Source organism: Cottoperca gobio, chromosome 13 (genome assembly GCF_900634415.1).
Source record: "Cottoperca gobio chromosome 13, fCotGob3.1, whole genome shotgun sequence".
NCBI classification, from domain to species: Eukaryota; Metazoa; Chordata; class Actinopteri; order Perciformes; family Bovichtidae; genus Cottoperca; species Cottoperca gobio.
In genome coordinates this window covers 8252562-8324650 of record NC_041367.1, presented here as the reverse complement: position 1 = coordinate 8324650, position 72089 = coordinate 8252562, and the positions used below count along the sequence as shown (strand labels likewise).

General features: G+C 40.3%; 3 protein-coding genes across 3 annotated transcripts in view; all 3 read left to right on the top strand.

Annotated features, from left to right (window-relative positions):
- The window catches only part of alkbh8 (alkB homolog 8, tRNA methyltransferase), an 11402-nt gene extending 9428 nt beyond the window's left edge, over positions 1–1974 (top strand). The window contains exons 11-12 of the mRNA XM_029446420.1: positions 538–687; positions 1131–1974. Coding sequence (XP_029302280.1) covers positions 538–687; positions 1131–1910 — 930 coding nt within the window. The 3' untranslated portion in view covers positions 1911–1974. The remainder of the gene's footprint in view (positions 1–537; positions 688–1130) is intronic.
- Positions 1975–3997: 2023 nt separating this feature from the next.
- Positions 3998–26546, top strand: cwf19l2 (CWF19 like cell cycle control factor 2). The gene is made up of 20 exons (XM_029447184.1): positions 3998–4144; positions 6075–6185; positions 6631–6744; positions 7089–7205; positions 7519–7638; positions 8101–8194; positions 9938–10056; positions 11515–11854; positions 11939–12280; positions 12964–13204; positions 16988–17090; positions 18445–18546; positions 21009–21137; positions 21595–21732; positions 24432–24644; positions 25157–25273; positions 25412–25567; positions 25696–25776; positions 25925–26026; positions 26196–26546. Exons 1-20 carry the CDS (start codon positions 4052–4054, stop codon positions 26352–26354), a joined length of 2991 nt encoding a protein of 996 aa, XP_029303044.1. The 5' UTR covers positions 3998–4051; the 3' UTR covers positions 26355–26546.
- Positions 26547–31136: 4590 nt separating this feature from the next.
- On the top strand, positions 31137–67092 carry gucy1a2 (guanylate cyclase 1, soluble, alpha 2). The gene is made up of 9 exons (XM_029445556.1): positions 31137–32454; positions 39166–39227; positions 40595–40719; positions 42705–43615; positions 54949–55161; positions 56035–56307; positions 57545–57688; positions 65506–65660; positions 65779–67092. Exons 1-9 carry the CDS (start codon positions 32134–32136, stop codon positions 65996–65998), a joined length of 2424 nt encoding a protein of 807 aa, XP_029301416.1. The 5' UTR covers positions 31137–32133; the 3' UTR covers positions 65999–67092.
- Positions 67093–72089: the final 4997 nt, after the last annotated feature.

The window sequence follows — 72089 nt, the reverse complement described above, 5'->3', positions numbered from 1 at the left end:
CCTTCCATTTTCAATTGAAATGAGAAAGCTCGACCTCTTGTGTGTTTGCATATCAGTAACAGATTGAAGTAATCCTCACCATCTCTTATCACCTCGGTCATAAGAAGCTTGACTGTTTTGCTCCCTGAGACAAAATGTGCAAAATAATTATCATTACTTTCATCCAATCCTCTTCTCTTCATTTTACATTTCTTTCCAGCTTCCCTACTCTTCAGTTCTTCTCTGAAGAGTTTTATTCTCTGTAGATAATTGATCTCTTACGTCTTATGCTCATATTCCTTGTTTACTATTTTCTCTGTCTCTGGACTTTCTCTCGTCTTATTGTCTTACGGAAGAATTAGGCCTTGTTTCCGCTGCTTTCTGTGTTATTTTTGTATTATAGTATAAATAGGGTCAAATTAAAAATGAAGAATGCATCCCTACGTTCAACCGAAAATAAGACTTTCTCCTGTGGTCTACTGAACATGTGATCCAGCTTGTGAATGATGTTGTATGCCCATGTGTCTGTGTGTGTGTGTGTGTTTTATCTCTTTTCAGATTGGTTGTGACCGAAGCAGTGCTCTTGTCCAGATCTGTGCAGAGAGAGGTTTCCAGGCGTTTGTATCTGATGCTCTCAGTGTCCCTCTGCAAACAGCCTCCTGTGATGCCTGCATCTCTATAGCTGTCATACACCACTTCTCCACACAGGTACACACACTGGTCATTCCTATTAAAAAAACAAAACAATATAGAAACTTTTCTGACAGATGATCACAAAAAACAAGTACATCACTAAATTGTTCATCAGTTATTAACCTCAAAATGCCTTTTTTTGTTAAAGAAAATGGGACAAATCCCAAATCTCTCCATTTAAAAATGGGTCAGGAGCTGTAGTTTGTGGCACTGATTGGTATTTGCTGACACTGAAATTGTCATTGTTGTTTTATTCTTAAAATAGAAAATTATTATAATATTATAAAAACAAATAAACAATTATTTTGTTATTATTATTTTTGCCTCAATTGTTTATAATCCTTTTATTAGATGATTCTCCTGACCGTCACACGCCTTGGTTTCTGGTCCCTGTCTTAGTTAATTACTTTGGAGTATGTGATAGAAATGGTAAAATGAAACGTTTGTGCGTGTTGTAGGAGCGTAGGCTGGCAGCAGTGCAGGAGCTGGTGAGACTTTTGAAGCCTGGAGGTCGAGCGCTCATCTACGTTTGGGCTTTTGAACAAGAGTACAACAAGCAGAGGTCCAAGTACCTCAAAGACCAGAACAACGAGCATCCTGAGAACCACAGCACCCCTGGAAACACACCAGAAGACAGCCAGGAACCTCACAGGAAATCGAGTATCCCTACCAGCAGACATTTAGAAGACAACTACACGCCTGTAGACAACATACAAGATGGGACTGAAGGCAAACTCAGTGTGCACACCAACCGCACAGCCTTCAACACCCAGGACCTTTTGGTTCCCTGGCATCTGAAAGAGGGGAAAAAACAAGTGGAGGAAGAATCAGGAGAGGGTGGGAAGAAGGAGAGAAGGAAGGAGAAGTCCAGAAAGACTTCAGGTAGCGCCAGCTCAGCCTATAGTTCGAGTTCCATTGACAAATTAGACTGTAAAACTGACCCCAGTCCGGGCTTGGACTCCAACATGTCCTCTGGAGCAGGTCTGGACACCAGTGATGCCACTCGCAGCCCAGACTCTAAACCCAGTCCAAGTGGCGACACCAGTCAGGCCTCCAGTTCTACTCTAGTGTCAGAGTTGGAGAGCATCCCAGCTCCCGTTTTTCACCGCTATTACCATGTGTTCCAGCAGGGGGAGCTGGAGCAGCTGTGTACTCAGGAGGCTGGCGTCACAGTGCAGAGCAGCTACCATGACCAGGGAAACTGGTGTGTTATATTAGAGAAGGTCACACAATCCTGATTTAGAGTAAATGAAATGTAAACAAAGACTAATTAATTAAATAAATGTAATGACTTAAAAAAAACCTGCCTTTTGTTGTGCTCTCTCTTCTTGCATTATTCTGAGAAAGGTTTGACAGTTGCATGGTCTGAACCGCCCTGCAGTCCACTTCTGCTGAATATAAATGCAGCTAACTGACCTGCCGCTAGTTTGAAGAGGACGTTGAAAAGCACAGGTTGTAAATACAGAGTTCATACACTGTAGAGCGGATTATCAACAATACTCTGTATCTCCCTACTTTGTTTCTTCCGCTGACTTTGACCTCAGTGTCTGCTCTGAATTCACTTAGCTTTAAACGCTGTGTGTGCCCGACCTTTTCAAGTTAAAGAGCCTATGTGTAACATGGCATTTCAGCCTGTGGGGGGATTTGTTCACATACAATAAACAGGATTAGTTTTCTGTCTGACAGAGGAAACAACTCATGGTGATATATTATTGTACAAGCATTACAAGTATTGTTATGAATAAAGTTAATGTGCAGTACTACATCATAGGTTTTAAATCAAAGTCCTTGTAAATGCATTTTGCATATAAATAGACAGACGTAGTATAAAAAGAAACGGATACAAATTTAAAGTACACATTTTAATGGACTTTTTACAGTGCCTTTGCTTCTGGCTGACATTTTGGTTTTGCCAGTAACCACAAAGTACAACTTTATTAAAACTTCACTTTATTAAACCTACCTACAACCTAACATGTTACATTAGGATTACATTCAATTGAAATAACAGTTTTTGTGTTGTTGCCAGTCGATTAGTGTTCAACTGATGATCAACGCTGTATTTTAATTTACATTCGGTATAATGTACTTCATTCTTCTTTTTTTTTTTGCATTCAAGCACGTTCACACTACATCCTATTAACAAGTTAAGTTTTACCAGATGACTGTAAAGACACAATGAATAGTAGCATAATGTGGTATTGATGGCAGTTGCAGTGTAGTACGGTTATTTGTTGTGGCCCCTCTGTGGCAGGTCGGTAATTGGTCAACAGCGCCCACTAAATTATCCCTGTGGCTCCTCAATCCTCTGGGACCCACACAAATAAAAGCCCTGTGGTGCTGAGGGGAGAGATGGTTGGGTGGCATTTATTGACAGCGGTGTATTGATTAAGGTGAAGCAGCCTGCTCTCTGTGTGTGTGTGTGTGTGTGTGTGTGTGTGTGTGTGTGTGTGTGTGTGTGTGTGTGTGTAGTTGTGTTATTGAGCATGTATTGTGGAATCCATCGCTTGACATTTGCAGTGATAATTAACATGTAAAGGTGTTCCTCCCCCAGATATAGCAACATTGATTTTATCAGGCTACAAATTTAAATCTAAAGCTCACAGGAGTCACAAGACGTTTAAACTGCAATACTATGAAATATTTCCTTCCTTGACGCATTAGGGATATGAGCAAGGTAAGACAAAGTATTCAAAGAGCAAGGACTGAGATAAAGATATGTAGGCCTACAGTTGTATAGCCTTTCCATTCATTTGTACTAATATTTTTTTAGCAATTTAAAATAGATGGCAAAATTCTAGTATGTATGAAGATGATATTTACCCCAAGTAATCAAAAAATATTAACAGTATCTGAAATGTTTGAATCCAAGTTGTCCAAAATATTTATTTATAAGATTTACTTCTAAAGATAGGTTAGAAGTAAATGACAGTAAATGAAAACCTATTGTCAATGGTTTCAGCTTCTCAGCTTTATCATAGATACAAATACAATGTATCTCTCCTTAAAGGGACTTCTATGTTATTCAGAGCATGAGTTGGAGTCCCCCAATTTTCTTTTGTTTGAAAAACGAACTAACTGTTCTTTAATCAGATTTTGTAATCCCACAAATTGACATTGGCAAGGAAGGTGCACTAAATAGCTATAAACAGCTTTGTATCATTTGAAATAAAGGCATGGGAATAGCTTTCCAAAAATGGGCATACACTTTTCTTAAAACAGTAACTTTATAACAAGTCTTATGTAGGCTTTTACTAAAATAACCACAATTCAACAATTAACGTAAACGGCAAGCGCTTTACGACATTCAACAAAAACATTAACGACAGTGTCATGGCGGCGCTTTACGACACTCAACAAAAACATTAACGACAGTGTCATGGCGGCACCCGGAGTCAGTTTTGAGAGTACGGGCAGCATCGAGGATAGAAAGGAGAGTAAACGACAGGCACGACAAGAGGCGATAGAAAAGGTATACACTTTAAACTTTTTAACGAAAAACTCTATAAGTACATCTAAGGTTAGCTTCATTGGTGTACTCGTTTAGTCCTAATGAAAGCTAACAAGCTAAGTAGGCTAACAGCTAGTTAACGTTAGGTACGAATGAGTTAAAGCAAACATGCTTTATAAGTAGGTTAAGAGGCGCAACAGTATTTTTTTTTTTTTGCGGAATTGACCTTGACTGTGATACAAATTGGTATCGTTTCGTCGCTCTCCATCTCTCGGGGAGCTATCAGGACCCGTTTGTGTCTTCACATTAACCTGATATTTGCCTGCGTCTGGACCATGGTCTGGACAGGCGGATACTGCAGGCAGGAAATTACAGGACAAACACTGCTGGGGCAGATAGGAGACCTGCGGCTGTGTTTTGTAGAGGTTTTTATGTCATGGTCGCAGCTATACACGCCCCCTCCCCATCTTAAAGATTAGGATAGCCCCGTTGTAATCACGTATGTACACAGGTATTCAATTGCGCGTTATCTTTTTGCAGCTGTGTTTGCATCATCTGCTCTGTAGATGATGCAAACACATGATGTTTCCTGTAGATGTGGACTAAAGGCAATCTGTTTTACAGCACTGTAGTTATTTAAAGGTACATATGTGGGATTTTCACTTACAAATATATTTCATGAAACAGTAAATGTTTGCTTTTTAGTATGTGTGTAGTCATAGTTATCCTGAACTCAAATATAACAGTCACTGTCAGAAATGATGGCGCTGGATCTGTTTTTAAAGCATCTCCAGTTTCAGGCTTGAAGTCAATTCAAGGTACAAGTGTGGTACTTTTACTTTGGAAAATCTTTAAATAAATACACCTGAAATGCTTTATGTTATGTCTGTATGTAGTAATATATGTCCTGAAGTCATTGTCAGGAATTATTTTCTTTCCCCCCAGCAACCCAAAATCAAAGAATAAAGATGTACAACAATTTAGTGGTATTTTTTATTTTTATTAAAGGGCACAGGTAACATGGTGTATACTTACTCTGAATAAAATACAATTAATATTATATGTATTTGTATATACAGTCTATGGCAGAGGTGTCAAACATACGGCCCATAGAACAGGCTAACCAAAGGTTCCAATCCGGCTCACTGGATGACTTTGTAGTTTGTGAATAGAGAAGTCATCAATACCAATTTTTCAATATAATGCACTGCTGGTCCTATTTGTCCACTGGGGGTCGCATTGTCCTAATAAGAGCAGCAGTCCCTATGCTGGATACGCTATTATAGATGCTCACATGCTTACACACTATCAAGCGTAGGAAAATATCTTCATCAAAAAGGAGAAAAGTTGACACAGAGTGCCGCGTTTACCAAGAAACATTTGAATGCATTTACCATAAGTGTCAGAATATGGGTGCACTTTCAGCACTGGCTAATTTGAGCATGGAGATGCGAGTGACAGCCGGCTTGAACACAGTCTGTGTTTGCATGATACACAGAGCAGATGATGCAGACAAATGATGCTTCCTGTAGATGAACACCAAAGGTTGTAAATCACATTATCTGCAACGCTCACCTGTGCTTGATCGGGCCAAAGCAAAGAGTGTAGCTGGGTCTGATTTGTTCTGCTGAATTTGAAGGGGAAGTGGCACATAATGACTTAAGAACTCATCAGTGTCACTGCCATTGCAGCCAAAATATATATTTGTGCAGCTTAAAAGTTGTTGGATGCTCAAATATTTGCAAATCATAAAACTTATCGGCAGTGTCATGGCAATGTCAAGACTGGTTCCGTTCATAATGACAAAAGTGTTTTGTGTTCTTTATTCATCAATAATTTCTGCCTGAAGAATTTGCTTGGTTAGTCTGAAAATGCAAATGTTGGTGTACATTTACTTTGAAATGTTATTTTCCTTTTGAATAATCCCACTTATTTCCATTGTGTTATTCAGGCCAAGCAGCAGTATGAGAAAAATGAGAGAAAGAAGGAGCTCAAGAGGCAGAGAGGGGAGGACACTTGGATGCTTCCTGAGCTCAACCAGAGGCTGCAGGAGATGGAGGAAGTAAGATACAAAGTTTTTTCACTGCTTAATCACTGTATTGCAATAGATTATTAGACTAACTTCAGGCTAAGTCACGACTGTACTGTACCTCAACACAGTAGTGACTATGTTGCCGGTCTGCAACACGATACAGTAATTCCACACCTTTATTGTTTCAATCTGGTTGTTCATGACAGTATTGTGTAATTGTATCAAACATTAAGTTACACTTTATGATGTATATTGAAGCCGTTATCCAGATGAGAAATGGGAAGTTCTTGAAGATGGTGTAGTCAATCATACTTAACAAACCTTAAGATGGATAAACATGGAAGCAAACAAATGGAGACAAAAGGTTATCCTTGCATACCTAATGTGATTGAGGGCTGACTATGAATATTACAACTTAATGATAAATAAAAACCGCAACCATTGGAAATAACAACACAATTCATGTAATCTACAGGAGGGCTCTATAAAGAAGAAGAAAGAGAAGAAATCTAAAAAGAAAAAGGAGAAAAAGAAGAAGGCCAAGAAGGAGAAGAAGACAGCAGAAGATGGCTCTAATGACAGCTCAGATGTAAGTTATTACATGTTAGTAACCCATGACCTCATTAGAAAAGAACTCAGCACCATCTAATGGACCAAAAAAGCAATCGTTACCGAAAGGTTTAATTTGTATACAGCATAAATTGTATCGATTTCTCTCCCACCCCTAGTCTACCATTCCCGGTTGAGCTGTAATTTTATATTTAGAACTCTTTACAAAAACAAAATCTTTATTATACAGGGATGGAGGTCTTTAAAATTCAGCTTTGGCCTTCTTCCTTCATTTATTCATTTTCCATCCTTTTGTTTTGATATGATAATCTCTCGTGCTGTTTTCCTTCTTCAACATAATTGTTCCCTCTCTCTATGTGTCAGGACTCAGGGGATGATTGGGTTGAGGCTCAGGCTCAGACACAAGCTGCTAAAGCCTGGCAGCTTCCTGATGAGTCCAAGCCTTCAGAGAGCAACCTCAGCTCAGCACAAAATGTCCAGGTAACTGCCTTACCCGGTCCCACAGATACTGAAGGTTTTATTTTCATTCAAGATGTTTCTCTTAATACAACAAATGGTAAATCAAGACAATACTGAAGTCCCTTTTCCCCAATAGAGATGAATAAAGAAGCTAAACAGAGCATAAGTGTCTAGAAGTAATACTGTATCAGGAGGTATGAATAAGTTTTATACATGCAGACAAACATTGTTTGCTTCTTCTGCTTTAGCACCAAACTTACTCAAGGCACCATCCGCTCCATCTCTATATATTTCTTTTTCTTTGTTTAACCCCCCCACACTCTCTGTCCCGTAGAGAGACGAATGGATGACCTTTGACTTCCTGGCAATGAGAACGACATCCACAGCAGAGAAGAGGGCGGAGAAAGAGCGACTGAAAGAGGAGGAGACGGCAAAGGCTCAGGCCATTGAACAGGTGTGTGTGTGTGTGTGTGTGTGTGTGTGTGTGTGTGTGTGTGTGTGTGTGTGTGTGTGTGTGTGTGTGTGTGTGTGTGTGTGTGTGTGTGTGTGTGTGTGTCTGTGTGTCTGTGTGTGTGTGTGGGGTTCCTCTGATGCATATGGAGACCTCAGTCTGCAGATTTACATGTATCTGTTATATGAATCCTAACACAAAAAGACCTGAATGTCTGTGTGAGTGGGAGATAAAGAGCTATGTTTGTGTGTGCATGGATCTGAAAACACTGTGGCAGTCACTTTCCTCATTTTACCAACTGTGTGGTTGCCAAGGTAACAGAGGGTGTCCCCTCTCGGACAGCAGTGTCTGCGTGTGTGTGTACTTATTGTCAGCAGGGTGCTTTTGTCTGGATTTGTGCCCCTGTTGTGCTATTAACAGTATACAGAAATGATTAAAGTGTATGTGTGTTTGTGTTTCCCTCAGGCTGGTTTGCACAAATTGGAGCTAAACCCGTTCTGGAAAGATGGAGGAACTGGTGTGCCCCCAGCGGAGAAGGCCGCTACTGTAGCAAAGAAAGGTAAGAACAGAGATACGTAGACTCTATTGAGGCATTATATAGCGCAGCATTTTCCAGTTATGTACATTGTCCTTTACGTATACATTTATTGGTGTTATTTTTCAACCACTGTAATCCAATGAAGAAGAGGCAGAGCTATCAGTGTCTCTGATGAAAGTTGCCTTAGGAGATCAGAGTTGGCTCACTCTTCCCCTGTAGCGTAGTAAACAATTAATTGAAAAGTATTTTGTAGCAGTTACATGTGCTATTATTTGTTTCTGACAGTAATCTTTCTGTTGGTCTACTCAAAACTGTCCGGGACAGGCCGGGCGTTGCAGGCCGGGCGTTGCTGAGAGGCAGGAGAAAGGAGAATTACATTTTAAAATCAGAGACGACTTGAATACAATTATACGTGCAGAACAGTCAGCGTAGAGGTTGGACAGACAAATGAGAGGACATACGGAGCGAGGAAGAGGTTTTGAGTCAGCGATTTAGGGAAAGAGAGAAAGACAGGCAGGCAGACAGACAAGAGAGTAAGCTGTGTTAAGCTGACAAGCAAATGCAGGTATGTGTGTGTGCGTCTCTTATCTCTACACAGGAAGTACAGTTACCTCTAGAGTTGGCTTGGCCTCGCTGTTGTAAGCTTTATTTTAACAGCAAGGTAAAAATAGGCTGATGCAAACAACACACAGACACACACACACACACACACACACGGTGTCTGTGTTATGTTTGTGGGTATTTGTGCGTTTTTTACTTTGGATACAATTTGTTTTGATGACGAAAATTCAAGGAAACTTGCTTGTTAATGATCAGCTAACAAAAGTGATGATTTGCAGCTTGAACAGGTGCAACAACCGCAAAGCAATTGAAAAGACGTCTCTGTGTTAGATGATAGCAGAAGCCCTTTTATCCTGCTAACCTGTCCTCCTGGCAGGTTTAAAATGTTCTATTTGTGTAAAGTACCATGAACCTTATAAAGCTCGTCTTTCATTTTTTATTAATCTTTTAGTCCACCTACAATTTAAAGTAGGAAGTACAGATAATGAAGTATTGCCATGTCAGTGTTGACCTTGACCAGAGGCTTTAGGCCGTACATGGGTCCCGTTTTAGCTCTCTGGGAAGTTGTATGAACTGCTGTAGAACATTTATTTCCCATGGATTTAAAGTCTAAATTTATCAAACTGTTTTCCCCTACTTTATCCTGACATTCGTTTCTCACCACTTACTCGTCCTCTTTCTTTTTCATCAGTATATATCAGATTCAACTTTTTGGGGATTCTTTTTCTGGATTTTATTTCCTTTTTTTTTTTTTTTTTTTTTACCTCTTAGAGTGTGCGGGCCCGGCTTCTCCGCCGGCTTCTCACAACAAGCAACATTAACGCATGTTGTTTCCCAATTCTTCCCGCTTCTTAATTAACATGGTTGGCAACATACCAGTCTGGTTAGTTCATGTAAGTTTGTACTGAATTAAATTTTCTTCAACAAAGAAGATTTCAAGTGGCTTCATTGTTTTCCTGTCTCATTTATTTCTTCACATCCTTCTTTTGATTACCTTTTACTCATCGTCTCGGTTTTAAATGGATCTGGCTGGTGCGGACATTGAACTCACTCGTGAAGTGACCTCTAACTGTATGATGTCAATTATACAAATGACAATTGTGACGATGTTACTCATTCACTGGAGGCTCAGAATTAGTTAAGGGTTCAAGTTGTGTTTTTGTCTGTACGTCTTTGTGACAGTTTTTCTCCACTTGTTCCCAGGAGGCTCAGTCGTGAATGATGCCGGTCTGAGCTGGCTGAGGAAGAGCTACCAAAGGATGAATGAGCAGGCGGAGAGGCAGCAGTGCAGCCTCAACGATATCGTGGCCGAGAGATACGGAGTGAGAACTGATTTTCCTTAACAAAAACTATGACTAAATATGTTTGTCAGTAAACATCTTTCATCACCGAGACGAGACGTCACCGACATCATTAAACACTAACTTTGACGATATCAACATGCAACATCGATTACAAAAAAGCCTAAAATGTAAAACGTTACCAAAATCTTTCTTTATTTTCATTGGCAAAAAACAGGAGACAGAATTGTATAGGTATCGTTTTCTTTTTCTGTTTCCTGTTGTGCATGTGCCATACCAGGACTACAGCGGCAGCACACAATGAGCCCGGTCAGGAGGACTCGGAGTCATTTACTAACTGAAGACTGACATGTTCAATATAATATGATGACTAAAACATCCTGACATGTCAACAGTTTTCATTTACTAAAACTATACTAGAATAGTCTTTGACTAAGACTGCAATCCCCAGACTTTTAGTGAAACAAAAACTTTACTAAAAAAACAGGATGAGATAAATATAATTAAAAAATATAATTAAAACTAACAAAGAGATTTGACACAGGACTAAGACAGAATAAGAAGAAATAGCTTACAAAATTAACACTAGAACTGATGACACACACACACACACACACACACACACACACACACACACACACACACACACACACACAAACACAATACTGTGGGAGGAATGTTTGTCTAGATACCTTGTTTTATTATTAAACTATCTCTTGGCCGTCTGACATCACAAAGACGCACAGTGTCCTTTGTTAAGGGAATTTTAGCAGTGTCAGCATTTGTGCCTCCAGTTGACAGCTGTGTGTGTGTGTGTGTGTGTGTGTGTGTGTGTGTGTGTGTGTGTGTGTGTGTGTGTGTGTGTGTGTGTGTGTGTGTGTGTGTGTGTGTGTGTGTGTGTGTGTGTGTGTGTGTGCCTCTCTGCAGTGCACCTCATTTGTGTTTTTGCATGAATCCGTTGTGTTCAAGTGCAAGCTCTCAGTCGACAAAATGTTAATCCTGGCGGTTGTATTGGAGATTACCGAGTACATAGTGACATTTGAGAGTCCACCATAACAGATTTGAGTAAACAGTAACTGTGTTTTTTCTGACCTGAGATTGATTTGTGTTTATCTGATGTTAGTAACTTTACAATAGTATCTAGTAGGTCAATTGATGTTGATTTTTACAACAGCTATTGCTATGGCTCTAGTCATGATATTAATTTGTTTGATTTCAGGCTTGTAAAGACGCCAGCAAAGCCAGAAAGCAGCTGTTTGTTTGGCTTAACTGAGCAAACCTCTTTTAGACTACATGGACAGGCGACAAAACCCTTTCAATATGTCATAGTCTCTTTCTGGAAATCATGAAACAAATCTTCCTTATGTCTACAGACTGATTCTATCAATAAAGGGCCACAGCTGGACAGTTTGGACATTTATTAAAATCTGAACTGCCAAAGCTGGTATTTTAATATGTTTTGTCTTTCTCATTTTACAGTCAATGGAAGAATTTCAGCAAAAACTTGCAGATGCTGAGAACGCTGTGTATGGACACAGCAGCAGAGGAGAAGGTTACAGAACAGAGAGAGGCGGGTGGAGGAAAGGAGGGAATGAGGCCAGAGAGAGATGGAGTAGAAAAGATGGAGATGGGGAAGAGAGAGACCGCTGGAGAAGAAATGAAAGGGAAAGAGATTCGTCACCCACAGACAGAGAGAGATACCATGCTGGAAGACGAGAGGAGAGGGAGAGGGGAGGATATCGCGGCAGAGGGGAAGGGAGAGGTCGAGACGGAGACAGGTTTAGAGAGACGGATAGAGACAGAGAGAGGGATAGAGAAGGTGATAGAGACAGAGAGGGGGATAGAGAGGGGGATAGAGAAGGTGATAGAGAAGGTGATAGAGACAGAGAGGGGGATAGAGAAGGTGATAGAGACAGAGAGAGGGATAGAGACGGTGATAGAGACAGAGAGAGGGATAGAGGAAGAGACAGGAAGCGGGAGAGGGATAGAGGAAGAGAAATAGATACTGAAAGAGACACAGACAGAGAGAGGGATAGAGACGGTGATAGAGACAGAGAGAGGGTTGCAAGAAGAGAAAGAGATACTGAAAGAGAGAGAGATGGGGATAGTGAGAGAGTTAGAGAAAGAGATGGGCAGAGCGTTTCAACATCATCATCTGGGAACAACTGGAGTCAACGCTCTCCCTCTCTCGGGTCACTTAAAAGCCGCTTCCTCAAACCCTCAGAAGATGATGACAGTGGTGAAGGTGGGTTGATGTCGAGGCACGTTTTGCAGAATTAAACAGCACATGTTATATTTGCACAGCTATGGTTGCATTGTACAGTCACCGGTTCAGGTCATGCGGGTTAAACATGGTGCTCTTTTTGTTTCAATTTCTACAAATTTTGCAATTCCTCACTACCTCCTCATTTAAATCCCCTAAAAGTCCTTGTTTTCGCCACTGACAGGCTCAGAGTGTTATTACAAGTGTCTGAATGGTCCATACAGAGAAATAAAGTGTCTTATATTACAGCTAAATATTCCGCCATGACATTGAAACTCTTTCTAGATAACACTAAGCTAAACTTTCTGTATTCCAACACAACGGACTCTGAGGAAACCTGCACTCCTCTCTTTAACTCTAACTCTCACTCACATTATTGTTGTTCTCCTGCAAAAAGGTCACATGACAAACAGAAGCAAAAGCTAAATCTGAGCCTGTCAGTGGCAAAAACAAGCACTTTTAAGGGAAGTAAATTGACAGTGAGGAATTGCCCCGAGCGATTACATTGACGCCTGTTTAGCAACTGCCAGCTGCTGCTTTCTCGCTCAATACTGGACCGTTTAAGTCCAGTCAGTCACTTGGACACAAACACATGGGGAAATAGGGTCTAGGTTTAAACGTACTGAAGTTACCCTTTAAACTAACGTTCCAAGAGTCCTTTGCAGCTCCAGAGCGTCGTCGTCCTCCACCGCGGTCATCCACAGGATTCCTGAAACCCAGCTCTGACGATGAAGACTCTGGTCCACGTAAAACCAACATGCCAAGCTGGACGAAGAGCAGCAATCCTGCCCCGGAATCTGACAGATTTGAAAATCTACACCAGGAGAACGAGAAGGATCCTGGGAAAACTGTGACTGCTCCTCAAGATGGTCTGCGCGGCGATAAAGCCGCTGCGACGACATCAAGGTTTGAAGCTTTTTTCGCTGTGTTGCTTTGACTACATGGTTGATGTTGAACTCCCCCATACTGATTGAATATAGAATATAATATATCTTTATTGTCCACCAGGGTGAACATGTGTCCTTATAAAATCTATAGGTCATAATAGACATTAAAACACTTCTGTGGCTTTAATCTTCTCAGTCACTTTGTTGAGTTAAGAGTGTTGATGGCTTGGGATGAATATTCTTAAATAAATATTTAGTTGCCTCAGGGACTCCATAGCTCAAACTGGCTGAAGAGAGGACGGGAGCAATCTGCCAGGATACTTCGCTTTCTTCCTCGTCCTTTGTGAAAGGTTGAGTCATGGGCTTTTGGGGTTTGCCAACTATTTTCCTCGCCATTGACACAATCCTCGAAAGTTTATTCTTAGATCTACTGTTTAGGTGAAGGAAGTCAGGAAGGGGAAAAGCTCAAACACTCTCAACAATAGTTTGGTACGCTAGTTTTAAAGTCTTCCTGTTAACACCAAGGCCACTAAGTTTCCTGAGAAGATAAAGTCGCTGAGTCCAGAAATGTACCAAGATATTTACACAGTTTTAAAATGTTGGCCATCAATCTGTTTTCTGATCTTTTTCCATGCAGATAATTCATTTTGTGTTGGTCACATTGATTTCTAGCTGGCAAATGCGACACCGTGTTTGAAGGGCCCGAATGTTAATGGGAAGCTTCACCTGATGGGTCTACTTTTTTGTAGAAGGCCAGCAAACGATATGTCATCAGCAAACTTAAACAATCTAAAATGTTTCTCATTGTTTACACATTTGTTGGTAAAGAGAGAGAGAGAGTAGCACAGGGGAAAGATCACAGCCTTGTGGGCAGCCTGTGCTCGCAGTGAGCACGTCTGACATGCTCCCCCTGACACAGTCCCTCTGTGGGCGGCAGGGAAGAAAGTCTCTGATCCGCAGAACTACATACATGATACTACATATTGATGTGGAGATCAATGAGCCTTTTCAGGAGAATATGTGTCTTCATTGAGTTAAAAGCTGAGCTGAAATCCATAAATACAAATCTGGGCATGTCCTTTTTAGAATGCATAAATTGTTTCGTAACTGTATAAAGCAGAGTCAGCGCATCGTCGTCGCATATTTGCGCGTGTCTTTTTTGGCGCAGTTCTGATTGAACATTTCCATGATTTTGGCTCTGTGCGTGTGTCTAGAAGGGCCTGAAACAATCTTGCAAAAACTCCCTTTAAGTTGAGGAGCACAGTGTTTGAGAAGATGGGCTTTTAGACCATCTGGGGCAGTGGTCTTGTTCAGCTTCAGTTTAAAAAGACCTGGAACAACATCATCTTCATTGACAACTGTTGATGTCTCTACAGGAAGACTTTTGCATATCGTATCTTATTATTTATTACTTATTATCTTATCTCCAAATCTACAATAGAAATTGATCAGGTCATTACCAAAGGTTTAGTTGTTACTTACAGGACTATCACCCTTTTTACTGGATCTGACTATTAATGTGTTTACTCCCTCCCACGCCTGTCTTATTATTGTTATTATTATTATTATTATTATTATTATTATTATTATTATTATTAGTAGTAGTATTATTATTATTAATATTATTAGTATAAGTATTATTATTATTATTATTATTATTAGTATTATTATTATTATTATTATTAATAATAATAATAATAATAATATTATTATTAGTAGTAGTAGTATTATTATTAGTATTATTATTATTATTATTAGTAGTATTATTATTATTATTATTAGTATATGGATTATTGTTATTATTATTATTATTATTATTATTATTATTATTATTATTATTATTATTATTATTATTATTATTATTATTATTATTATTATTATTATTATTATTATTATTATTGCCAGTTGTGAATTTTCTATTTTTTCAATACATTTTTGCCTTAAAGATCTCCGCCCTTAACTGTCTCCATTTCTTACCCAGTAATTCCCATATGTCCAATGCAGAAGACAACCTTCCTTTCATTGAGACACATTTTCAGCTAGTTTGATCCCCATGACTTATTATTTGGGAAGATATTTCATTTGTATGTGTGTTTGGATGACATTATGAATGAATCAGTCCAATTATGTAGTTTCCTATTCCCGTTATTGTGTCCACTCACATGGAACAGAATGTAGCTTTGCTATTACATAAACATAAACATGCTCTTTAACCCTCCTGGCATCTGACTTTTAAACCAGTAGTTTGCTGTTTCATCCTGAAAAACATTTGTTTTCCATTTTCCGTTGTGGTTCAGTACCACATAGAAATAATGGACTGATTATTGAACATATTTACATCTATACAAAGCCTTATGTAGTTTCAGCTTCAGCATATACTGTAGTAGTAGGTCTTGCAGTATTTCTAATTCAAATGCTAACAAAAAACGCAGAGTTTATGACTTTCTAAGTAACAACAAATCATCTTTATGGAACGGGAATAAAGTGAGAATAGTACAAGTAAGACATATTTCATCCTTTTGGCAGCTTTTGTAGATGTTGGGTTACAAGTTTGAATCGTAATGTGGTAAAACACACAAACACAAACAACAAATACTACTAATGGAACTTCAAGACACAAAGCACAACATCTCTGTAAGGTCATGTTAATGTATCCAATTACCAACCTCCTGTGAGACGTTCTCACCGTAATCCCGTCCATAAAACATGGCCGTGTCTTCACATGTGTACTTGATTATTTTCAAGGGACCTGCATCAACTGTTCAAGTCTTTATCAGCTTTTAAACATTAGTCGTTATTGTTATCTGCACTATTTCTGCCCTAAGTAGTATGTTTAGTAACAGACATTTAGACACTCTTCAAATTGAGTTTACACAGTTTCTATTGCTTTAATCAAAATGATTATGGTATCAGTAATGTCTGTTTATTCTGTATGCATGCATGTTTCACAGCCTTTGTAAAGCATCAGTTATTAGATCCCTCACACAGTATTTACTATACTTAATACTCAAAGTACTGTAACATATTTAGCATTGTAACATTTCATGTTAATCTCATCCATTTCCTAATGCTATGTCTGTAACATGCATGTGACACAGAAACTTTTTGAAACTGCAAATGATTGCATCACATATGTTTTACTACTGTCGTGGCAGTCCGACATATAGCACCGTTGGAGGCCAGATGTCGGAGCATCGCTGCTTTCTTAGTTGTTCTGTGCTTTGCCTCATTAGACTAAGTTGTTTGGGTGAACCAGCACCCTGAACCCATGCAGCATGAAATGAGTCCGCAGTGTGGCAGCGGAATGAAATGAGGCTGTGAGAAGTGTAATAGCCTAGAACGATGCTTCCCAGGATGCAGTTCAGATCCTGCCAGGCAGCGCAGTAATGATCTCTGTGGGGTGGTGGGTGGTGGGTGGGGGGGGGGGGGGGGGGGGGGGGGACTCAAATGAATCATAACAGATAAACAGTGTGAGAGCCCACAAGAAAAACAATATGGTTTTTGTGTAAAAACCTCACAAATAAGTTTCCCATTAGAGTGTTTAGGACTACTGCTGGGGTGGAATAATGAAGTGATTAAATAATGTTGTTCAAAGGGGTTACGGGCGTAGAATACAAGTGAGATACTAATTACACATGTATCACAGATAAAATCCGCATCAGTCAATAAGTTTTAAAAGTAAAGAAATGACCAAATAAATTGGTTACGTATTGTGGTTGAGATTAATCTTTGGTTGAAGTTCCCTTTCCACCTCTTGCTTTTGGTCTTGCCCTTCAAACTCTCCTCTTCATGTTTTACCTAGGAGTGAGAGTGAAGAGGAGGAAGAGGAGCTTCCACTGCTGTCAGAGGAGGAGATGAACAAACTGGGAGCCAAACTGGTGAAGGCAGAGATTATGGGCAACACGGTGAGTAGGTTATCTTTAAGTTATGTATCGGGCTGAATATGAGACATCCCTGATTACAAGACAACCCGACCTTATCCAACAATGTATTAGTCTAGTCCTGTTGGAAAGTGTCCCTGAGATACTATCAGTCCAAAGATAAGATAGTCCTTATCTCAGAAGCCTTTTCTCTCATAACAGGGAAACATTTTTGAGCTTTGTGAGACTCATTTCCACTCATCATTTATTCCCACGCTCCACGTGCTATCAAAACCTCCTGTAGGTTAAACTGGGCTAAATAAACTCTTTTAGAACCGACTACATTTCAAAGACACACTGCTATAAACTAAGATGCAGAATTCTTGCTAACAAGGCTACAAACAACCCACAATCCAACACTCCTGAATAAATGTTTTACACCGTATGGATTGGTCATTTCTAGTCCTTTTAAATTTAACACGACCACAAGCTTAATAAGCCGAAAATAATAGGATCTTATATAAAAATTTTCATATTTTATTTACTGATCACTTTTTGTTTAAAGGCGTAGGATACAAGTGATACAAACTGTCGAAATAAAACAAGTATTGCAAGTATTCTTTGCGCTTTTATTCATTGTGATGTATATATGATTGACTTTTCCTCAACACATTTGCTTTGACATCAGGGGGTCCATTAATCTATAGCCTCCATTGATCTGTGCACTTAACTACCCCTGTCTGTCTTCACATGTCAATCCTAAGCGTGCTATTGGGATCTTTTATAGAGAGTGTTACAGTGCTGCCTGTTACAATATACACACTTACGCACACTTGGCGCACACACACACTTACACCTATAATATTAAGTGTTATCAACTTCCATCCAGCGTCTCCCTACACGACAAAGCAATCAAAACGATATTCCCAAACGCGTGTGCGTGCAAGTGTGTGTGTTTTAAGTGCTTTTATCAGTCGTGCACTTGCTTTTATGTCGTGTACGTAGAGGTATAGATATGTCACGGCAGTATGGCTTAAGAGGTTCTGGTTGCTTGAGCCAAATGTTGCTTCTCTCAGTCCTCTGTAGTTTCACAGTGTTGAGCCTCGAAGCCTTTTATCTGCCGATTGTCAAACAAAACGTGAATTCAGAAAATAGCCGAATATATATTAAAATGCAGCCTAAAAAACATTTACAGACCGCGATTTCTATTTCCATATCTGCCAGAATATACACGCATATAATTATTAACTAAGTAATTATAATCTAATACCAGCTGTTAATGTTAACCCTTTTATAGGCTTCATGTAGATGTATTCATTTATGTGTGTGTGTGTGTGTGTGTGTGTGTGTGTGTGTGTGTGTGTGTGTGTGTGTGTGTGTGTGTGTGTGTGTGTTTCAGGCCATGGTTGAGAAGCTGAAATCACAGTTGGACGCAGCACATAAAGCCAAAGAGAGCTACGGCGCCCGAAAGAAGCTACAAGAAATGGCTACATTAAAGCAGGTCTGTACAATATCTCTTTTAAACAGTTTCAACTAACACTGTCCCTCCCCCAAAAAAGGAAACAATCATTTGATTTTTAATAAACTATTTTTCCCATGTAAATAATTTTCCCCCACTCCATTTCTGTCTTTCTCATTCTCTCCTCTTTTTATCCGTCTTTTTTCTATTTAAATACTCTGTGTGTGTTTGTGTGTGTGTTCGTGTGTGTGTATGTATATATATATATATATATATATATATATATATATATATACACACACTCACTCTCAAAACATGCACAGATGAAAACAAATGCACACTCAGGAATAGATGCAGAGACTCACACGCAGCCCTTAACCTGACACACACACACAAACACACCAACTCCTTTTCTGTCAGATTTATCTACTTCTTTTTCCTCTCCCATAGTCTAAATGCTAATCCAAACACTCAGGGCTATATCTTTTCTAAACTTCACACAGACACACACTCACACTCACACACACACACACACACACACACACACACACACACACACACACACACACACACACACACACACACACACACACACACACACACACAGTAGCTTACAGCAGCTTGCAGCAGCTTGCAGCAGCATCTCTCACTGCGGGGAAGAAAAGTGCCTCACACACATCCGTCTTCAGATGAAACTAAACTCTTAGTTCTGTTACGTCTGACTGCTTTTAAAAGAAAATGTGTTAGTTTGAAGCCTCTTAGCTGCTCGGCTCTTACGTCTCGCTGCCTGTATGGAAAAGGCTCCTGTTTGGCATTTTAGCAGAGCCTAATGGGAAACAAGCGTGCTGACGAGACTCTCCTACCAGGGGTCATTTAGAGCGTGCCCCCCGTGTTTATGTGTGTGAGAGAAGGAGAAAGAGACGGATGGAGAGGCAGACAGTGGAGATTATATGTGCCATCCTGTCTCGCTCTGTAGTACAGGCAATTAGCAGAGAGCAATGGCAGTGCCCTGACACCTCAGCACTGCTTTATCTCCTCTCTTTGGCATTGCTAATGCCTTCTTTGAAATAAATGGAGGCCTATTTCCGACATGAACAGACTCCAGACAACTTTATAAACACATGGAAAGCAGGCTGTGATTATTTATAAAAACCTGTATATTAGTATTTGTGAGTAAGTCCAGATTCATCCCTCCTCAGGCTGTCCGGTCCACATTTTTAAAACGGGGTGAAATCCTCAGCAAAGTGTCATAATTCTTAAATGTTAGTGCACTCATCAGCTGAGAGGTACTTCAGCACTCATAGAGGTGGAGTGCTGCTGATTTGCACTCTTTGGAGATCCTTCCAATCTGTCTTGTTATTGAAGACGTTAGGCCTGTCTTCACTATTCAGTGTTTCGACTCTGCTTGCGTGGCTCACATTTTCCCTGCGGGTGGAGCTTTGAAAGGCATAACTGTGTCGAGCGGAGAGAGGAAATATTCTCTTCTATTGTTTTGTTTCTGACAGAACAGTTTCATTTCCTTGTGACTGCCTCCCTTCCTCTCTGCTACTCCCACATTGATCTTGTTTCTTGGCTGTCCGCCTCTACCTGTCAGGTCGAACTTCAGTCTTTGTGCAACTCAGACTTCAGCTCCTCATAAAAGGCAAACTTTTTGATCTTGGAGTTTTGAATGGTAAATTGGTGCTGAAGGAGCATTTTGATCAGATCCCACCACTGAAGGTTTTGAACAGAAGGCAGGTCTTTTAACACTTTGTCATTCACAAGTGCTCACGATAACTTTTCAAACATGTTTGTCTTCACGGAGGAACAACTAATCTAATTCACCACAGGAAGTATGACTATATTTAGAAAATTGATTACCGTAGTTGGAATGAATCCTGTGAACCGATTATGACGGATTAAACCTTCCGAAATTAAAGACATTTCTTTTGGAATGAGCCAGGTTCATTGAGGCATTTTTATTCTAATGGAGACCTGGTTATTACTGCAGATCCTTCCTCTGTCCTGACAGCCCCTCTTTCCTCCTCTTGCTCCCTGACACACATCTGCTGCTATGAATCCAACACGTCCACATTGCCAAAATGCGTATTGATAAATTTACCCTGCTTTCCTTTCGTGGTCAGCGATTCCTTTGCCTCCAGCATGACACTGAGAAGGTGCATTCTCTAAAATACACAAATGACACTAACAAGTTAGTTTAATTGTTAAATGTTACAAGACAAATTAAAACACACACTTTGAGTCGTAGGATTAATTTTGATTAAACGTGTAGCTTTAAGGCAGGATGGGAGTAAAGCCTGTGTTTAGTAATACAGTCAGCCATGTTAAATATAATCAGCCAAATGAGCATTTCTGACCTGGAATTGGTTGCAGACATCGTTACATCATGGAACATTAGTAAAACTCTCTGTTTAAACATGGTACTTTTATGGTGCTTTTAGTCTTTGCTATACAAAAACAAACAAGTAAAACTGACCTGGCTGTATTTGTTTGTTTTTTTTCAGGTCACAGGCCGCTCCAGTGAAGACCAGGAAGTCCTGCTGTTTAGAACAGACCAATCAGGTCGCGCATGGCCAGTCAATGGTCCCTCTGGACCCCAGGAGCCCCACGGAGGACGACAGAAGAAGAAAGCGGTAAAGAGAGAGAGGGATGACGGGTGGAAAGAAAGTAGAAAAGCAAATGACAGGACAGGCGAGAGAGAATAAAAAATAAACAGAAATTGTACTGCTGTAAGCTCTCAAGTCCACTCACTGTTTATGGTTAAAGTGGACTAGTCTCCTTTTACTGTCTCGCCCTTTGTTTCCCTCACGATCAGCGTCTCGCTCTGTCCATTTCTGTCATCTTTATCTGTCCAGGTTGTCGTCTTCTTCTCCCTCGCTCTTCTCTCCACTGTCCTTGGACTTTCACTTGCTCACTCTTCCTTTCAACGATGTGATTTTGGATGTTATTTCAATAGATTTTTTAAATGGTGTCTTTTTTTAATTTTTTTTTTTTACATGTGGCACCCGATTTCCAGTGAATTTTGCTCTTCACCACCTCGTCTCTCCTCGCCTGTTATTCACATTCCTCTCTTTTTCACTCTCTCTTCAGATCGAGACTCATGTTGACGGGGAGCGTGTGCGCTACTTCCAGGATGATGACAATGTGGCTCTGAAGGAGATGGTGAGGAGGGAGAAGATGAGCTCTGCACAGGATCAGAACGCCCTTTACTCTCGCATGGCGTCCAAGGTAAGAGAGCGTTATTCATTCACTTATATCAAAGCGGCTTCGTAGCGCCTGTGGCTGTCAGAAACTCCACATTGACCATAGACTTAGAGAAATGACAACCTGGCACCTTTGTGCTCACTTACTTGTGGCAGCTTCCAGAACGTATGAAGCGAAAAGAAACGTTTCTTTTGCTGTGGACAGAGCCGGTTAGCTGGGCCGAACATAATTAATCAACGTAGGACAGAACTCAGTTAGGTAGATCAAGATGGCTTGCACTCTTTGTCTTTTGTCAGTTGCTGCTCATTCCTAATATCGACACACCTGTACCGACATCACCATTTTGATCAGTCACCTGGTCTTGGGAGTTATTTTGTAGTCATTTTATGAAGCCTTATTTCTGAAATGTTAACTCATACATTTTTAATAAAGTATTACTTAAATGAAGTGGGAGATGCAATAGAGGGACGTAGATGTTGGATTCCTCTCCACTGCAGTGAGTGTCCATTTATTTAGAATAATTTGTGGAGTGATTGCAATCTGTCTGCAACATATTGTTCTGGATTCAACCTGCTGTTTCAGAGCCACTGCTGTATACAACACTTTCCTTAATTGATTCTAGGTTGTAGCCCACTGTAAGCGCTTCAGCTCACTTGAAGGTGTGCATGATATTATTTTTGACTCAGATGATAATTGCTACCTATAGGTAGGGTGGTTTCTGTTCCATTTTGGATCCGGTTGCCGGTCGGCAGAATACCCGTTAAGCTCTGGGGATAATTAATCTTATCAAACCCTTTATCTCTCCTCACTCCTGTTTTATTAGCAAAGAGCAGGGGGGGGGGAACACGCAGGTATCAAGCTTCTCATTATTCGCCGACAGGCATCAGTGACCGCAGATGCTGATTTAGATCAGAGCTGAAAACTAGATAAAAACAAGGTAACGTTGCTCCCCAGATACAAACTGAAGGTTGCCTTGTTTTTATCAATCAAATTTGATAAATGTTTCACACATCACCCGCTGCAGCGATACAAACAAATCTAGATGAAGGCAGACATATGGCACGGAAAAGGTACAAATCTCCTCGGGTGCCTTATGTGTTTATGTGAAGGATCACATGGATTCATTTTGTCATACTCTTAGGAAGCGTAAATGATAGACGTTTAGGATTTATTCTCTCAGATGGGTTTGCATTTGGTTCTGTGTCGTTATCCGTTCCTCTCCATCCACTTCTACTCATCTACTTGACTGTCTCTCTACGACTCGCTCTCCTCCACTGTGTGCTTGAAATAGACGTACAGCAGCAGATGGGTACTGGCAGGTTGTGGTGCATGTGTCAGTCTATCAGCAGTTTTACAGACCGCACTTTTCCAAGACACATTTTCCGTGTTCCGTCTTCCCTTTTCCTGTTGTTGTTTTCTTCTACCTGTGTGTGTGTGTGTGTGTGTGTGTGTGTGTGTGTGTGTATGTGTGTGTGTGCATGTGTGTGTGTGCGTGTGGACAGGAAGATTTAATTAAAAAAAAAAGACAAATGCTCTGTTCATGTTTTTTCTTTCTCTGACTTCTGCCCTCACTCACACACACCCTCTCAATCACTTGACCTCACTCATATTTTCATTCCACATGCATGTGTATAAAAATACACACACACGTTCTGCAGCTACAAAGAGTGACACTAAAAATACATCTACAGTTACCATGGCAGGGCTTCTATAAATACCAGTTTTATCCATTGGCCAGAGTCTGCTTGCAGACTAGCATTGTCTGGAGATTTAATGTAGCGTATTTCTTAATAAAACATGAGTAGTGTGCCAGACACATGTCAATACCTTCCACTCTCCTGCTACATGCTGAATTCACAATCTCTATCATTTAAATTGCATCAAGAATGTGTAAATGTATTATTGACATTCAAGGGAAAAAACATTGAACCTGAAGGCAGATTTATTGATACCATATTGTGTGTGTGTGTGTGTGTGTGAGAATAAAATTGTCTCTCTTGGACAGATGCGGCATGTGCTGTGGCACTCTTAGGAGGAGTCCTTTACACACACACACACACACACACACACACACGCACACACACACACACACACACACACACACACACACACACACACACACACACACACACACTCCCTCCCACACTGTCACTAAACTAATCAAATTTTCACTCTCAATCACACACTCACTCCTACGCAGCGAGTCATGCACACACACTTCAGCCATGCTTGCCTCTCTCGCTCTCCCATGCACACAGATTCCAACCTGTTGCCAGGTCGCCATGGTGACAAGACTCAGACGTAGAAACACCAGAGTCGATGCTTGGCATCCTGCCTCACACTGTTAACACACACCAGAGTCTAACTTACACACAGGGCAACTCAGACACACACACACACACACACACACACACACCGAATATGGCGTGCAATAGGCACAGACGGTAATATTGCGTCAGCACCCACATACACCAATTGGTAAAGCTACCAGCCAGTTTTTTAGGATTGCGATGACTTTCTTTCCTGTTTTTGAAAAGTGCAGAATTATTTTAGTTTTAAGCCTGAAATGAAAAGTGAAAGCTACATTTAGATCACACTCCTGGTAAACTCTTCTCACCATTTGTTTCTCTCTTCTTCCCTACGTCTCCTCTCCCACTTCTCTACTCCATCTCCTCCGTTGACCCCGTCGTCTCCACCGCCGCCGCTTCCACTCCACTCTCCAGATGATGGGGAAGACAGACGACGACAACTACACGCTGGATGACATGTTTGTGTCGAGTGCAGCGCAGCGGGAGGGCGAGGGGAAGGAGGAGGAGAGGATGAGGAGCAGAGCCATCGGGGAGACTAGACGGCTGAATGCCTCCATGGAGAAATGCCAGCATTGCTTCAGCAGCCAAGAGCTCCAGAAGCACCTCATCGTGGCAATAGGGAGCAAGGTAAGAGATGCAGGATGTTTGTGGACATGGGACACGTGCTCAAATCCTTAATTGCTTAATTGATTAGTCACTCAGCAATTTTGATAATCGAATTTATCAAGCAGAAATGCAAATTATTCACTGGATCGTGCAATTCTCTCCTGAAAAAGGGGCTGCAACAACGATCATTTTCATTATGGCCTAATCAGCTGATTATTTTCTCAAATAATCGATTGATTGTAAAAATGCTAATAATTTCCTTTTTAAAGTGTTGTTTTTACCCATACCCCATGTACTGTATATGTTTAGTTTAAATCAAAAAAGAAAATATTTTCATTTTTTAAAACTGGAACCAACTGGAAATGTTATTTTTATTAAAATTGTTGCCAATGATTTTCAGGTCAATAAACAAATGGATTAATCGACCAATCATTGCAGCTCTAAATTGGCATTAGTATTGGCACATAAATAAATCTATATATCAAATGATGCATTTCTAAGTTTTGTGTATGCCTTTGCCATCTTGTGTCCAGGTGTACCTCAGCCTGCCTGCGGGAGTGTCGATGACAGAGGGCCACTGTCACATCTGTCCTCTCCAGCATCACTGCTCGGCCACTGGATTGGATGAAGATGTCTGGTCAGAAATACAGGTTAGCCAATCAGTCTCATTTTACAGCAGTGGTAGACATAATCAGAACCATATACTGCTTTAATTGTTAAGGTTTACTTCAAACAAGAATGATTCAAATGTAATGGAGTTCACTTTGGTGCTGCTTTGCCGTCCTCAGCTGTTCCGGCGTACTTTGGTGCGAATGTTTGAGTCCCAGGAGCAGGACTGTGTGTTCATGGAAACACACATGAACCCACGCAAAAGACGACACATGGTCCTAGAGTGTATCCCATTACCCCGAGAACTGGGCGATATGGCACCCATATATTTTAAGGTGTGTATGTGTTGACTCATCATTATTCTGATTTTAAGTTCATTTCGTCACATTTCACCCTCTAAAAGGAGTATTGTGTGGATAGGTTTGAGTTGTGTGGTAATATGACAGTTTCTGTGTGCCTTCAGAAAGCTATCATGGAGTGTGATGAAGAATGGGCCATGAACAAGAAGGTCGTCGACCTCTCATCGAAAGACATCCGCCATGCTGTACGCCCTCTTCCTGTTTGCCTGTCTTTCTATTAGTCTGTCTTTAACTCCTGTCGTGTCATTTCTATAATATTTCAGTTTTGTTTCTGGTTCTTGCACCCCCCCCCCCATCCTTGTTAATTGTTGTTCATTGTTTAATGCCTCTTAGGTTCCTCGAGGTCTGCCCTACTTTGCTGTAGACTTTGGACTCCAGGGAGGGTTTGCTCACGTCATTGAAAATGAACAGAAGTTCACCCATTACTTTGGCAAGGTCAGTGTGTTTATTTAAGATATGATATGTAACATTATCCCAAATGTTCCCAACTATTTAGTCTATTATAGTCAGTTTCATTTGGTCACCTGTACAGACGGTGTATCCCCTTATCCTCCTGAACGTTATCCATCTTTCTATATGACCAAATCCCACTTTCCCCTCACAGGAAGTGGTAGGAGGCATGATGGACTTGGAGCCGCGACGTTGGAGAAAAATGATTAGAGAGAACTTTGATGACCAGAGGAAAAAAGTCCTACAGTTTGCACAGTGGTGGAAACCGTATGACTGCACCAAGACTGAGGGCTTGCTGGATACACTCACATAAAGGTGTACACTCTGCCGAGTAGTGAAGATTACACACACACACCCACACACACACACTCACACACTCACACTCACTCACTGTGGTGCAGACACTATTGCACCTACCAATTCAGAATTTGATGTAAAATTCCTATTAGAAGTTTTAATGTGAGAATTTTTTTACTAAAATAAAAAGTACATAAAACAACCTTGATCCATGTATTTGTTGTATTATTTTTTTGTCGTAAAAAACGTGACTTTATTGATAAATTCTCTGACTTTATGCCACACATACAGCTAGGTTGGTGGATCGTGAAACATCTACAAAGCGAGACCTGTATTGGAGCCCTTCCCTGCTCTCCGGCCTTGGCATTTAATATCTCACTCTGGCCTCATGATCCTTCGCCGCTGTCGCTTGTAAGAGGTTTCAGTGTCATCACAGCCACAAGTGCACTTTGCCCTGGCATGCAACTTCATGTTTTTTTAATTTTCCTAGCTATTGGTTCTTTGACTAGCTCATCACTTCAGAGACCTAACCTAATTCCAGTTGTCATCTCAGACACCATGTGGTGTAGCATGTAAGTGCTTTTTATTGCACTATTATATGTGGTGACCGGGGGAAAGGTTTCAGAATCAGGATTTTCTCACTCTTCCATGCTCTCCAGTCTGACAGTTAATGAAAAGACAGTTCTCCATAATGATAAGTGACTATCTAGTGGGGTTGGGATAAATCCAACGAGTAGATTCTGTAGTCAGTCATTTGTTAATATCAATAAAATCATCTGTATTCTAAATCGTGTGTGATGCATTTTAAACCCCCTATCAGGGTGATGGCACTGTTTTTCAAACCACAGGAGTGAAATGTTGGCTCTTGTAGTCTCTTGAACCAGGGCCCATTTATTTATAATATGAGTGTTAACATACTCCTCAGTTTGCACTTTTTTCCGTCCCATTGAACACAAGAGTGTTTGCTTTTTTGTGAGGCAACAGGTTCATGATGAGAGCAGGCAGATTGTCCTTCACTTGCAGGATCCAGGCTCCGGTCCCTTTCAGCAAGGACACAGGGACATGCAGGAGATGAATATCCCTGAGGAGGAAGAGTTGTGTATTGTTGTTATTTACTATTATTTTTAGAACATCACCTGTTTCATTGTAAAGATCAACAAGCCAAGGCGACCATAGTGTACCAAAATACGCAATGGATTGTGGATTATTTATTGTTTATATGTGCATCAGAGGGCCAGTTCCATCACACATCGGCAGTAGTTCTGTTTGTCCTCCGCTTGAGTGTGATGTAACTGCCAAAAATAAATCACACAATCAAAATATGTACTCAAAGGTCAAATCATTATGGGATCATTAAGGAAAATTAACTTCAATGGTTTTTACTGTAACACCACAACATACAATTAGCTATTTTTTTCAACCGGATTTGTACCTTTTGAAACGGTCCTTTGGGATAGTAAAGCAGGTTATTTATATTGCACAAGTGACAGAGAGGCCCTGGTTCATGGTTAATAGCAGCAGAGTGGCGTGGAGTGATGTATGGTTATGGCCAATTACATTGGCTGGGGGCAGATTTATGACCGAGACAGCCATTTCTCTCTCCGGGTCTCTGCCGCACACACACATGTATCCTTTCTAGAGTTATTTCGCAAGCCCACACCGTGCTGTTTCATCCTCTGTAGCCTTCTTTTAATTCACTCATTTGCTTGCTCCTCCTTAGGTTCTCTAATTTAGTTCAGTCTTTCACGTTCTTTTATACTTCACTCAGTCAAACAGCGTCATTTATTTGACAGAAAGATGAGACAATAATATAATGTCACGGTTTCACAAAATCGACCTGACGTGCTTGCTAACACACACACACACGCACACACACACACACACACACACACACACAGAATGACTAAAATATTTAAAAGCTATAGTGAGTGGTACACAGCATTACAATTCTAAAGGTGTGTGTGTCTCTGATTGTACAAGTGTGTGTCATGTTTGAGTGTCTGTATGACTGACTGCTTATCTCTGGAGAAAACCTGGTTTTGACTCACCAGGTGTGTGTCACCGGGCTGAACCTCTTATCTTCCTGCATTCCACAACTACACGTCGTTCCAGAATTATGTGTGTCGGCTCCTGGATGGTTTTGTCTATATATGGTTTCTTCCCTTTTTTTGCATGATTTTATTTCATGTTAATGCTATTTCTTCCTCTTCTAAACTAAATACATTTATTGCGAAACAGTCAAATGTATTGCTTCAAAATAAAGATTCCTGAAATGTTTTATTCAGTCATACCATAATACTCTAAAATAAAGGTTGCCAATGTGCACAAAACTGTGATGTTTGGTAACTTTATTTGTATAGCACTTTTCAAAACACAGTTACTGCTGTGCTTTACAGAACGAGATTAAATCGTATACAGTCAAGATACAAACAACACAAAACACAATACCACAACTAAATAAAACTGATTGCATAATAAAAACAGGGAAAGTACAAGTGATAAAAGAGAGATAGAAACTTAGAAACGGATGAAGGAAACCATAATGCACCCAAATATTTCATCAATCCAGTTAGGGAGCAATGCCACTGAGACTCGGGGTTGGATATCTCCATATTTCATTTCCATGGTACTGATATTATATTTTAGTATCATCCATGTTAAATGTACCTATTAAATGAGATTACCCTGATAGCCCATGTGGTGCTCTTTGTATTGATTCTAATCCTATGACTGCACAGTTACTGAGCTGTTGCCCTAGCTGCACCCTGATGCAGATGGCTGGCTGCTTGCTGTCTTATCTTCTCCGGAACAGTATTTTATTCCATTGTAGTGTTGACTTTATTAAATGCCCACATTATTACCGATGGATGACAGACTGTTTGGTAAGAGCAAGCTGCCAGATAAGGAAAGAGACTGAGACTGTGTGTTAGTGTGTGTAGTTAGTGCAGTGCTATGTGTGAGAGAAAGGGAGTGTGTGGGTGTGGGTTAGAGAGAGAGAGAGAGAGAGAGATAGAGAGAGAGAGAGAGAGAGAGAGAGAGAGAGAGAGAGAGAGAGAGAGAGAGAGCGAGAGAGAGAGAGAGAGAGAGAGAGAAGCTAAATTCTATGCAATGTATTGGGGTCATGCTGCTCCAGAAAGTCAAATGAATTAGTATGCACCTCCAGGAAATTGCAGTGTGTGTGTGTGTGTGTGTGTGTGTGTGTGTGTGTGTGTGTTGCACTTCCACGATGCATCATGTCTGTTTCAGTGTCTCTCTCTCTATGCTTGTCCCTTTGGGGCCCTCAATGAACAGACATGTTCTGCCAATCGAGGTCAAGGTCATGGCTGTGATTAGTGCCAGACATGAGCATCATCCTGTTCTCTGATGGGAGACAACAAGCGTGTGCCACTGCTGCCAGCTCCATTATCTGCCTGTGGAGCCATATTTGTCCTTGAATACCAATCTTGAATAAATTTGGCACATTGCCATGAACTTGTCTTATTGGCTATGATTGTTGTTTGATTATAATCAGATATTGCTTAATTGCCATTTCCAGTTGGTTAGTTTCAGTTAACAATCACCTGTTGTTGCGTTATGTGCAGAGACCAACACTCCTATGCTGGTATTACATTACAGTTCATTTAGCTGACGCTTTGGTCCAAAGCGACTTACAATAAGTACAAACAGTCATGAGGATACAACTCCGAACAGCATATGGTATAATCCATCAAGAAGGCCAATTTTTTAAGCTTTTAACCATAATTTACTGTCTTCATCAGCTGAGGGAGTTAACTCAGTTGCCAAGGAGATGGGTCTGTTCACATGTGAGCTGTTATGGTTTTCGCATGATCCATGAAAGTATATTATATAGTCTATAATAATAATAATAATAATAATAATAATAATAATAATAATAATATAGTTATAATAACTATAATAACTACTATTTCCAGGGTCTATATATAGTCTATATAGACCCTGTAAATAGTAATTCATCAAAAACATTCCTGACTCAAGGTCCACTTACTTGCTTTCTTCTGAGCTGTCTTAATATGGTGGAATATTATTGTCTGGCTCTAGCTTTAGTGTATGTCAGTTAGTTAGTGGTAATTTTGCTTTACTTAATTTGAGAATATGCACCATGTGTGCACAATATAAACGAAAATATAAGAGTCTTAAAGTGAGTTCTTGACACAGTCATGCAGTGAATGTGAAACTTTTTGGGGGTCCTGATGTGAGGACTCCCATGAGGACATTTCTTCAGTATTGTGTCTATAGGCAAAAATATTACAATACATCAAAATACAGGCTATAAAAGGATTTCTCTGTATTTTTCCACCTGGCAGTGTAGAGGAGCTTCTAAATTGCATTTCAGCATTTGGACCATTAAGAGAAGATAGACAGAAAATATAATTAGATTAAATAAATACATAAAATGATGAATAGAAAGAAATAGAATAAGAATAATTCTAAAATTTCAGTTAAAAATATTTAAGGCAGGGGTAATTTGGAGTCATGACACTGAGTATATACCCTATGTGTGCCCTTGTGGATACTGTAAATTCTACCAATTATGATTTAAAAATAAAAAATGCTATTTAGCCAATTTACCAACTTTGAATGGTATATGCTCATCCATCTGCCTTTATATCTGTCTGTCTATTTGTCTATCTGTCTGTCTGTCTGTCTGTATTTCTGTCTCTCTGTCCTTTGATTGGTTGTAGTTTATTGTCCAACTAAAACGCAGAACAGCGCGCGCTGATGCGTACTTCACAGCGCCAGCTCGGCAGAACGCTCTGATCTACTCAGAACTTCACCGGTGCGTGCTGTTGGCTGAACGCGCGCTCTCTCGCTCTGTCCGTGTTCCCCATCTCGCGCACCTCCACTCTAGACACCTCTTTGCCCGTACTCCGAGCCACGACCAAAAGACACAAGACGAACCTAAAACTAAGAGCAGCGGGGAAGGAATATTATAAGTGAAAGATGGAAGAATGATGAGAGGACAGTTAGCAGACGGACAGAAGAACCGCTGTCGCAGAGGACACGAAGGAGGAGGAGGAGGAGGAGGAGGAGGAGGAGGAGAGAGAGGAAAGCAGTCACATCTGCCGTGACTTTGGGGATTTCTCTGGCAAAGTAGGGAGAAAAAAAGGGGAGACGCCACATTCTTAGGATGCCAAAAATGCACCGTGCGTGAGAGGAATAATTAACATGTGTCGGAATTACCGTGCTGGACCAACGTGTCGATTTTGGCAACCTTTTGTCGCGAGTCAACGGTCCACTGTATGTAAGTTGACGGCTAAAAACGCCTTTTAAACAAATAAAATACTGTTGCTAGGGGTTATCTATTTTTTTATTTGAAGCATCCTTTGGAGAGTGTTTGGCCTCCCAGGGACATTTGTTTTGGGGGTAAAGGAGGACGGTTTTTAAGAAGCGAGACCCCCACCTTCTCCTCCCCCTTACATAAATGTTTGCGTGCCGTTAGTGCTCTCGTTCTCGGTCGACCCCCTCTCCCTCTCCCTCTGAATAGGTTGCTGAGTCCCACACGCAGATATACGCATCTCATATGCACACATAGGCACAGACACACCTGGACATTATCTCACGCGCACGCAAACACACATATGCATACGTAATTATATAGACAGACCTTACCTCCCCCCCCCCTCCCCTCACCCAACCAACCCTCTCACCCACCACTATCTGATGACTCCCCGGCGTAGAGGTGGACGTGGTACAGAACCGACTGTAGCATCATCATCCTCAACACTACCACTGTCCTCAACACCATCCTCCTCTTCGTCTTCCTCACTACCACCATGTCCTCGTCGTCGCGCAAGATCTCATCCGAGTCGTTCAGTAGCTCGGTGGGCTCAGACTGCGGGCTCGAAAGCCCCGGGGGAGACGGAGGGGACGGCGGTTTGGAGCCGGCGGAGGAGAGCCGAGGCTGCCCCTTCTCCTCCTTCCACTCGTCCCACAGAGCGGTGCTCTGGAACGGCCGCAGCCCCGCCGAGAGGTCGGCGTGCCCGGCGGGCGAGCAGCAGCAAGGACCAGGTGGACTTCACAAGAGGGTCACCAGGAGGAGACGGGTGAACTTGGACTCGCTGGGGGAGAGCCTGAGGCGACTGACCTCACCCACGGTAGGCCTCCAGCTCAGTCTGAATATCTCCACTGTGCCTTCACGAAATATCATTAAATATTTCTAAGTTGTAGTGCCATATTCATAAAAGCATAGTGTCTCTTGCATAACTACTGGGGTCATATGAATCCTATGCTATAACTAAATCACCAGTTTTCCCAGAAATTTGTAGAGCCTTCTTGTAAAATCTGGTAAATATATTAGACATTAGGACATTATTGGCCAAAATGAATGAATGTTGGTCTTCAGAAGGTATGATGTTTTTATGAGAAAGTCCAGCCAGAGAGGTATTTATTCCATCCCACACAGCTGTCTCCAAAGTTGAGTAGGAACACAACCTTTTGAACCAGGAACATTCATAATTCAAGCTATTCCACCGTAGTATGATTGTCCAAAATCCCAGACAATGTCTTTTTTTCATCCTGATGTGATGTGTGTTGTGCTGTCTATGAAAAAAAAGCCTATTTTCATCCTTCACTTCTGATAGCCTGAATCATCTGGCAGATTATATAATAAATATGTTGTTGTGAGGGAGAGAGAGATGCCCATGCTCTGTCTGTGTATATGTAACGAGGTGACGAGTGTGACGAGTGAGCCTGTTTCTGTGTGTCTCAGTTTTATTACTGCGCGGAATGTAATAACGCAGCTATTAGAACTCAGCGCAATTGAGATAAATGGCTTGTGATCAGGGTATTTTCTATAGCATAGTCTTGGTGATGGTACATCAGTTTGAGATTTGATTACATCTCTGGTATGTGGCCCATGTTATTTATACAAAGGCAAATCCCAGTATAAACTGAATAATGTGAATCTGTTAAGGGAATGTTGGACTTTGGCGGCTTCAAATAAGAAAATCCAAGGTGATATAGTGTATATTGACTGAGAACCCTGACATTATGTGACTGCTTTATAGAACCAAAGATGTGACAGATGATAAAGAGCTGACCTAGTTTACTTATTTCTTGCTAAACTCTCTGATAATACAAGGGGATTTAATTTATTTTTATGGTTAACATTTTAGCTAACTACTGCTTCCTTACGCATCAAATAAAAATCTAAAAGCAATCTTTTCGTAGAATGTAAGAGCAATATTTCCAGATGTTTTATTACATGTTTGGTGTGTTTACTCCTGAGAAAAATACCTCTCCTTGTCTTGCATAATGTTCAACTTTCTTCACCAGTCTTTTATGAACTTGCGCTGTCAGCTGCGACACGTTGGACATGGTTTAACATGGGGTGGCACTGTTTTAGTTACATAGAGCTGCAACGTCTGGTGTTGATTCTCAGTGGTAACAGCAGTACTAGCAAACAGTAGATCGAAAAGAGATAGAAAGATAGATATGATGAGATTTTTTGTGCTCCACTCATTGCTTCTAATCTAGGATTTTTGCACTCACATGAGCTCCAGGTTTATTTCTGTTGGCTACCCACATAATCAGATCACTGCTGTGTTTTCATCAGACTACAGAAGGTTTTGGGAATAGGTTTTTCCAAATTGCAATTTCTCCGACCCTGTGGTCCCATTCTGGAGAGAAATACTGTAGATGTTGCAGAGATGTGGATATAGGAGAGGAGGGATTGTCAGCGTGTTTTTTTTGCCACACAGGCACAATTCCGCAAAAATAATGAAATTCAACAACACAGCTAAAAATCTGAAGTTGGTGTATATTGGAGAGGACCACTAAGGCCGAACTTCAGCTCTCAGCTGTAGCTCTTACTGGCCCTGATCTTTAATGGATCTGTGAAAAAATATGGCAGAGGGAACACTTAAAGACAGGATTTTATAACACTCACTGATGATAATATTTAGCATTGTGTGTTTGTCTGTGTGCACGTATGTTTTGTTAGCCTATTAGGGCAATTACAGGCATCAGTGGGGCTTCAATGGAGCCTGTTTTTTAACTAAATATGTAAGGGTAATTATGGTGTAGTGCTTTGGTCACAGGGACAGGGAAAGGGTAAATGTCCAGGGTCTTTTTTCAGTGTTTGAACGGTGTTTATGTGTGTGTGTGTGTGTGTGTGTGTGTGCGTGTGTGTGTGTGTGTGTGTGTGTGTGTGTGTGTGTGTGTGTGTGTTAGACTGGACTGTGAAAGCACAGCTTAAACTCTCTCTCTGCCTAACAGCCATACAGTGCATTTCTCCCAAAGCATCTTTAGTGTTTGTCCATTTTTAAATGTTATAGTGATAGCGCCATAAAATAAAAATATTGCTAAGTAGGAACATACACTATCAAATAAGCAAAAAGACGCACACATACTGTATATTTGCTCACTCACAACACAACACACTGTATATGATCTTGTTCTCTCTCTCACACACATACACACTCCACTCACACACACAGTGGCTGCGTGCAGTGGCAGTGTCTGTTGTTGACTGCAATGGACCGTGACAGAGAGAAAAGAGCAAGCTCTCTGTGGTTGTCTTCACCCTGACCACACTGACCCAGAAGCAATAACACAGACACACACACTAACACACACATTTATATTTGGGCAAACATTCATTTCATCCCTCCCTCTCCCTCTCTCTGTTTCGTGTATACACATGGAAGGTGGCCATTAGCTTAGTGACCCATGATGCTGATCAAAAGGCCACGAGTGTTGGTCACAAATACGAAAAGTGTAAGTGTGTGAGTGTGCTGATGTGTGTATTCTGGTAAATTTGTATCCCAAATCTGTGGTCACATCCTCCCTATCTGGGACACATTTTTATTTTTCTCCTTTTGTATAAGTTTACCTGTTGAAGTTGGCTGTTTGCTGCTATCTGCCGTTCTCTACTGTTCCACGAATGGGGCTACTTTCAAAAAATGTTGATCTATACATCCTCCAGTGGTTCATTCCTACCAGAGGATTATATTCATTCATAACTCTTAATAACGTTGGCCATTTTATATTCACATTCAGATCTTGAAGACATATCAGTATAGATGAAACGTGACATGAACAACACTCTCACACAAACAATATAACAATATAATGTTTGTAAAACATTTTATTTGTATTTGTATTAAAAATGTCCCCTTCAACAGACATTCATCTCTATTATACCATCAGTGCAGATAACAGGGGTGGGAGAAAATCGATTCATATAAGAATCAAGATTCGTATCTTCTAAGAGTCAGAATCAACAACTTCCAAAACATTCAATTTAATTTTTAAAATTATTAAGTCACTAAGAATTAAGAAATACTAATATTGTTCTAGTAAAAAGTATTTATTTGTGTAAGTTTAGCATGAATAAATGTTACTTTTTATCTTAGGTTTTCCTTTGTAAGTTTACATCAGTGTTTCCCCTACCATTGTCTTGGGGGGCGCTGCAATACCCGATATCTACTGAATCAAAATGTAATTGTGAAATACCAAAAGATTCACATCCCTATCAGAAAATGTAGTCATTCACAAGTTTTGAATATCTAATTATAAATCAAATTTATATTTGATTTGTTATAAAACTGTTTAGATTTTGTTATTGCATTTCCGCCTTTATTGGACAGTTTATTCTAAAGCTGAGACACGTTACTATGTTTGTATGAATAAAGTAAGAACTACAGTAAAATGTATGGCTGTACATGACTAATGGGCTTGTGACCAACCACTGCTCACAGGCTTACAACTTGCATTTTTCCTTCTTATTGATTCTAAAAGAACATAATTGTCTCCCCAAGTGGCCAGAATTCACTGGAATGATGCTCCTCTGAAGGCACACTAAAATATAAACCAACGCAGAGATGGGTGTTATGTATAAGCGTATGTCGCACAAGGGTCGACGCACGCACCTCTCAAATCTACGTGTTGCCTGTGCATCAAGCAAGTTCGAAGCAGGTTCTAAATGGACGAAAACAAATGTAAACATACTGCATACAAGTGTAAAAGATAACCCACACAATGGTTTCCGAGCAACCATTGTGCAAAGCATAACTCCAGCTTTATAGTGACAAACACTGAAATGATTAGGTCATGCATCTCTTTTGCATTAAATTACATTCATTTGGAAGACACTTTTTCTCCAATGCGATTTACAGTAAGTGCATTCAAACATTATAATAATGGAATAACAGCTAAATATAAAATATTTTGCATATTCAGGGGAAAATATCCATCCCTGCCATGTCCCATGCCTTGGCTGCATCACTGCTAACACCAAAGTGCTTCATAGTCACATTAAGTGCTGAACTATGCTCAGAGACAGCCTCTCAATCCTGATACAAAGCAGATTGCTACACAATTGTTTTCTTTGTATCTGCTTTATTACTTGCAACAGAGAGACCTGATGCGTATCATGCTGGGATTTATCTTGTGGCTGCTCATCTAGTTTATGCGTTTCTATTTTCTTTAGTAGTGGTGGCAGCTTTCCAACTGTGCTGAAGCACCAGTACCCACTGCTCTGTGACCATAGATCACACCAGTTCACGCTAATGGAAAATTTGTAGGCGTAAGATGCAATAAAAGGAGGGAAGGAATCACGGACAGACAGGAAAGGCAGGTTCACATGCAGTAGAGAAGAAGTATGACTGGGAACACAAGAAATGCAGAGCAACAGAGTAAGAGGAATGGAGTGAGTATTGGTAAGATTCTGCTCCCCTCCCTAGGTAAAGAAACAGAGCAAACAAAAGAGACAGAGTGGTTTGGATAAAGACCACAGGGAACTAGAGAAAGAGAAGGAGGAGAGGAGAGTGTCTTAAAAGAGAGAGAAAGTTTCACTTTAAAACCCTCAACCTGAAATGTAGTCTAACATCTTTCATTTTAATGGCACATTTTATTTTTTTACTTCCCTTACATGCCAATTGTCCTTTTCTACACACGACCATCATTACCATGATTGTTTATCCAGTTCAGAACACATCTAATTTATCAACATAATTCTGTTCTACCATGTTATGTTTCTATTGTCCTGATCAAATCCTGCCAGTGTCGATGTTGTAGTGTGGTTTCAAACTATACATTCTAAGAACCAGGTGATCTACTAGCTGTTAGCTATCTAAGCCGGTGTGTGTGTGTGACTTAGTGAAATCAATGTGTGATGAGGTATCGAATTGTGTGTACAGTAAATATGCCAGCGATTGCAACAATGCAGACTAATGATGATGTATGTGTACAGTATGTTTGCACATGTGTGGCTGATAACAGTGTCTGTGTGTTTGGTCATGTTAACATCTTGTGTGCACACACTATAATGTGCATGTTCTGTGGTAAATGAGTAGCTGAATCAAGGACACTGTAATATAGGAGATCAGGAGAAAACACTATTTCTGTTTTACACATGCACACAAAGTGGGGAGTAGAGAGGTGATGGGGAGTGTATCCTCACAAATACACTGTGAAAATGTTTGTGTTTTTTTGCTATCAGAGCCCATCTTGCTCCTGTTGTTGCTAAATTGACAAATAGCTCACTGCAGGCGTTGCGCCGACTGCGACAATATTCTCAGTTGTTGGTGTTGTTGAGGATATGGACATAAATACAGTGTAAAGAAAAATGAGTCAGCACTGAGCAGAGAAGCTCCAAACATTTGTAATACCATTGGTTAGCTACAATATGACACCTAATTCTTATATAACCTGATAGTCAAGGAACTACTGTATATTCACCTTTTAAAACACCTGCTGACTGCACACACACTCTCTCAACTCACTAGTGTCTCTCTCTCTCACACACACACACACACACACTCACACAAAATCTGTATCTGTCTGGAGTGGGCGGAGGCCTCAGAATGACCTCTCCAGCTGGCACACTGTGTTCTAGTATTGTCACTACAGCCTTGCATGTAAAGCTGTATCACAGATAATCACATTAGACCCGCCCCCTCAAGCTTAGGCTGACAGTAACGCAAAATATGCCAGTTTCACACACACACACACACACACACACACACACACACACACACACACACACAGCTTGGGTCAACTTCCTGTCAGCTGTCATTCACTATGATGGTCTTTGACATTCACAAATATAAAATGAAATTGATGACAGTAATAGCATTTTTTTTCTCAGCAAATATGTTGTGGAAGCTACGCAGACTCAAGATACATTTAAAATATATTTATTGCCAAAAGTTATATTCCACTAGGCTTACAGATAGACCTTTTTCACAGCAGACTGACTTGTCATAGTAGGAAAAGCACAGGTGTTACTAATAACATTAACGATGGCTCTGTTCTGTACAGGTGTCCCATTCAGTCATTACAGTGTTACAGTGAGCCAGCATGCACAATAACAAGATCCTGAAACTGAAGCAGCTACATCGAATTTAGCCATCTTTAATTAGATTATTACACCTGTGCTTTTCATGCTTTGACAAGTCAAAATGTATTCTGTAAAAAAGGCATATTAAATATGAATGTGTCTTTTAACATGATACTCTGGCAGGGTTTTTGGTCGGCTCAGATGGTCCAGGCGTGCATGAAGTCTGGGCACGATAGGCCATTATAACTATAACAAAAGATCCATAACCAAATATATATTTGTTAATTAGAATGTGTCCTCATCTGCTTTGAACACTGGTATGATGTGAGCTATTTACCAATTTGTGTGGAATACATTTTAATGATTTTATTGGGAAGATTGAATATGTGCAGACACACACACACACACACACACACACACACACACACACACACACACACACACACACACACACACACACACACACACACACACACACACACACACCTGTATGCTTGTCTAATATTCTCTATTCTTCTTGCAGACACAGACTGTTCAGGAGGCTCTTCAGCGAACACTACATTTCTACAGACAACAAGAGATCAGGTGAGACTGTCTCGCTGGTTCTCTTTCTGACACCCTTCCTCAATCCATCGATCTCCACTACTCACTTGCTGTCTACATGCTGTCTTTTCTTGACCTTCCCTATCATTCATTTTCTCCCCTTTGCCTTTACTTTTCTCACTTCTCTCTCTGTCTGTCGGTCACACACCCGTTATGTGTCTGTGAGCCTCTCACTCTCTCTGCTACCCCTCATTCTTCATGCCTCCCTGGCGTTTTCGGTCAAACAGACACAGAGAGACAGACACACACACACACACACACACACACACACACACACACACACACACACACACACACACACACACACACACACACACACACACACACACACACACACACACACACACACACACACACTGTATAGACACACTCTTTTACCTCTTGTCTCTCTCACTGTCCTTCCCTGTCAAAACAGTCAAACTCAGTGGAGAAGATTTAGCCTGGCACAACCTTGTACTAACATTGTCCATGAAGCACATACTGAATACAAATAAAGACATCAGGATTTTTTCTCTCCTGTCCTCTCTTCATCACACCTTGGCCTTACCTTTTGTCACTCAATCTTTCTCTGCTGGATTCAACTGAACTGACCCCTGGTTTACTTTAAGCAAATCATATATTGACACGTATTAGTATGTTTAGCTATTTTTCAGTTGGACAGAGCAGGTATTACTGGCGAAAAGGTTAGAAATGAAGCATGTGACCAGACGTTCTCTAGTCTAATTCCCAGGAAAATCTGTGTGGGAAGTGAAAGAGCATCACTTCCTCCCGTATTACCACTGTAGAGGTGACCTTGAGCACATTTCCTGCCTTTCTGTTGTCCAGCTGCTTCAGTGAACCTGCTCAGTGACCAACAAATATGAACCTACACAGGCTAATTAAAGTGTCAGATCACCCAAATCACAAAAAATGTATAAAGTTTATTCTCACTTAACCTGAATGGTATATATCCATGCAGATAGTGTCTCTGAGATGTTTGCCACCACCCCAAAATAAATGGAATTGAATGGAAATTGTTTTGTAGAACTCACTGCACTGGAAAATGGCTTTCGAAAATCTCGGGAGCAATTTCAACAGAATAACCATTCATATTAACCTTAACAGTCAACACCTTTTTTTAATGGATCTACTTTTTCATGCAGAAATAATCCTGAAGAACTTTTAACTGGACAGTTTGTAGTGAATTATTTTACTGTCTGATGGCTTTTTCACATCACAAATCGTCCATGGTACATCTTCAGGGGATGAAATAAAGGTTCATTAGCTTTTTAGCACCTTATTAACTTATTTGCTGATCTCATGGCTAACCATGGCTTACCCTAAATGTGTTTGGTTTGTGTCTTTGACAGGTGTCAGCAAGTTGGCAGTGAGGAGAAGCGAAAAGAAAGGAGGGATGAGAAATGCCCATTTCTAGAAAATTCTGGTTCCGAAGAAGATGTCCTACAAATCCTTCAGTACATGGCCACCATACTGGGTAAGTATGTGCAGTAAAGTAAGATGTGTTTGTATTATTGTGCGTTTGACAGTGAGTCTTTATATACTGTATGTGTGTGTGTGGTATCCTCTGCATAAGAGTTGATGTGATAATGAGTGTGTGTGTATGTATTTAGTATATAGTTTTGAACCCTTTGTAACTTTGTGACTGTGATATTTTTTATGTTGTTGATTTGTTATTTTCATGACACACTTAGGCACTGCATATCTTTTTTCTCTCCATGCATGTCGTCAGTATTAGTATTGTTTGTTTATATGTATGTGTGTGGTTGTGTGGACACTTACACAATCAAACAAAGCCATCCACCAGAGGCTAGATCTCTGGAACGCATTGTAGACACTTTTTATTAAGTAGGGAAATACAGTATCATGGCCTAGGTAGTGCGCATGCAGACACAAATATACAACTATTTACATATGCAAAAGCTCACACACACACACACACACACACACACACACACACACACACACACACACACACACACACACACACACACACACACACACACACACACACACCATATGACTCACTCTTAAGGCTTACACTGTCTCTATGGCCTCACATAAAAACACACATACACAAAGTCCTGGTGAGTCACTCAGTACATCTTTGTCCTCCCTCTGTACCATTTAAGATCTCTTCCAGCCTCTTATCTACAGTATTTTCCCTCCTTCCTAGTCCCTTCTGTCCTATTATTCTGTTGTACAGAGATACCACCACTGTATGCATTAACTATACGTTACTATTTGTTAACTCCTCTGTCCTTAAGTCATCTTCTTATCTGTCTGTTTAGCCATGTTTGCAATCTATGTGTAGTTGTTGCACCTCTTTTAAATAGGCAGCAGCTTGGTACACCATCGTTACCTCTATGTGCATTCTGTGAGTAAATCAGAGCTCGATAGTTGCAGTTTATCCATTTATCCATCCATTGTATGCCGCTTATCTGGATGTGAGTCATGGTGGCAGCAGGCTAAGCAAGGCATCCTTCTCCCCAGCTGTGTCTTTCTGCTCTTCCTGAGAGATCCTGAGGTGTTCCCTGGCCAGATGTGAGATATAATCCCTGCAGAATGTTCTAGATCTGCCCAGGGATCTCCTCCCAGTTGGATGGGCCTGAAATACATCCACAAGGAGGCCTTGCTGCCTCCATGCAATTAGAATGAGGTCACAGAAATATCAAATTCCTTCTGTGGGATTTGTCTATGTCACAGTAAATGTTTCACGTGTGGCTACTATGTCAATTTACTGTATGTTGTAAATGTGCATTTGATCATATATTATCTGTCTATTACCGCTGTCTCAATAATCAGTGTCACTTCTTGTATTGCATTGTTTGCAGTCTTCTTTCTGCAACAGTTTACAGTAAACAGTTTGTATAGTTGTGTCCTTTTAAGTCCTTATTAATGTTTTACAATTTTTGTTTTTTTCTTGCATATTTTTGGATTTTTCTATTTTGTGGTGTCAGGTTTATTTATATTAAAAGTCCATTTTAATTTTTCTATAATCCTTTAATCCTATTTCTTTCTTATTATTCAGTTAGTAGGCATGTAACATGATTAGTTTATCTTATCAATATTCATTATTTTAGCAAGGCTTTTATGTTTGATTACTTTGAACATTTTATGAACATTATGAACATTATTTTGTGGTACATTTGTTTACAATAATTTCTTGCTGAATTGGTCAAAAATAAATGCTTTAAAAGGAAAAAGGAAATGATTATACACACTTGAAATAATACTGAAAGACAGTGGACCAAGATGCAATTCTGCCTAATGCTTAATGACATGTCTTCTCGATCATATTGCTAGTGTCCATACGTAGGTGTTTTGTCAGTGTAGGTATTTGATGGTGTGCATGTGGGCAGGCTAGGTGTTCTGTTGTGTATCAGTCTATGATCATTTGTGTGTATCCTCAAAAGAGTGCTATTCTGCATCGCTGACATCGTTGTTTTCCGTCTCTCGCAGGTGTACCGTTCTGTGAGCTGCGAGAGCATTTCGGAGAAGAGTTCTTTGGCCTCTGCTTTGAAGAAAATGAACGAGTGCTTCGTGCTGTAGGCGGCAACCTCCAGGACTTCTTCAATGGCTTTGATGCCATTTTAGAACACATTCGCACCTCCACGGGGCGCCGTGCCTCATCTGAGAGCCCCTCCTTCCAGTGCAAGGATCCCTATGAAGAGGAGAGAGGGAGAAGAAAATTGGAAATAGGTGGAGAGCTAGGAGAAGGAGATGGAAGAGGGAAGGTGTTGCTTCTTCATTGTTTCAACCCTGCCCCCGTTGTTGGATTGGTCATGCCGGGGTTTATCAGAGCTGTTGCCAGACGGATCTTTTATTCAGAAGTTGAGGTGGAAGAGGTGCCACCTCTAACTCCCTTATTGCCCAACGAAGATACAGAACACACAGACGGTGACTCTGCAACCGCCACCCCGACTGCATCCCCCACCGCTTCACCCTCCTCTTCCCCGTCCCCTCCCTCTCCTTTCCAAACCTCTGTTCCCACAGTTTGCTTGTCCTTCCAAATCCAGGAGAGATGCCCTCCTTCCCTCTCCTCCCTCCCAAATGCTGCCTCTGTGAGCACTAAACGCCCCCTCCTCTCATTCTCCACCAACCCCAGTGATCTGCGCATTAGCTTGGCCACGTTTTGCCGTGCCTTTCCATTTCACCTTGTCCTGGGGCCTCGCATGGAGCTACTGCAACTTGGAGAAGGATTGAGGAAACAGGCTCGCATTGAGCTTCACCGGTGCCTCTCCTTCAGGGACTGTTTTGAGATTGTCTCACCCAAGATGGAGCCTTCGTTCCAGCGCATCCTGCTGAGGCTCGCATCCCCATTTACCATCCGCACCAGGCCTGATACCACACAGTCTGACACCAAGGAGAAGGTAAAGATATCATATATAACAGATGACACTTTTACTCAAATCTTACTTTTCAACCACATATAACAGAGGATGATTGCAGTTTTAGTGAGTGCTTGGTACACTGAAATCCATTCTTCAAATTAACATGGTCAGGGTGGTTTAACCTTACTTTAAGATGGAGAGTCCATTGGTGTGAACAATAGGAGAAGCATAATAAATAAATCACATAGTTACTGACAGAAAACACAAAAATAGACAAACAATCAATTACATTTCAAAAAAGTATTTTAAAAAGAGTCAGTTTTGTACCAGGTACATTTAGAAACTTTAACATCTGCCTCTTATTCTGTCATTTAGTTGCTCTCTGTCACTCCACTGATCACTGTAGAGCAGCTCCATGCCAGGCAGACAGCTCAGTGTTTACAGTAAACTTCACTGGCTATGTTAATTGTAATTAAGTAATAATTATGCATCACCCAAATGCTGTGCTAAGATGCTCATTTGTGTGTTTTTAAAAAAGTTTTTGTACAATAAAAGTCTACATGCATAAGATACTTACTACTGGTATCAGACTTTGGCTAAGCAGATGATCATGCAAGTAGGACAATTCTTTGTTGGGCGTTTATAACTGCTCTTTGTTTTATGTACTCACTCTATGTCACGGTCAAGTACAGAACTTTCTGTACTGGGAAACAAGAAGGAGTACAAGGATCACTATCTCTACGCTTTTATTTTATCAACTGAGAGTTTCTTTTGAAATAGGTGGAGCACAAGAAGGCCACAATTTGATTCAATTTCCAGTTTGTTACATAATGTTTCCATTGGATTCTTCTTCCAGAGTGTTCTCTCCATGAGGATGTATGTCAAGAAACAGTGTCTTGCAGTTGCATACTATTAGTTTGTAAAGAAAAATCTGACCGTTGATGACACTGAATGCCGGTCACACACATTCAGTGTCTGACTGCACCACACCCACAGGCCTGTGAGGTTTTTGCATGGCAGGAATGACGTTTGAATTGCTTCCAATTTGCCAGAAACAATTAATCAATCCGAGTTGTTTGCAATATCTAGTTCTTTATTTGTTGGATGGTCCCCGCAGGCTGCCAGTGTCAGCCCCCAACACCCCGACGCTAAACAGAACTGACAGGGAGGAGATCAGATCAGCCACAGTGTCGTGCTGTGTGTGTATGTGTGTGTATGTATGTGTGTGTATGGTTGGGTGATTTAGGTATCTTTAGTATCACATTTAAAGAAAATAGGATAATATATTTGTATTGAAAAGTACTGGCACATAATGGGACCCCATGAGAGCAGATGTGTGCTCTTTGAGCCACCACACAGGTATAAACTAAGTTATGATCCTTTTGGTTACAAATTGAACCAAAAGGTAAAGTTACAGAGGAAACACACTGATTTAGGCAACCGATGGAGGGTCGAGGAGAAAAGGTGTGAGAGACACTATCAAACTCAAGTGGTACTGCCAGTGTGTGGTGAGCTGCTGAGGATCATGTCCCCGGTCCAAAGTAGACAAACAACAAACAAGCAATCACAAATAAAGTTTCTCACTATTGTTTCAAAGGTACATTTTGGTCCCGTCGGGTACATTATTGCAATTTCAGGGTTACAAATTGTAGGGGGTACTAAAATGGACTTTTAACAAAGAGTACTCTAATGCGCGCCACTGATTCTGAGGCAGCTCTCAGCCTGCAGTTGAACACAATTCCTCCCAGCTGTACTAACTGGTTGTTGAGGCGTTTGAAGATATATTTTTACATTGCTGTGTCCTCTTATCACACGGCACACAACCAAGTTTAAATAGATTTCTAAGCAACCGTGATACAATTCGTGATCAGATTATGTAAAGTAATTTGTTTTACTTTGCTGCAAGATGCAAGAGTTTGATTTGGGTGTTCTTCATTTCAGTTCATGTCATGTCAGTGCCATAGAGAATGTCTTATGTTCAGGATTAAAGAGGGCAGTACATTTTTATACATCATATTGTCTTTCCATGTGTGCTGTTTTTTGGTACATCTTTTACCCACGGTTGTTATTAGAATTAAAAGCAGTAGTTAGTCCGTCAAAACTGTCACATTTCTGTTTGAGTGAACATCACTAAAGTGAATCATTCATATGGGCTCCTGTCATGAAAGTTGTTTGCACTGCAGTGTCATGGGTAGGATAGTGTTTCAGCTTTGTGTACACAGAGCTCTAATTGGCTGATTCTGGTCTTGCTTTGTCTAAATAATCCAATCCCAGGGTTTAATGCATTAATCTGAACAAATGACAACCAAGCACAACTAGGTTCACAAATCCTCCTTACATACATGCAGATGTACATAATGCATTACGATCCCGCAGTCCACATGCGCTCGGGAGTAGCTGCAGGAATCCACTTTTCACAGTCAGGCCTCGAGGACCACTAAAATACGTCTCCGGCTGTCATCTACTCTCTATCAGTGTCTCTCATAAATTCACTATCATTATCTCTCCCTCTCTGCTGCTAACCAATTTATATATGTTTTCTCACAATGCTTTCCTGTTTCTCCTCTCACATATTCCCAGCTTTTCATTTTCTCATGCATTCAAACAGTTAATTAATTTAACAAAGGGGTTAATAGCTGTCAAAAATGGAAAAGCAAAAAACAATTGCTCAAAAAGTGCTTTCTCTTTCCTGAGTCTTCCTCTTTCTCCTGTTTCCACTTCTCTATTAGAGCTCCCTGATAAAACCGACTTTACTCACTTATTCAGGTTCAGTTTGCGTCACTGGTCGAATTACATTTTATGGTAGTCGCACTGATCGGATCAGTCACAAATATGTATTCTACTGTAAATGCTAGTAAGCTTTTACAGGTTATGATGCTACAGTATATCAAATATTTATATTCTTTTCAATGGCTTCTGTTCTGTAGGATCTTTGGAGATCAGAAGAAATGTAATTTTAGTGTTAGCTTTTATATTTCAGGAAGATGAATGCAGAGTGAAGCTGAACTTTCTTATATGAAAGTTATTGTTTACTTCTTTCCTAGAAGTACAAATTACTTTTTCTTTGCTTTTGTATGGATCAATCATATTGATCACATTTTTACTGTTGCCTCACTAATCAATTTAGTATGTGTTTGTGGCTTTTAACACTAAATAATCATAAGAAAATTATATATAATATATTATATTTGCCCTTTTAGATGCCAGATGAGTGGGAATGGCAATGTAAGTAAATGACTGACAGGAAGTTCATTCAGAGGATTGTATTTGAGTTCTGGGTTAGTTGGGAAGTATCACTGTACTGGTTCTGTGTGGTGGCTTTATAATCTGTCTTTCTCATCTCTCACATCCACAGACCACTTGTTGAAAAAAGGTACTTCAGCACATTCATGCTCTTTTTTCTATTCCCTTTGGTGTGTGTCACCAGTGATCATCTGGCACTGCTGAAGTTTAAATTAGCCTCCAAGCTCCAAACACTATCAACTAGAGACACTTGAGAGGTTTGTGTTGCAGTACGTGTTTGTGTAGCACAGTGGGAGGACATTGTTTTTGTTTTTTTATGTTTCCCATATGAATCTTGTGTCACCTGGGCAGAGAAGCAGAACAAAGGGAGAGAGAAAGAGAAGGAAAGGCTGACATTTTCACTAGAAAGGGCAGCAAGAGAAGGCGACAGGCCAAGGTAAAGAGGCCACAAAAGAGCACTCCCCTGTGCTGCCCCGTGTATGTGTGTGTATGTGTGTGTGTGTGTGTGTGTGTGCGTACTTGAGTGGCCTGAAGTAGATTTTCAGTTTAACTTCTTTCCTCTCTTCGCCCAGGGACATGGGCTGTACAAAAGACATCCAAAGACCTACTGAAAAGGTCAAATTGCATCTCTCTCTGTCTCTCCGCTTAGTGTGAGCCTTGTGGTCAGCACACAGGGGAGTGCACACAGGTTGCACTGTCAAAAGCGCTCCTCATCTTGTTCTTCATGTTTCCCTTCACCACAGTTTCCTATATCCTTAATATAAATCATCCTTTCCTAGTCTTGCTGTCTGTGTCAAACATAAGCAGAGCAGGTTTTGACACACACACATTTGCCTGTTGTTACTCTGGCTAGACTAGATTTAACCGTGCCAGTTTAAGTATATTGCATTAGAGTGCTGCAATTTACAGTAAATGCATGCAAATGTAGTTTGATGCCATTTGTGTGGGCCATGTTGGGGATGTAGATTTAGATTTTCTTTGTTTCTCTTAAGAATAACAGGATGAATAAGACGGAGAATCCATGCATCACCATCACCTGCCCCCACAGTGGTGATGCCATTGCTGTAAACATCCAAAAGTTCCCAGACTCTTTGGGTCATAGAGTCAAAATTCTGGTTAGGATGAGTCAGTGCTTTCTTCTTTTCGAGTGAGTAGTATGCGTGGAGCTGGAGCTTAAGTTTTCTTAGTTTCAGCTGATATTTAGCAGTTGATTACAAAATAGAGGGATTTCTCTGACATTTGTAGCCAATGTAACAGGCTGGTTAAAAGGGGAGATTGAGGACAAAGAAGATTTGTGAAAGCTAAGAATTACCTACTCGAGGAACCATCAGGATGTTCAAATTTGCAATGTCATACTTGTTATTTAGCAAATGCTTCTGTATTGCATTTGTAGGGGTTGATGATTGAGGTTTGTTTGTGTGTGCGTTTGTGCACCTGCGTGTCTGAGTACAAAGACAATCTTGACATTTAGCACCACCTTTGATCTGTTCCTAGATACATCAATGCTGTGATGATTTGTTTGTTCACCGGAAAGTGCTTTGAAAATCACTGCCCTCTTTGTCGCGGTCTACTCTTGATACATTTACAAAAAACAGGGTGAATGAAATTACAAAGGTGAAGGAAAAAGAGGCATACAGACAAGGAGAAAAAAACTAAAGTAATACGATATTTTTATCTGGTAATACAAAGATAAATTGAATAGAAGACTTGATACTTTTCTTTTTTAATCTACTCTCTCAGTTTTACCACTTCATTGGATTAAAAAGTGATCACAAAAAAGTACTAGCTTTCTTCTATGTCACAAAAATCCACGTGAGTTATGTCAACTTCAACATCGGGCACAGAGACAAATGAAACAACAGCACTGGTGCATTTATAGTGATGTTGGTCAGTGTGCACTGTCCCTATGAGATGTCTTTAAATGGCCACTATACCAGTAGACATGAGTCCCCATGATCTGTTAGATAGCTAATGTTGGGTTTTGAAGCCCAAAGGGCGCTGAGATAGTCTTTCAATTGAATCCAGTAAACTTCTAGTTGATCAAGATACTTATTTATTTAAAGTGATGATGACAGCAATGTCAAAAAATACCCTCAGCCGAGGACACTTTCACACACCAAGTCCACAGTCCGAATCAATAAAGAGCCAGTTAGCTGTCTGTTGGTACAAGTGAAAGTGTTACAAAAACATCATAAACATTTTGCTATATTCTCTACAGAAGGGTGTCGTCGTCCCTCATTGGTCCATGTTGGCGCGGTTATGCCCCTTGGTGGGCCGTCTTGTAGGTGGCGAGATGGAGGTGGACCTGAAACTCTTTGAAGAGAACCTACAGTGCTTCATTCATAACTAAATAGTGCTCATTATACATTTGTGCAGAAATACATGTTGTGCAATAATACATTTTGATTGAGGTGGACGAGTACATGTGATAATCATTAAATGTGACACAATACAATCATGAGTTTATTTACTTCTCACTAAGAGCATGGATTTCTAAATATATACTAAAGTATACCTCATTATTAGATGTTAATTTGGTTTAAGTTTGAAGTTTTTCATCAGTAAGCCAGTACGAGTCATTGTAGGGACCTTGCTCACAGTAGTCACAGAACAATACAAGCACAGCACTAAGCATTTTTAGGGACCTTTAAATTCATTTAGAAAGCTTTCCAACAGCCCAGGAAAGAGCGTAAGGCCAAGAAGGTGTGCGTCTGATGGTCCTCACTTGGCGAGAGCGCCTCAGTCACTACCCTGCATGCTTGGGAGCACTGTCAGCTGTGCAGCGGCACTCTGCATGCAGAATATACATCCTGTAACACCTGCAGCACTGTTCCCATTACTGTTAGCTTAGTGGTAGTGGGCTGTGCATGTGTCTCATGTATTCCTATTTTAGGAGACACATTATTAAAAAAATGTTTCTCATGTTAGATATTGAGCTAAATGCAAATTAAAAAAACAATCAAACAAAATGATGCTTTCAAGGTTCATTTAGTTTTCTTTTTGCATTAAAGGGAACTAGAATCAAACTTCATGGTCACATTTCTGGTGTGTGAAAGAAATATAAGCACCAAAGCAGTTTGATGCTACTTCACATAAAGTGGACTGTTTTTTACCCATTAACTGGATTTTCATCTCGATCCAATTTCAATTTGGTGCAGACTAATTGTGTTCCTGTATTCTGACTAAAGGGTTTTATCTAAATGTGACTCAATCAATCGTATTAACTGATTCCTTTTACCCAGTTGCATTTAAACATTTGCAGTGTTAATTTTTTCCCCATTGCTTTCATACATTCTGCAATATCATTCACATCTCCCTCTGACTCTAGTATAAATAGAAATTTACCTCACAGGTGTGATTTAAATATAAAAAATAAAAGAAAAAAATAATGTGTATGTAATGTTTATCTTGGTAACATGGTGTGTGTTTTACTGTGAGAGTGGGATGTAAGAGCATGGCACAGTGTAGCCCGGGTCTGACAAGATAAGAGCAGTGTGTGTGTGTGTGTGTGTGTGTGTGTGTGTGTGTGTGTGTGTGTGTGTGTGCGTGCGTGCGTGCGTGTGGGTGTGGGTGTGTGTGTGTGTGTGCGTGCGTGCGTGCGTGTGGGTGTGTGTGTGTGTGTGTGTGTGTGTGTGTGCATGGGCGTGGGCGTGGGTGTGGGTGTGTGTGTGTGTGTGAGAGAGAGGCTGACTCATTGACTCTTTGCTTTTTGGTGCTTGTTCATGCAAATGAGAGTGTGTTGACATGCCAGAGTCTGCTCACAAAAGACAATCCATTAGCTGTCCGTTCCACCTTCCGCTATCCTTTTCTCCATTCCTCTCTCTCGTACCTCAAGTCCAATGCGTCTCGTTCTCCTCGTGTCTCTCGCCTGTCTCCCTCTCTCCTTACTCCCCCTTTCTTTCCGCCTCTATTTCCACCTCTGGCCTTATCAGCTGTTTTTCTTTTCTCCTTTCCCCTCCCTTCTCTCCTTTTCATCTACCTTCATTTCCTTGTTGCCTATGGTAATAGCAACCTGAATCTGTACATTTAGATAATCTATATTATGTAGAATGTGAACATCACAGTGTGTGCTCAGGCCATGCTGATATAAGGCATAACAATATTTATATACACTTTACCTTATAATACAAACCTAAATCATGCATAAACACAAAATAGACAAATGTGCACACAAATGCAAGTTACACAGTTTAGGATGAATAATCACAGTTAGGTTTAATCTGATGCTTTAAAAAGTATATTTTTTGGTTCTAAATTTCAGGTGGGCAAACACTTGCTATAAAAGGAAACATGTACTGTAAGAGCAAGTTATTAATTACAGAAAACTCTGATCATATCAAAAAATAAAGAACCTAATTTCATAAAGAAAATGGTTTTGGCATTTTCCCTACAAATCAAATAATTATTATCTTAGATTAAAAAAAGATATGTGCCTGCAAATGTTTTCAATTATTGAGCTAACTACATAGCGATAGCTGTGTAGATGTTCAGATACAGAAGATTTGTAATGGTCCATACTATATTACACATATATTTGTGTGAAAATAGTTTCGATCTTAAATGTGAAAATGATTATTGGTTATGAGCAGGAACATATTTTGCTCACAAGTGTAAAATGGTGTGAAAGGGAGAGATAATTCCACTTACAATGTATTTTGAAATAATACTAGTACATTACTAGATCATTCACTTGTTGATGTTAACCAGCCTACCAAAACCATAAACAAAATAATATTATTTTTTTTCAGCTCCATGCAATCTGTTTCCATGCCCTGATAAATCTCATTAAAAACATTCTAGCAAACATACGTATCTGTTTTCTGAATTCTCAGAGTTAACTACCTTGAAAGAATTTATTTTTCCTTGTGATGACAAAGCAGTGACCTTGAACAAGGGCTCAGTGTAAATGTGCAACACCATGCTACAAAGAAGACTAATCACCACTACATACTTACCAGGACACAACATCCTGGCCTTTTCTTACAGTATGCTGTGTTTTTATCTGCTTTAAAAGAAAGACATTGTTCATGCCTTCTCTGCCTTCTGCCTCCCTAAAGTTCAATTGTGCCTTCTCGACTGTTTTTATTACGTTTTCATCTTCTTATTTCTTTCCCTCTATCCATCCAGCTTTTTCTAGCTATTATTTCTCATTATTATTTATTTTTTGTTCAGCCTTTCCACCTCACTTTCTATGTCTCCCAGCTCTCCTACCCTCCCCCTCTTTCTGTGTTGCTTTCTTTCCTAACCACCATGCTCAATTCGTCCTTCCTTCCTCCTTCGTTCACTCACCTCCTCTTTCCCTGCGCTGTGATGACAGAGATGCAGGCAGAAGGAGAGGAGAGTGCTGAGTTAAACACAGACTCACAACTAGGCCAACACAACTGCCTCCAGGGATGTGTATGTGTGTGTGTGTGTGTGTGTGTGTGTGTGTGTGTGTGTGTGTGTGTGTGTGTGTGTGTGTGTGTGTGTGTGTGTTTGTATCTGTGCATCAGTGTGTTTGAGAGTTTGTGACAGAGTAGGACAGAAAATGAGAGTGACAGAGAAACATGGACAGACACAGAGTAATCTGGTGAGACAGTTGTATAATTATACCTACTGTACATGAAAAAAAAAAAAGCAACCACAGTTGTTTGATGGCGGTTCCAGCTTTCCTTGTATAACAGGAAAATACAATGAAACAGTTGCAGAAAAAAACGAATCACAACAGTAAAACAACTGTGGACATTAATGTCGGTCGTGTTGAAGTCCTGGACGGTTATGTCAGTCCTGCCAGATGGCCTGATGGTCCTGATGCAGGGCAACTCACGTTTCAGGCATTCAGGGTGCATGTGTGTGAGGACACTCACTTAGTCTAGACTTTAATAGTGTCGTGACCTTAGCTTTAACTTGCCATCTTTTTTTAGCTTTACTTGATTAGGCATTGTTCCAGCTGGTGCTTGTCAAGTTAAAGTGCAACTGATACATTTTTCATGTAAGTTGCAAGGAGCAGCTGCGCAACCTGCATTGCTTATAGTAAACCCATCTCACTACACATAATGTTCGTCTTATGGGCTTCATCTATAAAGGTTCGTCCATCACCGGCATCATTCATTGGCCCAACACTAGCTCACATGACTGTTTCTAAAAATGTTTGGCATACAGTAGGCACATGTGCTACAGTACAGTAACGGTGTCTGCTAAACTACTGAATACATGTGTGTGTGTGTGTGTGTGTGTGTGTGTGTGTGTGTGTGTGTGTGTGTGTGTGTGTGTGTGTATGTGTTTTGAGTCTGTCAATCATAGTTGCTGGATCACACCAAGTTGTGTTTCAGGGGATGGTGTGTCTTGAACTAGGACCCTGTGGTGGGTTGTAGACTGCATATGTGCATATATGTTTGGATTTGTGTTTATATGTATGTATGTCAGTGTTTCTGAGAAACAGACAAGCAAAGGCCGTTTGTGTGTCCCCCTTTTGGATGTATTCTGTGTGTGTGTGTGGGTGTGTGTGTGTGTGTGTGTGTATGTGTGTGTGTGTGTGTGTGTGTGTGTGTGTGTGTGTGTGTGTGTGTGTGTGTGTGTGTGTGGATGTAGACTGTATGTATTATGCAGACCTAAGAGAGCGTGGTGCTATAAATAAAACAGGGCTGCAGTGTGCTCACTGGCGGAATAATCTATCTGACACTATGGAGGAAGAGAGAGAGAGAGAGAGAGAGAGAGAGAGAGAGAGAGAGAGAGAGAGAGAGAGAGAGAGAGAGAGAGAGAGAGAAGTTATTGAAGAGACAGAGAGAAGAGCATAGAGAGAGGGAGAGACGGGCAGGAATGTAAGACAGATGAAGATGGAGAGAAAAAGAGAAACTAAAGAAAGGGAAGGAACAGGGGCGAGGTTTGAGCAGGAGAAACAGAAATCGTGCCTAGGGAGAAAGAAAACATTGGCCATCTACACAGCTTCTAGTATAAGAAGTTAGCACCATGAAACCGCTAAGAGTCATATTCAAAAGGTCAGCGATGTCTTTCCTCAACATCTCCTTGGGTAATCAGCCACCCATGCCCGTTTCAATCTCTCTCTCTTCTATTTTTGCAAGGAATAAGAGGCAGTGCGTTCTTCTGTACTCCTCACACTTGTGTTAAAGACGTGCAGCAGGACCTGCACATATTTGTCATCATATTCAAGTGCATGTGTGCAAAATGTCAAGAAGCTAGTGAAACCTATTTTAATTTATATATTTTGCAAATGCTACTGGCCATAATATCTCCTGACAGAAATATCTGTATTTAACTGACAAGTTTGCTTCTTAATTTATCTTATAAGCGCTTGAATACTTAATCTTCAAAGACATTACATATGATCATAGATCAGCCTTTGTTGTTCAAGGGTATATGCACAAACAGTTGCGGATTAAGTTATTCAATAAAGCCACAGGCTGATTTCCATTGGACCATTGGATAGACTATGTGGGTCAAACCAGTGACATTATGATGCTGAGAGGATTGTTTTCTTAATAACTAGGTCACCAGTTTTTAGAGGCTCTTTCCATACAGGTCAGCATGCATTATACATTAGACCTTGCTGAATGAAATGTACTGTCAACTTATTTACAGTTATCTGCTGTTGCTGTAATTATAATCTCTGTTGTATTGTTGTACATTGTGTGCGTAAGCGTAGAAAGCAATGTTTACATTCATTATGTTCATTTTGTGTGTGCTCGTCAATGCATTTCCAAAGCTGAAGTCGTTGCCACGATATGACCTTGAGATGTTTCCATCGACCTGCAATTAAGTTGTATTGTGGAAAAATAATGACATATTTAACGACATGTTTATTCAAGAGGTAAGATTTCTGTCAGTCAACATCAAAGAGCAAAAGCGTCATTCTTGAATCCCACTTTACATCGACGTTCATGTGGAGAGAAATGAGTTACTGGAGTAGTACAAATACAATGAATCATTATTTGTCTGTTAATATCATACGTTGGAGAGCATTGGTTCGAGGAAAACAAGTATCAGGTGGACATGACTTCCATAGTAACGAGAGGCGAGTAATGAACGTACTGTCTAAATCTCCCGATCTGTCTCCCATCCCCCCTCTCCTCCTGACAAATGGCCTAACATTCCTAACTCACCTTTTCTTTCCCATTTGATTGCTCTGCCAGGTCATGGAGTTGAAGGGTCAGATGATCCATGTGCCCGAGTCCTGCTCCCTGATGTTTCTGGGCTCGCCACGTGTTGATAAATTGGAGGAGCTGATGGGCAGGGGTCTCCACTTGTCAGATATCCCCATCCATGATGCCACACGGGATGTTATCCTGGTGGGCGAGCAGACCAAGGCCCAGGATGGCCTGAAGAAGAGAATGGACAAACTTAAGGTAGAGTGGTTGCTAGTAAATGATGGCTCTATTCGTATTTACAATGCGGGACGACTGAGGAAACATCAGTTTATTTAAGTTTGTCATTGTAAAAAATAGGATTTCCTTCTTTGTGGCTTCTTGTTGTAAAACAATTACGTGAACATTACAGACTCCACCTGCTGGAATATTGTAAACTTTTTAAATGTTGTTTGTTGTTTAGGAGCTTTACCACTATGTCTTACCTGCTACTAATAGGCCACAACATACACTAAATGACTTTGGTTGCACACAACAAGACATCTTGACTTGACCATTTGTTAACCAGTGAACATGACAAATGACAACCTGTGATCATGACACTTGAAATAGTGAAAATACACAAAAGTATTCAGTAAGTTTGGTAGGTCTTTATTTATATTTTACATCATGTGAGTTACGAGACAATTCACTGAAGCGAACAAGTTAAATTCAGTGCATGATTCATAATGGCTGGAAGAACGCAGCTCCTGGGACTTGCTCTTATAATTTGCTTTCAAAGTACCCTTGAGAAAGTCTTGAGTCTTGACCCAATCTATGCATCTGCTCACTGCAATTTCTCCCGTAGGCCACTGTTATAAATAGCTATATCTTAGTTGTCTTGCTCGCTTGAACAATGGTTTAGCACTGCATCAGACAGATTGGCATTAAGAAGCTTGCCCACGGACACAATTACGCATATCCAGATACACACAATCAAAAAAAAAATCGAATTAATACACAAATATATTGACATGCACCAGCAGTTTTAATTTGGTGCAGTACTCCCACATCTCTGCATCGTTGTCATCTGAGCCTTCATCAAAGCAAAGCACGCATAAGAAAACCTCCTTATCTCCTTCTCTCCTCTCGCAGGCCACATTAGAGCGGACTCACCAGGCACTGGAGGAGGAAAAGAGGAGAACCGTGGATCTCCTTTATTCCATATTTCCAGGTGATGTGGCTCAGAAACTGTGGCAGGGTCAGCCAGTGCCCGCTCGCAAATTTGATGATGTCACCATGCTGTTCTCAGACATCGTGGGTTTTACCGCTGTGTGTGCCCAGTGTACACCTATGCAGGTCATCTCCATGCTGAACGAGCTTTACACACGCTTCGACTACCAGTGTGGCATTCTGGATGTTTATAAGGTCAGTAGACAGAAAGATGCACATATCTACTTTACGTGATGAAGTAATACCTGTAGATAGGTTGTTGGGACGAGGCATAATACATTGGCAGGGTTTCTAAACTGTGAAACAATAGGATGACAGTTAAAGGATTGCATATGGCTGTATTTTTTTGTGTGCACACGTGTGCAGAATAAGGTCATCATAAAAGATAATTTTTTTCCTCCAGGAAATGACAGTCTCCCGGGAACTTAGAGGCCACCTTCCAGTTGTATCTAAAGCTAAATCTTTAGGGTGTGTCATTGTCTGTGTTCACTGGATATATTTGTGTTTGTTAGTGTACGTATACTTTACATGTGTATACACTTTCATGAGTAGGCGCGCTTGTGTTGTGGAAAAAGTAACTGATTAATGGCCAGTATGTGGGAGCCTAACAAAGATGTGTCAATATTGTCCGTCAGTGTGGCTTTGGGCCTAGTTAGAGTCTCTATTCTGTCATCTTTCCCTCTTTTCACCCTTAATTATTTTATCATCAGATCACTATTTCTCTTCATTTTTACCCTTTCAACCATTGCCATCAACTTTCCTCTGTTTCTCATTTTACTCGGTCCCTGTGACACACAAAACAAACATGCTTTTCCTCTGTGTTATCTCTCATGTCATGCATCAGAAGCCTGGAGAAAGGGAAGAAGAGATACAGAGATGAAGGCAGAGAGATAGAGATAGTATATATAAGAGGGTTTATGTTTTAGCAGTTGAAGAGTGAGTGTGTAAAATAGAAAAAGGAAATGGAGGACATGGTGAGAAGATTGAGGCACACATATGTTGCCATTATCATGGTTACTGTCAAAATGATTTAGCTGGTTGCAAGCCTAAATGAGAGCAGTTTGTCTCCTAGTTTCTTTCCCCTCTCCTCATTCTCTTGTGCCCTTTTCTTTTCTTTATAAGGACTGTGTCAACCGTCATGGCACCTTGCTCTCCTTTAACTGGAAATATGGCAACACGTATTTGAAAGTGATACTCCTTGTTTGACACATGTCCTGTTTCTAAAACTATCAAATGCTCACTAACTCTTATAGTGGATGATGTCGCCCCAGTGATACACAGACACTGTAGTTCTTATATCACAAGAGGAATAAAGAGTGCTTTTAATTTGCACTACTCGGTGGAGATGGTATAAGTGTTTGAATGGCTTCTTAGTTTCAAACATCTGCATGTACTCACAGCTTCTGCACCTCCTTCTCCATTTCTATTACAGATCGAGACAATAGGCGATGCCTACTGTGTGGCAGGAGGACTTCACAAGAAGGTTGATAGTCATGCGAAGCCAATTGCACACATGGCTCTGAAGATGATGGAGCTTTCAGAGGAAGTGCTGACACCTGATGGGAAACCTATCAAGGTGAGTTTTTATTTTTTGTAACACCACTCTGCTGCTCGCACACAGACACTGGCTCAGATAGCTTAAATTGTTGCTACTTTATTAATATGTGCTCCATTCCTTCCTGTATTTTACATGTTCAGGATTTACTTTTCATCCAGTCCATCCTGCCCCCATAATTGTAGCTATTGTTTGTTTTATTTAACATATTTAAATGTATTCCCTGTATATCGACTTTTCATCTCTTTTTGGTATTTAAATCTGTATAATACTGTACTTAAATGAGCTGTATTGCTTGTCTGATTCCTGTATGTTTTGCATACTGTGTGTGAGTCCGTGAAAATCCAAATGTGGGTAGAGTTCAGGATTCCCCCTGAAAACAAGGAGGGTACATTTTGTGTCCAGCTGCTGATCATCAAACTAACTTAAGCCGGGTGCTTGAACTGCAGTTCTGCTGTGAGATTTGTCACACATGAGCACCTGGTTGTGACTGATTGGGTGTTTTTCTCTATTTTTCTTGTAAAAAACACAGATGTTTTATTTTCTCAACATTGTGGCGTCCTTAATTACCATGAAACCAACGTACAATCAATCACCCGCTGAGCTGAATCACACAGATCCTGACACCCGGTGTCTCGTTATCAATAGTTAGTCTATGACGGTTTAAACAATCACCCGTTAGATCATGCCCTGATAGAACCAGGGTATATCTGGACCACTTCTCCCATTAAAGGGTCCGAGCCTAAGGCCTATAGAGTATAACCCTAACAAGCTCCACTGCTCGTTTCCCCTGAAGCTTAATAAGCTTAATATTATATTTCTTTAGAAAGATGTAGCAATTTATTCTGGTGCCTGCACAATAAAATGCTGCAGGAAACCCTGTGGTTCATGTGTGCCATTTACTGAGCTGCCGCTGCACTATGACACTGCATTGTTAAGATGTTAACTGGTGACTTGTGACTTTTCTTTAATGAGCAATCTTGTGCTCGAGCTTCATGATATTTGTGCAACTGATGGAGAACAGTACCACAGACGAAAGATGAATACATTTCGTGTGCATGTTATTGAGATCTTCTGTGCATTGCTAAAATATGTACATGGCGTATCACAGCCCTTAAGCCATCCTCAAAGGACTTGATTCAGAAGTAAGCGAATTAGCCAGTATTGTCATTACCGCTTCCTGCTGTGGACTGTTTCCTTTAATCTTTGCCTTTATACAATAGTGTGATATTGTAATTGTAACTGGATACATTGTTGACAGAAAGGGTTTGTGTTGTGATTGACATAATTTGCTATACTTTGGTGTTGGATGGATTGTGAAAAAGGGGAAAATGGATGATATAAGTATGAGATCTGAATAGAGTGCTGCAGTGATGACTTATTTTTGTAGGCCAACCTGGAGGGTAGCGTCGCACCGGTTCCCTCGACAAAAAGCTGGATTGTTGCAGAAAATATACTCTGTGGCAAACAACCATTTATGAATGTTTATGCATGTTTTCTTCAGAAAGATCATTTTAACAAATGAACACATGATTTTTAGCAACTGCCTTTTTTTAAAGACTTTCAAGCTTCAAAATGTACAAGTGGGGAATTTACCAATGCATTTTATGTCGTAGAACAAAATGTGAAAATCTCTTAAACCTGTGTTAACTACCAACTTTATTTCAGACATTGTCTTTGAGACCAGGGAACCGTGAGTGCAAAAATACTAACTCATTTCCGGGTCTAAGGACTCTTTTGATAACTATAAATAACAATCAGGGTATATGACTTACTAACACATTGACTAATATATTCAAAGCCTTTAGGATCAATAAGAACTGTTTTTATTTGCAGTGTGCATTTCTAGTGAACTTTCAATACAAAACCACTCACTGGGATAAATGTGCTCTCAGTACTATAATTTATACATTATTTTATTTTGGATACACAAAACCACATTTCCTGTAGTTTTAAGGGATACGGTAGGATAATAGAGAGAGAGAGAGAGATGCTGTGTAACAGAGAAAAGTAAATCATCTTTGGTGCATCGTTCAGTGGAGTTTGTTTTCATGAAATGACGCAAGATAAATAGTACACGTTAATAATGTGTGTCGTCTGTGTGTGAGTTATGCTTATAATCTCCCAGCCAGCTGCAAGTGTCATGTGAAAACACTGTAGAATCAACAGAAGGGCGACACACAGCTGGTTGTGTGTGTGTGCGTGTGTGTGTGTGTGTGTGTGTGTGTGTGTGTGTGTGTGTGTGTGTGTGTGTGTGTGTGTGTTCCAATCAAGTTCTTTTGGCCTGACCAGAGTCCTTTAATATCGAGTAATACTGAAACCGATCAGATACTCATATTTACCTTAATAGAGACTAAATATTTATCTGACACATTGAAATAAGATGTTGTAACCTCCTGCAATGGGTGATGCTTATTTTACCTCATAAACAATCTTAGCCCAAGAGCAGACACAGGCTTACAGACACAAACCCATAACAGCCAAGTTTAATTTGGTTACGTCATCAATTTACTTACAGTGACATTTATTTTTCACTTTCACCGGTGAAAGCCAGGGTCAGTGCCAGCTACAGATGAGAAGCGGCTTCCTGAATGTTTTGTACACTAATCCTTGCCAATGAGAAAGAGAGAAGAGAAATAACAGACTTGTTTCCATTGGAGCTGAGCTAATTTATCTAAGCCAAGTGACAGAGAAGAGTCCATCACTGGTGCAACCAAGCAATGCTTCACATTCACATACTTTCATATTCACTCTGAGTTACAGTGAATGCTGCTCAGCTCTCTTGTGTCTGTGGATCTTTCTAAATATAGATGCATTTGTGTTTACAGTTGAAGTTAATTAGTGCCTATATGGGCTGTGTGTATGCATGCGATGTTTTGTTCTATTCATGTACCATATGCTTCTGACTTTTGTGTGTGTATGTGTTTATTTATTTATTTCTGTGGTAAAATGGATTTTATGTACTACTCTTATGAAGAACAATCATAGGTAGGGAAGGAAATGTTGTTTAAATTGAGTTTAAACATTTGATGTTAATTCAGTAGAATGAAAAGGGAAAACAGGATATAATTTATGCATGTCTATCCTCAGTCTAGTCTCTGTTAAGGTCAACATCACCTTTAGGCTGCCTTCGGTATGTTTGCGGGCCTGGGTGCTAACTTGCAATGTCATAAATATGAGTCAAAGTCAAAGTCGCATTTTATTTCTGGTTTGGCACAGGTCATCGCTGAAACAGGACCCGCACATTAAGGATAGCGACGGAGAAAGACGTTTGTTGTCATGCTCCGTCTTTCGTTTGACTGTAGTCATATTACCGACAATATTCTATATTTATATCACTGTGAACAATTCTCATGAAATAAAAAATAGTCCCTAAAAATGACACTATTTACTTCTGTTTGAGTAACATTTGCTAAAAGAAACTGCAATGTTCTGTTGTTTCTGGAAATTACTGAGCCTTTTAATTTTATTGTATGTATTCAGAAGCTTTAAATAGGCTTGATGCTGACTAACACGTTATTAGTTTTGGTCTTTTCATGGAATTCTTCCACACGAACGACAGCCTTATCCTTTTAACATTTCTACTCGGGTTGAAATGATTGAGCCTTTTTTAAAAAATCTATTTTTGAGAAACTTTAACAGAATTTAAATTTTTTGCCACTGAGGTTTTTCACTTGTTTAAAAATACACATAGAGAATGACACAGATAGGAACACAACGTGTATGCGAGAGAGACGCTGAATAACAGGCAGGACACTGTTCTGTGTGCTGCTGTGCTCCTAACATTGTCCATTTGTCTCGAAATAGAAAGGCCTTGCCAAGCAGTTTTGGCCTGCTCTCTTGCTCTTCCACTCTCTCTGTCTTTCCTCCTCCCCTCTTTCCCTCACTCTCTCCTCTGCAGCTTCTCTCCAACTCATTCCTTTTCAGTTTCTCACTTTCTTTTCCTCTCAGTTTGTATTTTTGTTCTGCTTTTCTATATTTTGCGCTCTCAGTTTGGCTCTCTTCTTTCTTATCCCTCCTCACTTCATTTTGTTATAAAGAAGAGTGATAGAGATATTCAGCACTTCAGCATGATAAATGCTGTTCAGTGAGTGCACTCAACTCCAGCCAATGTTGCACTGTTATGCAAACTAGCATGAGAGCTGTGAGAGAGAACGGAGAGAAAGTGTTTAGTGAGAGAGAACTGGAGAGAGTGATCCGGGGACACAAAGAGAAATATGCAGGAGGAGTGAGATGTCAAGAGAGAAACACATATAGAAACACAACAAACAGAGTTGTTTTCCTCTAAATTACTGCGTCACTTTCAGGCCTGTGGCATGAATCTTTTTCCATGTGTGTGCTTGTCTGCATGAGTGGATGTATGAGTAGGTGAGTGGGTGTGGATATTAGGGATGTGGTGCTTATCTGGTCACTGCTAATATTGTTAAAAATGTGTTTATGTGGGCATATTCAAATTCACTTCAATTCAAATGTATTTGAATAGCACCGTATCATGCAAAGCAGTTTGACGTGTTTTTCATAAGAGAATAAATATAACAGTACAGACATTCATGATTGCATCAATACACATTCAAATACCTATACATACACACATATCCACACGCATACTGTATAAGTCTAAGATTAGCAGGCAAATTGCTCCATTCTTTAGCTGCATAATATTGAATGCCAACTCACTGGACTTAGAAAGTTCTCTCTAGGCACAGAGAGGAGATTCCCATCTTGTGATCGGAGGGATCTGCTGGGGTTATAAACTGGCAGCATGTCTGCGATGTACTGTGGAGCCAGACTTTTGTAAGAGCTTTGTAAAACAAACGGAGGATTTTGAATTGTATACTAAAAGCAACAGGTAACCAATGAAGGTTTCGGAGGACTGGAGTTATATGCTCTGTCCTGGTTAGTACTCGCGCGGTTGACTTCTGGTACATTGTAATCTACGGATTGTGTGGCTTCTAAGGCCCATAAATAGGGAATTACAAAAAGCTAGCCTTCTCATAACAAACACATGCATGAGTCTCTCTGAGTAAGCATGGGAAAGAAAGCTTGATGCTGCTGATATAATCCTAAAGTCCAGCCAACAGACATCACACCAGCACTATCTGAGCATTCTGCTTGGGCTTGTCAACTACTAATCCTGCACTTGTGCAGAAGTGCAACTAATCGATTAATCGACCATTGCTTGTGGTTGATTTATTTTAAGTACACTTTCTGTAGTTTCCAGTTTATTAGGTACACCTAGCTAAAACTAATGCAGTCTATTATAACAGTTCTGTAATAAATCCACCCATCATGAAGGTTATAATGTTTTTGTCTACCTCAATTATACCACTGAGGTAGAAACAATAACAATACCATCTCTGATTAGTGCAATTTAGGTAAACAGCACCACAAACTACATCCTCCAAAAAGATCAATCAAGTTGAATAACCTTCTCTCTATATATTACAACCTTAATTCATGTAGGATTTATTGCAGGACTGGACTAGTTTTAGCTGGATGTACCTAATAAACTGGAAACAGCATTGACTCTATAACAACTCTCTCCCCTCTCTGTCTCAGTCTATCTCCATCTCTGTACCCTTCTGTCAGCTTGGCCAGAGGCTACAATGTGATTGGTCGTCTGTTCCTCTGTGCTATTTTCTCATTGGCTCGCTGAGGGCCATGTGCTGCCGATGCTGACTCACAGCGAAAAGCAGAGGAAGAGTGCATTAGTGTTACTGTGTCTGTGTTTTCAGACTAAGAAATAAAGAGAAGAGTGGGCGCTGGATGCTGATTTGTTTGTGTGTGTCTGTGAGTGCTCGTCTGTTGTAGAGACAAGACAGACAGACAAGTGCACGGCCATCTGTAAGCAGTTTAGCTGAAAAATAGGTCACACTCGTGCACCTGCCAGCCCTCTCTCTCGCTCTCTGTCTCGCTTTCTTTACAGGATCTCTCTTCTTGTGCTGTCAAGATTTTGACGTGTAATTATAAGTTTCTCTCTCTCCGATAAGAGAGAGAGCAGCAAGCGAGAGAGAGAGAGAGAGAGAGACGAGAGCGAGATGGAACATATACTATCGATCTCTAGCCGAATCTATCTATCTACCTCTCCATCTATCCTATCTCTCTCTCTCTCTCATCTGCTCTCTCTATCTCTCGCTGCTATCTCTCTCTCTCTCTCTCCATATCTCTCTCCTCTCTCTTCTCTCTCTCTCATCTCTCTCTCTCATCTCTCTCTCTCTCTCTCTCTCTCCATTCTCTCTCTATTGGTCTTTCTTTCCGTCTGTCTGTGCTCTTTCTACTCACTACCCTCATTGCCTGTTGTTGCCATGACTACCTCGCAGTGTGCTGGCATGCACACAGTGGCGTTGGATACGTAGGTGATGAGATGATCAAGTAGATCTTTGGAAATCTACTGGGTACCACTGACTTTTCTGAATGTGTGCGTGTGCGCGTGTGTGTGTGTGTGTGTGTGTGTGTGTGTGTGTGTTGACTTGTTGTTCCCATTGGAAGAAATCAATAGTTGGTCGAGTGGACATAAGGTAGCATTATCAAATTGGAACGATGGCTAGCTTTCACTCTGCCTCTAGCCATTTATAGATTCCTACTTCAGCCAGATTATAATATGAGCACCATGTTGCTGCCCTATATCTGTTACCAAGAGGAGACAGAGGCAATTATTTATTTGATTAATTTTCCTCTCTCACTCTTGCTATTTTAAGATGTTCATCAACTCTGCTGCCACAGGATATCAAATTAGATAATAACAGCTACACTAATATGCAAGCAATATTGCTACAGTACAATTTCCATTCAGCGGATCAAGGCGCACACAACACTTGTGGTTCAAAACAATATGGCCTCTGTGCTGCAGGACAGGCGGCAGTTCAGCTGGGAGATCTAAATTATGATCATTCATAGCAAAGCCAGGTATGTTACAGGTTAGTCATTTTAGTTGTTTGCTCACATTGCTTACAGATCTTCATAGCCAGACATGATATTGGGCACAATGAGAATCAAAGATGTTTTTTTAAATGGCTTGTTTTATCCGATTGACCAAATATATTCAGTTTACTGACATGGTTGGAAAAATATTCCTAATAACACCAAGAAGTCAGGATCCAAATTAAAGTAAATAAAGAGTTTATACATACACACACATACAGATTGTAAGGATGCCATGTGTTGCTCAGATAAGCAACTCTCCCAGCCTCAGTATTTATACCTAATTCAAAGGACAGGAAGTCATGAAGAGCCTCCAGGTCAGTCTTCCTTTGTTCACACAAGATGAGGGTTTACAGTAAACACAGATGTGCTGAGGTACCAGACGTGCTAATCAATCGACTGAGGACTGTTCTTTGATTGAACAGTTCACCTCCTGTCCCCTGCTGTGTTTACACTCGGTGGTTCCTCCTGTCCCCTGCTGTGTTTAACACTTAGTAGTTCATGTATTTTCCCATCAGACATAAAGGCCAAAGGAAATCATCAAATCTTCACATTTGAGAAGTTGGAATTAGTGAATGTTTTGCAAGTTTCCATGATTTATCCAAAAAGTTGGCAATTACTTTTTTTGTTGATAAATGGATCAACTCATCATTGCATCGAGGTCATCTAGGTCAGACTTTGATGATGAGCATGCACATTAATAGAGATTGGAGATAAGTAATGTAGACACAGACTTGAAAAGACAGTAAGCAGCAGCAGCAGCATAACTTCCATTTCAGGCCAAGTGCATTGTCAAGGAATGTTACATGAAACTCAATTTAAACGGTTTGCACCTTTAAAGTCCTGTTCCTCTAATCTTATCCTTCCCCTTCTCTCTTTTTTTCTCCCAATACCTTCTCCATCTCTTTCTCTCTTAGCTAAGGATAGGTATCCACACCGGTTCGGTGTTGGCCGGCGTGGTCGGGGTTAAAATGCCACGTTATTGCCTGTTTGGGAACAATGTGACACTGGCCAGCAAGTTTGAATCGGGGAGCCATCCGAGGTGCATCAATGTTAGTCCCACAACTTATCAGTAAGTATCAATACACGTATAAAAACATATACGGGGTCTTGTTTTAACCACGTCACCATCATTGCAATAATCGCTTTTTTCTGTTACTTTAAGAAAGCTTCTTTTCTCTTCCCAACAGGTTGCTGAAAGATGACCGCTCTTTTTCATTTGTCCCTCGCTCACGGCTGGAGCTCCCAGATAACTTTCCCAAAGAGATCCCGGGGACATGTTACTTCCTGGAGGCGGGAACATCTCACAGCCATGCCTCGTTGACCAGCTCTCGTTCCGCTCCCCCGGCCTCTATGAGGAAAGTCTCCTACAGCATTGGGACCATGTTTCTAAGAGAAACAAGTCTGTAGGTCCCGTACACAGACAAGGATACACAGATATTCATTGTGTGAGAGGCTGGATTTGAACTTGTGGAACATGCAGGAAACGGATCACATGGATCTTTAGATATGCAACTGCATTCTGTGAAAACTTGGATACAGACCCTTTGGCTGGCCTATATGAATAAAACTTAAGAAATCATAGGTTAAAAAGAACAACATGCCCTCATCTCCCCTGAGCAAGGGATATATGGTTCAGAAAACTTGAGAAACAGCAACTGTGATAGTCTCACATGGACCATTCCCCAAGGAAGTGCACAGATGGGTTCAATTAGCAGAGAAACCTTAATATAAAATATAATAATCTAGCTGAATTCCTCAACTCCATAACTGGTTTCTAGTTCTCTCCTAACCGGCACCCTGACTGAGAGGAGCAGCGAGAAGGACAAGAGGTTTTGGTGCGATGAAGTCTCAACTGCCACTCTGGAGCTTGTTGGTTTGCCTTAAACTTAGAGGCAAAGGCAGCAGCCATTTTTTAGCTGTTATGTTACCTGGAGAGAGACCATTTATTTGACCAGTGTTGTACTCGTTAGCATTGGAATTGCGCAAACAGAACAAATCCAATTTCCATTAGCAGAGTGGAGGCAGAAGATTGAAGTTTTATGAACTTTTAGAAGATGGCAACATTGTCACAAATGTTTGCTGTGCTTCATGGCCTCTTGTACAACGAAGAACATTACTGAAGAACAATACAACTCTCATTCTAATTGTCCCTTAACCATGTCATGCTTTACCAAACATACTTCTAACATCTGCTGCTCGTTATATCCATCCAACAAGGACAAGTTAGGTCGGTGTGGGGAGAGACCAATGAGAGGCACAGACAAGGAAAAGGGGTCATCAGAGGACAAATGCCAAAAATGCTCGTACTAAACTGATCTAAGAGCCTTTTCTGCTTCCAACACACAGCAAATTATAACCAACAACCATCCAGCCATTTCATTGCAGGTAATATGTTTAGGACTGAAAATTATTCCCAGCTCAGTGCCTTTTTTACTGCTCAAATCAGGACAAATACTTGATGGGTTAATTTTAAATATTTGAAAAAAACAGCAACACAAGAGCGCTTCATTTATATTATGTTTCTTTAGTCGTTCTTATATATATATATATATATATATATATATATATATATATTCTATACTATACAGCATAGAATTAATAATGGATTAGACAACAATAACACCTAAGCATAAACGTAATGGGTCAAAGACTCGGGAGCATAGTTTTTGGCTTAAAAATGTCAGGAATCTTAACACAATTACATTATGTGTATTAATTTTGAAATGATGCCAGTGTTTAGTGGTTCAGCATTGTAATCCTTAGCCTAGATGATTTATCTACAGTATACATTGATTTAAAGACAAGTGGCAACTCACAATTTAAATCAGTACATTCTTTAATTTGCTACACCTGTTAGAAAGCAGCATAATGTTATTCACAATGTATTACTTTGTGGCAATTTATTACTCAGTTCCTGAGACCAAAAGGTCTTTAACATTCATGTTTTTGTGATATTATAGAGAACCAGAATCTGCAACACCTACCTCGACATCAGGGGAACATACATCATGTAGGCCTAAGAGCACTTTGACATTTATCTTCATAGTAATGTTGACATGCCTGCCTAACAAAAGTTCAATAGGTTCAATATAATTGGCAAATACACAAGAAAATGGTTCACATGTGAAGTTTCCCACGTCTTTAAGGCCTGGGAAAGTGGATACTGCAATACCCTATTTTTGACCTGATGGTATAAGTATAATATAATCATTTGAGACGAGCATTTTATGGAAATCAGCAGTTTTCAGATTGGTACCTAAAGTGTCTTTAGCTCTATTTTAGTTTAATTAAAACACCCATGAGTCCTAAAACCCGGAAGTGAGCATCTTTGCACTTCTGGTTCCCTCGTCTCGAAGTTAATGGGTTCTTTGGTTAGATGCCTGAAATAAGGTCTGTGGTTAACACAAGCTTAAGACATTTTAACGGTTTGTTGCATTAAATACGTCAGTCAATACCCCACAAATTGTTTTTATGCGTCTTAAAAAAGGCGTTTACTAACAAGTGGCTAAATGAGAATACTGAACATCATCTCTCGAACACCAGTCCACCTTTAGCTTAGTGGTGGTGATGTGAAGTCCTTCGACTGTGGTGTAGTTTGTTTATAGCCTAAGGTTAGTTATTTACTTCTGGTAAAGATGATTTAGGCTTCAAAAAAATATGTCATCTAGCTAGCTAGTTTAGCTGAATCTGAGCTCTACTGAGCTTGATCTTACATAAGATCAGTGCACGGACACTACTATAGCATTGTATCTAGCAGTAAAACAAAACTTCCTTAGGGTCCTTATAAAGTAGCTGGATGACTCGTTGCTGTATTTGCTGTTATGTTATTGAGCTTGGGGTAAGGTTTTTCCATTGCAGGCTTTCACATATAGAGACGCACAAGTGCTCTCTGACTGAATCTATTGTAGCATAAATGTAATGCAGGTGTCATTTACACTGAGCTTCATCAGTGCCTGAATTCTGCATCTAGGCTAAATACAGGACATAACAACAGCGTTACACCCACGCAACGTGTGTCCGACGCTCATGTCTCCAAGTCTGTAAATTCTCAGCATAATAGTTAACATTTGATCTTACACGTCTTGCTGTTATGATGCGGAGGGTTTGCAGGTACTGGTTCTCTACAGTGTTGTTGTCACTTATGGACCATTACATTGCAGTGCATACTGTAGATCACTTACTCATACACAGGCATACATCACACTTACAGTGCAATACAACTGAACTGTACTGTAATATCTGTGTCAAACAATCAATATGAATAAATGTTATCATGAGCCTGAGGTAAGTGTGGGAGTGTCCAGTGAGACAAAGCCAAATACATCCGTAACTCCAGCAACTGTTGTGCTTGCCTCTGTGAGTATGTGTGTGTGTGTGTGTCAAACAATATAAGAACATATTGAGTTTGCAGATATACAAACATAATAATTTGTTAATAAAGGCCTATTGTACCTGTCACAAATATGTACAATTTAGATCTATTTAATATAAAACTGAAAAATGGAAATTGTAATAAAGCTATATAGCAGATTTTCTTTTTGTATAATTCACAAAATGATTTTACGTCATCACATTTTCCACTGCTTTGTTGTCCGTTTTCTATTTCAGATACTTTATGTCAGTGTATGTGCCAACTATAGCCAGGCTGGTTTTCCCAACATGCCAGTGTCCCACCAAACCTTCCCTCCATGAAGTAAAGTCTTCTTTTTGTTTTCAAGAATTAAGATCAATTTCCATTGACACTATTGTATTTCTTTCATCCCACATCACTTTTTGATTAGTTTTCTTAAATGATGGATTTATGAAACATTTTCATTAACTGAATTAGCATGTCACTGTCATTTTAAACTGTCTTGTTGCCAAAATCAACTTCACCCCCACTGACTTGCAGTACAACGGGTCTAAGCTGATGGGAAACCGCTCCCTATTTGTTTAACTAATTAGCCTGGTTTTAACAGCAGTAATAAACATGGTGGATGCTTGTCATCCATGTCCAGGGTCCAAAAAAAAAAATCACTCCTAAAGGATGCACATTACTCCACCAATCTCCAATTTATAAAGCTTCACCCACATGAGAATAGTAGCTTCCATAACATTTGTTCACCATCTCACTTTAAAAGTAATTAAATATTTGTGACATTTCACTGGGATCTCTCTCAGACGTCACTTTGGGAACCACTGGTGGATGTCACGTGTCAGAAATCTGCTCAGTGTTTTGTACTTTGATGTCATGTTGTAAACATACAGAGCTGACCCTGGACATGAACCCTGTTTGACCCTGTCGTTGGAATCAGGTGTGTGTGTAGAAGAGGCTTGATGACAGCTATTTGTTTTCTGACTGACATTAAGGGCACATCGTCTGTCTTATATGATGTAAATAAAAAAACACCAAGTATCTTTAATAAGGAAGAAAGACTGTGGCTGTTATTGTATTCACACAATTTAAATATGTGTATTTGACTGATGAACGTGTGAGTATGTGAGGATGCATTTGATTGTGTGACAGTAATAAAAATGGAAAGATAGATAGATATAGGCAATATCTTTCACTTTTTTTGCGTTTCAGGATTGTCTCACTTTAGCTTCATCTTCTAGTGTTTGGTTTTCAGGTGCTGTTGTTCTTCAACTTCAATGAGTTGTATGTTATAAGGCTGCCCACCAGAAAGATAGCATGCTTTAACAAGTCTTGTCATTCACTTCTGACCTTTCTAATTGTTGAGCTGTATGTGTCTATACAACAGTTACAGGAAACTCCAGACTGTAACGATTTGCTAACGTGAATGCTAGCTAACTAGATCGGTATTTCCGGTAAGTGCACAACAGAACAGTCAAAATTCACGCACTTGAGTACATAGTGTAAACAGTGTACTGCATGGAAGTATAATAACAGAAGCATCCGAATTGAAACACAGTACAAGGATTTTGAATGAATTTTTAAATGTAGTTTCCACTTGTAGCCTGATTAGAGCTCTCATGACTTTGTGGACGTGTACAGACTGTGATTGATTGACACCTCTCTTACTCTTACTGTTCATTCTATCGCCCTTTGTATGGTAGGACATTGTGTACTTTTATCATTGTTAGGTGACATCATATGATATCCAGCATAGCCCCACTAGCGGTCTTATCATTCTGGGTAATTGAATAATTGGTAATTGGTGATTGTGGGTGTGCGGATCCTTTCTGTGTGTTCGCTCTCACTAACAGATGGTTGAAATGAATCTTGTTTAACTCAGTCCCCAGTACTCACCTTTCAAGGTGCAACTAAACCTCGTTAAACAGAAAATCACTGATGTATGTGTAAAAGAGAAGATGTAAGCCAACCAATCTGACTGTTCAAGGAGGCTTTCAAACTGTGTTGATAATTCTTTAGCCTGCATGCATGATGCAAAATGAAACTGGTTGCCATGTAAACTATGGTAACCAGCATAGTTTACTTTGCTGTCTCCTGTTATTTTTGTTATTCTTGTACAGCTCTTTGTAGAAGTCCTATCAGACAGTACACCTTCATTGGTAAATTAGTATATAAGTCAAGTAACACTTAAGCCAGAAGCCTGCAAGACGTTCAATAACGAATGATGCATTTTTCAATCACGTTGGTCATTGTCCTCCAATGTATTCTCATACTTCACCCTCTTCTCTGTTTAGTTTTATCTTCTCCTCTAACCCTCCAGCCCTCCATCCACCCTTCCTCCCTTTATCTTTTACTCCCTCACATCCTCTGTATATGCAAATATGTCCCCATTACATTAATTGGCTCTGGGAGGTTTGAATATTTCACATGGACTTTCTTCCCTGCCAAGACGAGTGAGTATGGGATGCAGAAAAACATCGCACAAGCTGACGTGCTAATGTAAATCACACACACACACACTGAAGGTATGGATGAGTGAACAAAGGTCATGTAATTTACACACTGTGCTTGTCATATTAGCCAAATGAAGCAGGGCAGAGTTATGGGGTGCTGACAGTATTGCAGTTTGACAGGGAGTTATGAGGGTGGCGTGGGGTTAAGGTGTGTGTACAGTGTGTGCGTGTCAGACCACTCTGCAGCATCACAATGAATTGTGCAGCCAATCTTCATGGGTGCATATGTAGAGGAGATGCTCTCTGATCTGTGATGTGTGTGTTGTCTGTAGTGAAGAACATTCAGTGTGGTTTGGTACGTTTTCCTTTCAGCTTGACCTCTAGGATAAATTCTACTGTGAGATATTTTGTTTTTTTGCCTTAATATCTATGGAGTAATAAATGTTTCTGGATATTGTCCTGGAAGTCTGTGGTTGGTTCAACAACATTCAGTGTTTTGACAAAACAAACAAACCCAACACTCTAGGTCAACTTACTTAACCTTTCCGCTGCTTTCAACTGTATTGCATAGTCTTCATCAGTGGATGAAGTTTGCACAGTTGTCTGCTGATATGTAGTTTTCACTGTAAGCAGACCTTTAACCCTCTAATCCACAACATGGGTCAAAAGTGACCAAAACTAATTCATTTGT

Bases quoted from the DNA above. Each gene is read 5' to 3' on its own strand.
- cwf19l2 (XM_029447184.1), top strand. From the start codon at position 4,052: ATGGCGGCACCCGGAGTCAGTTTTGAGAGTACGGGCAGCATCGAGGAT. The intron at 7,639-8,100 runs GTGTGTGTGTGT...TGTTTCCCTCAG, and splicing joins AGGCTCAGGCCATTGAACAG to GCTGGTTTGCACAAATTGGA. The intron at 13,205-16,987 runs GTTTGAAGCTTT...TGTTTTACCTAG, and splicing joins GCCGCTGCGACGACATCAAG to GAGTGAGAGTGAAGAGGAGG.
- gucy1a2 (XM_029445556.1), top strand. From the start codon at position 32,134: ATGTCCTCGTCGTCGCGCAAGATCTCATCCGAGTCGTTCAGTAGCTCG. The intron at 43,616-54,948 runs GTAAAGATATCA...TTGCTCTGCCAG, and splicing joins AGTCTGACACCAAGGAGAAG to GTCATGGAGTTGAAGGGTCA. The intron at 55,162-56,034 runs GTAGAGTGGTTG...CTCCTCTCGCAG, and splicing joins AGAGAATGGACAAACTTAAG to GCCACATTAGAGCGGACTCA.